At 44.8% G+C, this 72,089-nt stretch overlaps 1 protein-coding gene across 3 annotated transcripts; it reads left to right on the top strand.

Moving 5' to 3' along the window:
• The first annotated feature begins 18,363 nt into the window (after positions 1-18,363).
• Positions 18,364-56,674, top strand: LOC148517265 (uncharacterized). 3 transcript variants are annotated; one of them, XM_088479009.1, is made up of 3 exons: positions 18,364-18,437; positions 50,864-51,058; positions 51,738-56,674. In XM_088479009.1, the coding sequence occupies exons 2-3, from the start codon at positions 50,978-50,980 to the stop codon at positions 52,734-52,736; spliced, it is 1,080 nt and encodes a 359-aa protein (XP_088335135.1). In that variant the 5' UTR covers positions 18,364-18,437; positions 50,864-50,977; the 3' UTR covers positions 52,737-56,674. The 3 variants fall into 3 exon arrangements, with proteins under 3 accessions (XP_088335135.1, XP_088335137.1, XP_088335136.1); XM_088479010.1 differs by lacking the exon at positions 18,364-18,437 and adding an exon at positions 38,344-38,373; XM_088479011.1 differs by having other exon boundaries at positions 50,864-56,674.
• The last annotated feature ends 15,415 nt before the right edge of the window (positions 56,675-72,089 follow it).

The raw sequence follows: 72,089 nt of genomic DNA, 5'->3' as shown, positions 1-72,089 counted from the left end.
GTGCTGAGAACAATCTCTCAATTTCTTCCAAAAGTAATTTTGAAATTTCATGTGAATCAGGAACTTGTACTACCTGCTTTGTATCCTTAGCCACAAAATGGGCTAAAGGGGAGATTGCACACTCTGGATTGGGTAAAGGCCCCCTACACACTACACGATTTTGTTAATAATTTGGCTGATTCCGACTCATCGGATCGACAAATTGTTAAAATCGTGCAGTATGTATGCATTATATCGCGCAGTGCGTTGCGGTCATCAGTCGCATCATCTGATCTTCCCTTCATGCAACCTAATCAGACGATGCAGCTGACGACCCCATGCGGCGGGGGCCGACATATCGGGCGGTTGGGCACCGGATTATCCTGTGTGTACAGACCGTGCAGAATGTCGGCCCATATGCACTACATCGCGTAGTGCGCGCTTCCGTGTGGTCGTCAGCCTCATCGCCTGATATGTGCAGCATGTAAGTGTTATGCGGGCGATTGCCGGCATATCGGGCAGTCGGACACCAGTTCCCCCCAGTGTGTATGGACCGCCCAATATGTCGGCACTGGGATCGTTGGCAAAATCGCTGGGCACACACATTGATTAGTGTGTACCCAGCTTAAGAGGCAAATTCCAGTGATAAAGACACAAAAAAGGTTGCTACACCACTCAGCGCAGTTTACACGCACTAGGCATATCGTGGCCCATGGCGTATTGAGGCTAGGGGGTATATTTACTAATGTGCGGGTTTTTAGAAGTGCAGTTGTTGCACATAGCAACTAATCAGATTCTACTTATTTATATAGCACCTTCTAGAAAATAATAGCTAGAATCTGATGGATTGCTATGGGCAACATTTCCACTTCTAAAAACCAGGTGTATGGAGGGAGGCGGCAGTGAGAGCTATGGAGGGGGCAATAAAATAGATTTGGGCAGTGAGAAACATGAAAGGGCAGTGAGAGTAACCCTTACATACTATTTCTTTATGTTGACTGGCAGGCGCAGAATCAGGTGGAGGAACCTAAATTATTTGGCACTCTTTAATTGCAGTATTTATTACCTACCTCTTTTCCAGACAGGTCTGAAACTTGTCAAGATTTATACAAGCACCAAAGTAGCTTAGAACACCAGCTGGCAGCGGAAACAAGTTGCCAAGGCTGCAAGTGCAGGTAGGACATCATTTGTATTGGCCTTGTTTATTGTATGTACTTTTTGTTGTTGCTTGTTCTATTATTTTTTTATTTGAATGCAGGGGATGAGAGGTGGCCAGAGTGTTTATTCCTTTCACACAACAATGCAACAAGCAGGGGCATATCTATAATGGGTGCAGAGTGTGTGGGACCCTGGGTCCAGAGGGGCCCACACTGCACACCCTGCGCCCATATAGTCTTATACTTACCTGTCCGTAGTCTCCAGAGCAAAAATCACTGGGAAAATGGCGGCGGCCATTTTCCGGGGATTCGCGCACGCGCAGTACCGCTGTTCCCGAAAATGACGGGAGGACAGCAGTAATCTAAATAAAGTTAATCTGCTGCAGTTGTGATTTCAAAGCGATATTGCTGTGTACTGAACACTCATATAAAAATAAAATATATATTTCCTATGTATGAAGGGGATGGCTGCCCATAAGTTCTAGTGTGAACTTTAAAAAAGTTTGCTTTGCATTTTGCAGGCTCCAAGAGACTCGGGTACTTACAACTATTTGGAGATTACAATATGTCTAGCAGGTCATTAGTAATTTTCCTCCTATAGGCTAACGGAGACATGTGTAGTCACCATACAGTAATTCTGCTAAGCTTACTGAGCTCTTTGCAAAGTGTTCCCGCATTTCAATGTGCTGGCAATGCTGTGAGTCACTATTTTATGTCATACTTGCCGACATTCAGCTCCGTCCTTCCGGGAGGAAGCTGAATGCCTGTGTACAGTGGGGGACGTGGCCAGGCAGTGACTAAGTATTGGGGGCGGGGCCAGGGACATAACTGCGCAATCGCGTCACCATGGCCCCACCCCCTCTTCACAATGGCGAAATGAAAGGCAATGTGAAGCAGGGTCGGGGCCATGATGATGTGATTCAACGCGAATCGCGTCACCGCCCCCTCCTCCCTGATCTGGGAGTTTCTATCTTTAGTGCGGAGGGGGGGGGGGCTTGCCTACCTTTCCGGGGGGCCGGGAGCTGCACCCGATATTCAGGAGGCTCCCTGCCAAATTGGGAGGATATGGCATTGGAAGTCAGATGATACAGCCATAAAGTGAGACCTCTTATACTGTACAGTCTCTCACTTATTGTGACTCTTGCATGGTTTTTGACTGATTGCCAGAATCACTGACTTCTATTCATTTATAGCAGGGGCGTATCTATAATGGGTGCGGGGCACAGGGGGCCCTGCACCGCATACCCTGCACCCATAGTATTACTTACCTCTCCAGAGTCCCACGTCGGTGCAGGGTTTCGGCGCTGTAGAATAGCCGCCACGGATATTTTCCGGTCATTTGCGCATGCGCAGTGCAGGGAAAATAGCCGCCACGGCCATACTGGTGACCTGCTCATACTCTATAGACTCTGCGCGCACTCTAGTGCCCAGAGTCTATAACTCCGGTGCTGGCAGCATACAGCTCAGTGCGCTGCCGGCAACCGGACAGAGAGGAGGGGGGCTCGTGTCGGAGACTGCACACGGGCCCCCTCCTCTCTAGAAACGCCCCTGATCTATAGGATGAGTCTCAGTTTGTATTGTGTTTCTGTATAGAGCTCCTATCGGTTCTTTGTATTGTTATACACTTCATTTCCATGAATTAGTAGCTATAATATATAATTACAATGTATCCATGATATGAAGACTAGTGTCCTGTTCTTTTCCTGGAAGGTAGTTCTGACAGAGATTGGGGGTTTGTTGCTGTGTGATGAATTCTAGACCAACTAGACATAGACCAGGGGGTGTTGCATGGCCATGCATAATGCTGGGGTAGCCTCTTTGGTTCTGGATGGCAGTCACACTGAGCAAGTCACTGATGAGCTCAGAGCCCAAGACAATCCATCACACTTCCTCCTCTATTTTTGATAGTTTACAGGTCACGTATGCCTGGCATGTTTAAAGCACACTTGCCAACTCTCCCTCATTCTCAGGGAGACTCCCTAATATAGTAGCATTCTCCATGACTCCCTGAAGTAATTTCCCTGAATGCACCTTACCCCTATTATGAAGCTGTTATATTTAAAAAAAAAAACAAAGACCTATACATTCAATTGGGATCATTAATATTATTTTCCTGCATTAGATATAAGGCACAATGATCCCTATGGCTACATGTATTTTCTGAAAGGTATTAGTGTGTTTTCATCAACAAGTGGATCTTACTAACTGCTCTGGGGCTGGTTTACACTTGGATGTATTATGGCACGCCCCTCAGATGTAGCGGTACACGCATACTTGCCAACATTTGCAGTGGGATCTGGGAGGGGGCTGGCAGGTCCGTCCAGCAGGGAGGGTGGGGGCAGTTCAAGTAGGCGGAGCGGGGGCCGACACGATCGCGTCATAGTGGCCCCACCCCCCGCTTTATAATGCCAATATTACTGGCATTATAAGGCAGGGGGCGGGGCTACACTGACGTGATTCAGCGCGAATTGCGTCATGGCACCCCCGGACTGCCCACTTTTGCGGCTGACGCAGGGATTTGCGGGGTACCGGCAGCCAATCCGGGGTACTTGCCTAGTCTTGCGGGGTGTCGGGAGCTGCACCCGATTTTCGGGAGGCTCAAGACAGTCGCGGGAGAGTAGGCAAGTCTGAGTACACGTCCACTTTACCGTAAGCTCATAGGTGCTGCATTCACAATCTCCCTGAAATGCTTTTGCAAAAGTAGGTATGTATGGTTTAAGGCCAACATTTAAAAGATCAATGCATTTAATAGCAAAACACCCCATGTCATCAATCTTTAATTCATTATTGTTACTTTAAGCTTGGATGTGGTTTTACTGCCATCTAGTGACTAAAGAAATTAATTACTTTTTATAGTAGTACTGACTTGCATGACAGTGAAATGAGGTGAGGCTATGATATTATATAACTGAGGCTATGATATTATATAACACCAATCTCTGAGGATGCTCCTTACAATAGAGACAAGCTTTGATTCCGTGTGCATTTCTCTTTATTCTCTGCCAGGACTGGTTAATAAATGGTGACTTTCAGTCATATCACGCTGGTTATTTCCCAGGAATAATGCAGTGAGACAATAAGCCAGTGTGTCTGAGCAAGCAGCATGGTATTGGCAAATGTGGTAATGTTACTGCCAAGAGAACCATGGTATCTTAAGGGTTCTCAGAGAGGGGACATATCTATTACGTATCGGGTTTTAGACCTGATAATTATAGTTTCTTGTTGCTGAATATCGCAGCAATAGGAAATTAAGTATCACTCAAATTTATTAAAAGACAAATGTAGGGACGGGGCCTCTGGTAGGAGCTCATCCTTGCAATGTGTTAGACGTGACCACTAATGTAATCACTGCATTTCTCCTTCTGGGCCCAGAGGCGCTACAGTGCATGAGCCGTCTGCTGACCATGCATGTGCGAGCACCCATCGCCTGGAAAATATTGCACACTGTAACCCATAGGCTGGCACCATCCTGTTGCGGGTACCCTGTGGTGGAAGCGGGGCGGTATACAGCGTTTTTTTGCAATATATTTTTCAACACATCCCTGACAAAGCCAGCACCATTGGCCGGGCAAAACGTGTTACACACGCCCCCTCTACAGAACCTGGAAGCAGCACCAAACACCAGATCACCAGACCACAGAGGGATAAATACAGCTTACCATGCTGGCAAGAGCTCTGTCTGTGGTGCCTGCGTGACGCTCCCGCCTCCACACACAGACAGCCTGGGACAGAGGCACCTGCCACACCATCCAGTAGTAGAACCAGCAGTAGAACAAGCAGGGAGCGCCTGCAAGAACTTGCTGTGCACCTGCTACATCCTCTCTACACTACAAGACTGAGCACAACATTAACAATGTAAGAAGGAGGGTCCACAGCAGATATCTGCTGCTGTCCCTTCATTTCCAACAGCAGCTGTCAGATTCACAAAGCTCTAGAATGTGAAGCACTCCAGAGTTTGGCCCATCTGAAGATTGCATTGTGCTGCCATAGCCTCCAATACCCACAGTGGTAGCGGCACAGACGTGGTCAGCAGACCGCATATGCACAGGGGTTCCAATAGAGGAGTGACAAGAGCGCTGATGTGGTCACGTCACTCCTAGCACATTGCAGAGACGCACTTCTTTCAGAGCCCTTGTCCCTGCAGGTGAGCAGTGATACATCTCGGCAGTACTATCACATTATGCAATGAGATTTCTTCTTTGGGGTCCATGGGGTCCACAGCTGATACGTTGGGGTATAAATCCCGGTCACCAAACAGTTAAAACAAGCGAGCTCTCTGCTCCCAGGATGCACAGGGTCCCTCCTTCATATACCCCGCCTCCGGCCCCAGGTAGCCAGTTATTTCCTGTTGGTGGTTTCACCACAGAAACAGTGGGACTGCAGGAGCAGTCCTGGAGACGCCCTTCCAGTACAGCATATGTGTCATTTAGGGGCGAGTTTGGACTCCTCAGCCAGGGCTGCCATCAGAAATCGTGGGGCCCGGTACAAATGAAAAAGACAGGGCCCTCCCACCCCCTTTGTTCTTCCCCCCAAAGGTCTGGTGGACGCAAAGGGGTGGGGTTGAGCACTGGTATCTGGAGTTTATATAATATATATATATATTTTTTTTTTTTTCCTTTAAATATTAAAAAAAGAATAAACAGATTTTTTGTTTCTTAAATTGAGAAAAGCCTAATGATTTACAACAGAACTGTACTAACCTGCCATCCGGAGGTTCAATTACTGTATGTGGTATGGAACACTGGACCTCATTCAGACCCGCTCTCAAGATGCGCTCGCTCACTGCAAAAAAAAGGGCCGGATATTTAAATTATGTGATCGCACTGCGTCGCGTAAGGACGCCCTCTATGTCTTAGCGAGCTACGGCACTGAGCGCTCACAAGTGTGTTAAGACGCCCCCTTTCCCCTCGCAACACAAGTCATCTCCTGGGATTGTTGGAGGTAACATCGAGAGCCATCGGAGCTGATCGCAGCCCTTGAGGTAGCTTTACCCTGCCGCAAGCACTGCGATCAGTGCTGGCTGAAATACATGGAGGTGACGTGTACAATGACGCTACTTTGCTAATTATGCACGCCCTTTAAACGGCGTTTTGTTGTCCTGACACGCCTGCGTTCGCAACAACACTCCCCCGTTACAAGCACCTTCCCCTGTTACCCTCCCACAAACGACACTATCTGACACTCAAAGTAGCGGCCAGTCTGTGTGCTATGAGTGCACAATTTCCCATCGCAGAGACTGGCTTGCGCACGCGCACTGCGGATTAGATGCATGCACATTGAGCAACAATCGCCCGGCAGCAAGTGATCGCTCCTTAGCGACCGGGTCTGAATCAGGCCCAGCACGGACATGGCAAGGGGGCAGAGGTGCAAATAGAGAGAGGCACACTTAAGTAAAGGACACAGATGGGATAGGAGCAGAGTCAAAAATGGGAAGTGGGCAGAGGCAGAGATGGAGAGGGGGCAAAGGCACAGCTATGAGGGAACTGGGGCACAGATATGGACACATATGGGGAGAGTACAGAGATAGAAATTTGGGGAGGGGGAGACAGAAGCAGGATTCATGTATATCACAGGGGACAGTGGGGCAGATTGTATAGGAGGGGCAGGGGGACAGAGCAGGATTCAGAAATAGTACATGGGATAGATTGTATAGGAGGGGGAGGGGAGGGCAGATAGGCATAGTATAGGGGGCAGATTGTATAGGAGGGAGGGATGGGGCAGAGGTACCTCTGTGTGTGCACCGCAGTTGCTCTCTCACATTTCCTTCCTCAATGTAGTGCACACAATATCTGGCCAATGAGAGCAGGGGGAGGAGAGGAGGAGAGCTGAGGGTGGAGCAACTATGGAGGCAGAGGTGATTGAAGTAACTAATTTGATAGGGTCCTGAGAGGGGAACCTGTCTGTGAGGGGGCCCAGTGCTCCTACCTTTATTATATAAGCTGGTCCTCCTGCAGCTGCTCCTGATTCACACAGTAACAGAAGCAGGACACTGATCATGCAGCGCTGCCCGGAGAGTTCATTAATGAATGAGTCATCATACACTGCTGAGCTGAGCAGTGAGTGATGACTCATTCATAGAACTCTCCGGGCAGCACTTAGCAGCCTCAGCTGTCCTGTATGAGGGTAATAAATTAGCAATTAACTCTGGTTGCCGGCGTCCGGGCCCCTCAGCTGTCCGGGCCTGGTACAGGAGTACTGGCTGTCCCCCCCTGATGGCGGCCCTGTCCTCAGCGCAGAGAATAAATCTGCCAGAGGAGAAGATTCTTGCTCTGCAATTGCGGATACGAAAATTGCATCACAACAGACAAATATCTGTTCAGTCAACTATACAGGTGCTGGGGTCAATGGTGTCTACGCTCAATTTCACTCCAGACCACTGTAGCAGTTAATCCTGTTGCGCTGGAACAAAGATTACCGCACGATCAAGTCCCAGTTACTGCATCTCTCTCCAGAAGTACAATCATCCCTGTCGTAGTGGTTACAGACAAGGCATCTCAGACAGAGTCGTCCCTTTTGGGTTTTCGGATTGGACATTACTCAAGACCGAAGCCAGTCTTCGGTGCTGGGGGGCGATAACAGGATCACACGTCTTTCAGGGAAGGTGGACAGAGGCGGAAAGCCAGCTACCCATAAATATCCTGGAACTAAGAGCAATACTCAAAGCTTTAGTTCAGGCTCAGGAAATTTTGAAGGGCAGATCTGTACAAATACAGTCCGACAATCGCACCGCGGTAGCCTAACTAAATCATCAGGGAGGCACAAGGAGTTGGGCTGCCTTGACAGAAGTGTCAAGGATCCTGGTATGGGCAGAGCATTACCTCCCCACCATATCTGCCATGTTCATTCCGGGAGTCTTGAACTGGGAGGCGGACTTTCTCAGTCGGCAGGAGACAAGTGCAGGAGAATGGGCCCTGCATCCACAGGTTTTTCAAAAACTGGTGGACAAATGGGGTCTACCAGAAATAGACCTCATGGCATCAAGATGGAACAACAAGGTTCCCAGGTACGGATCCTGGACAAGGGATCCAAGGGCCGAGTTTGTAGATGCACTGACGGTAAGATGGCGGTACAGACTAGCATATCTGTTTCCACCGTTTGCTCTTCTCCCCAGAATCGTCAGAAAGATCAAGCAAGAGGACAGTACGGTGATATCAATAGCTCCGGCATGGCCGAGACGTCATTGGTTCACCGACTTAGTCTCTCTTTGTGGATACTCCATGGTCCCTTCCGTTGAGACCGGATTTGTTATAACAGGGTCCTTGCTGGTACCCGGATCTTCATCGGTTATCTTTGACGGCATGGCTCTTGATGCCTCGGTCTTGAGGAAGAAAAAGTTTTCTGAGGCTGTGATACAGACGATGCTGAAGGCACGTAAACTGTCCTCTTCTCATATTTACTATAGAATTTGGCATGCGTTCTTTCAGTGGTGTGAACTGAGCAAATATGACCCGGAAAGATTTCGGGTCTCTAGAGTGCTTGATTTTCTTCAAAGCAGACTGGAAAAGGGGCTCCGCCTGGCCTCGTTGAGGGTACAAGTTTCAGCCCTTTCAATCTGGTTCCAACAGAAGATCGCCCTAATGCCAGATATAAGGACGTTTTTCCAGGGGGTATTGAGGATTCAGCCTCCCTTCGTTCCCCCGGTAGTTCCATGGGATTTGACTGTAGTTATCATGGTCTTACACGCTCCCCCGTTTGAGCCCTTAAATTCAACAGATTTTAAGTGGTTAACAGCAAAGACAGTATTTCTTCTGGCTATTGCATCTGCACGCAGAGTATCGGAGCTGGCTGCGCTTTCCGTCCGCGCCCCCTTTTTGGTATGTCATCAAGATAGAGCAGTACTGCGTACTAGGCAGGATTACCTTCCAAAAGTGGTATCTAAATTCCATATAAATGAAAAGATAGTTGTCCCAGCTTTTCAGGATGCTAGTCTCTCGGTGGAAGAGGCTTTCCTAGATGTTGTTCGTGCATTGCGAATTTATGCAAAACGCACTAGCAAATGGAGGAAATCTGATTCCCTTTTTGTGCTTTATGGTTGTTATAAGCGTGGCTGGCCAGCCAATAAACAGACGCTGGCCAAGTGGATTCGCATGGCAATCTCTCAAGCTTATACACAGCCTAGCCTGCGGGTGCCGGGCTCCGTAACAGCACATTCTACTCGATCGGTAGGGCCTTCGTGGGCAGCCCGCTGGGGCGCCTCTGCTGAACAATTGTGCAGGGCAGCCACATGGTCTTCCATCCATACTTTTGTCAAATTTTATTCTTTTGATACTTTTGCCTCTCAGGATGCCTCCTTCGGGCGTAGGATTCTCCTGTCTTCCGAGACTCGGGAGAGTTCCTGCTCATAGGATTAGTGCTTTGGGATATCCCCAATGTATCAGCTGTGGACCCCATGGACCCCGGAGAAGAAAATAAGAGTTATGGTATAACATACCTTCATTAACTCTTTATCTTCGAGGTCCATGGGGTCCACAGGACACCCATCCTGATGCACCTGTAATTCCGGGGGTCTCCGTAAATTCCTTTCTCTTGAGTCTGGGCTAGTGAGTATGGGTCTCTTCTTTCTTATCCTTTTTTTTGTCTTTACCTGCTTGAGCTGGTAACAAACTGGCTACCTGGGGCCGGAGGCGGGGTACATGAAGGAGGGATCCGGTGCATCCTGGGAGCAGAGAGATCATTTGTTTTAACTGTTTGGTGACCGGGATTTATACCCCAACGTATCAGCTGTGGACCCCATGGACCTCGAAGAAAAAGAGTTAACGAAGGTATGTTATACCATAACTCTTATTTTTGGATGTTAATATTGCACCCGGATTGCACTGCAAATGTGATTATTGATAAATGGGTCCCTTAGTCTATTCACATTTATTATCTGTTTTAATTGGAATTTATGTACTGTATTTTTTTACTGACTTGTAAGTAAACTATTTTAAGCTCCATTTTTGAATAAACATTTATATACAGTTAAAAGCTTATAATAATTCATATACTACACAAGGTTATCTATTTACTCCTAGACAGATATAATATTCACATAATACTTCAATTACACGTAGTGGCCAGGAAAGGATTCAAAGGATTCCATGTCCATGCCCCCACTTGTAATTCCCACTTCCAGCACTGCAGGTACCCTAAGAATGGAGATATCCTGCAAATATTTGTTAATAAATATGGCCCAGAAAGAGCAATTCAGTCTCTGCAATTGTTATAGAAGAGAGGATCACTGAGCCTGTGTACACAGAAGCATATACTATCTGATTCTACACTGAAACGTGATCTGAGCATATTATCAGCAATTACAGAAAAAGGAGAATATGAATGAATGAGTTTGTAATAGTATGAATGAAAGCGGTGATATAATGACGAGAATTAGTCACACAGTGCCCCTTATTAAAAAGACGTCTCAACTTTTCCCTTGTTTTTCAAGGTCAACAAGCACAAGATAAGTAGTAATAGTTTTATTTATATAGAGCTCTTTGTAAATAGCACTCAGGGATAATATGTGACCAGCTCAGGAGCGCTCCAAGATGTCATAGGCAGCTCCTGGGTATCACAGCCGTCAGTCAGCGGTGGTAGCTGGTTGTTCCTCTACTGCTGATCACATAATGTTCTACAACGATATGGTATAGATGTTGTCTACCCAAATGTATGTTCCCGAATGATGATGGGGTAGTGATGCTTGTATGGGAGGTTCATGATGCAGGGTAAAGATGACATAACCCATGGGGTAACAGCCAGGTACAGTGGTGATATTAGTACTCTTGTCTGACCCGTAATTTGATGTTGCTGATTTTGTTGATGTTGCTGATTTTGTTGATGATGCTGATTTTGTTGATGTTGCTGATTTTGTTGATGTTGCTGTTGCTGATTTTGTTGATGTTGCTGATGTTATTTAGTGCTAGATTAAAGCTGTTTAAAACTGTTATCTGGGCACTAGACGCAGGCCAATTTCCTGTTGATGCTGGAAAGAGCGATGGCAAATGCCTGCAGGGGACTAAATGGAAAGGTGACTTCCATTGCGTAGACGTCCCCTGAAATGCGCGCAAACTCCATGAGGATCTCATCAGCTACATGAGGAAAGAGACACCACATTATCACATGACAATAGCGCCTTTACACTGTACAATGCTACTTATATCAGTTACCCATTTTACAGGGTCAATGAACCCAACATCCTCCATCCCTGAGGAGAAACTCACGCTCAGTGGTGTCTATCAGCTGGAAATTCTTTGCAGATGGACAAGTGGCGAAATTATGGAAGGGCAGGGCGTAGGCCTTCTGTTCAGCTTCCCAGATTGGTGCCTTGCTTTCCACCCTCATAAAGCACCCCGGGGTAATCCCAGGGATGGTGATTTCCATTTTCCTCACACTGCGCCCAAGAATGTTTCTTTCCTGTTGGAGGGTAAAACAGAACGATACAAATCACACACGTGGACTTCATTGAGATTGTATCTCAGTGTTCTTCATGTGTAATATGTTACCAGCCTCATGTGTTCTGTGTTCCTTATTTAAGTTGCCATAATACTCTGCAATCTTTACTGGGCGCAGAGTAACTGGCATTTTATATGGATGTAACAATGCTGACAACTGTGCTAGTAAGTCACATAATAAATGCTGTAGATCGAAATAAGGATATAGATACTAGAAGTTCCTCCTGTGTATAGGTAAAGGAGGTACAATATGTATTTTCATCACATGTGATGTCAGTGCTACCCGGGCAGGAAGACAGCAATGTTACAAAGCTTGCCCAGCATTTCTCTATTCTAAGTGGTGGCAGTTACTGGGCAACTCAGAGATGTCCCAGAACAGGGATTAATGTAAAACTAATTCTCTAGTTCTATATTTTCTGTAGTAATGTAGCGATGTCATTAGAAATGAAAGTAGTGGTTAGGTGTCAGGTCCTCTTTAAACATATGAAATGATTTATTATTAGTTATATTTAATGTTTTTGTGTAATATTGAATGACTAAATAACAGGGGCGGCCTCTAACTCAGTGTTGCATTGCCAGCACAGTGTACTACAATGTTCCAGAGGTGTAACACTTACATAACAGATGGTTCCTAACTCTTGGTCTCTCTTCTGGCCAAACATAGTCATTCGGGTTCCCAGGATGTTGGATCTGGAATCACATTAGGGAGTCAAATACCTTATAAATGAAATCATTATGGGGGAATGTATGAAATCAACACACTTTGCTGTTTTGGGGTAATTTACAAGTTGCCAGATTTAACAAAGCAAAACTCTAAAATTGCCTCAAGACCATAATTTTCACACCTGATCCGCTGCAAATCAGCATCTTGTTGTTTTTCATTATAGATGTCAAAGGGCATTAACCTGTGGTTGTATTATGCGCATTAACTTGTGGTTGTACAAAGCACAGAATAACCTGTGGTTGCATTAAGCGCATTAATCTGTGGTTGTACAAAGCACAGAATAACCTGTTGATAAAAATACCCAATAGAAAGGTGTTTGTGGCAGTGAGAAAGCTGAATGTGAATCTTCCTGAATGGGCCGCGCTTCTTAGCATTGGTCCCAGAACTCTACAAGAAGCCCGACCTTATGTCCCCACCTACAGATGCATGGGGCAATTCTGAGTAGCATGGGTCCTTTCCTGTACCCTTGGCTGGTTTTATTAATTTGGAAGAGACACCTATAGGGGGCCACATTTCTCCCCCACACTTGTACCCACCACCTGGGGATGCCAGGACGGGACCCATGCTACTTAACATTCTCCCAAGAATCCCTAGGTGTAGTGGTCTGAATATATATATTTTGTCCCCACCATGTAGAGCTACATCTGTATCCCATAAAACGCATAGGCTTTGCATTAACCAACATGGGGGTCATTGCTGCACATTGAATGCATGAAATTAGGTTATAATCCTACAAATCTGTGAATAATAATGCTGGCAGTATGGAAGGCAGAATCTCCAGCAATATGCAGCGATTTCAAACCCATCAGAAAAAAACAGTCTTTGATAAATCTCCTCCCATATCTGGATTGCTGGAGGAGCGTCTGGATGAACAATACATAGGACACCATTTTTCTCCATAAAAATCCCTGGTTACCCCAAAAACGAAAACACCCTATTATTTTAATGGGACCCATTTTACAATGTCTGCTCCCAATATCATGGTAAATTGCATTTCTAGATGCATTTTGAACAATGTAGTGTAAAATATTGAAACACAGAAACGTGGTACATGTAATGAAGACACAATCACTAACCTGAGTTCACCCACAATGTTGTTTCCACCATGTGACCGGTCGGTGGGATCCACTGAGATGACGTACTTGGATGTTACAGATTTCTTCCTCTTCCTCTTCCTCCCGGCCATAATGAAAACCTGTTAAGTGCAAATTGCAATGACATAGATGCAGATACAGTGCCCCCTCTCCTAAATAAACGTCTATGGTAATGAATAGATACAACAATTAGAGAAGATACAGCTCGATGTAAGAGTCATTGTAGGAAGAACACTATTATATTATTACTTACCTTTTCCCCTTCCGGTGTCTCTAGGTGTAGTAAATATCTGGGGAAGATCCCACCACTCCTGTCCCTGGTGATCTGGTATTTGTAACCCGCGTCGGGTAGAGTTGGGCTCAAGATAAACCTCAGCAGATCTTCCCGGGTAAAATCTGGTTTTAAAAAGTAAAAACCGTGTCAGATGCCAGCTCCATGACCATGTCTCTCCTAACAGCCAGACACAGAATGCAGCACCTGAACTGTGCAATATGCCATTGGGACTACAAATGGAATCATGTGATGTGGTCAGATGAGACACAAAGTGAACTTATTGGCCGTGCACAACATTGTCATGTTTGGAGAAATAAAGGCACATGATGCCCACTGTCACATATGGTGGTGGATCACTGACACTTTGGGACTGCTTTGCTGCTAGTGGTCCAGGGGCTCTTGTGAAAATCAATGGCATAATGAATTCTACTCTATACCAGGCCCAAATCTCTCTGCCTCTGTCACATGGCTGACACTTGACCATTGATGGACCTTTCAGCAAGATAATGATCTCAAACACACATAAAAATGCACACTGAGATGATTGCAGGAACACAGAATCAAAGTTTTGCAATGGCCACCTCAGTCTCCAGATTTGAATTCAATTGGAAACCTCTGGTGTGTACTGAGGAGAGCAGTCCACAAGCGATGACACACAACTGTCATGGAACTGGAAATTATCTGCATGGATCAGTGCTCCAAGATCACTCAGCAAGTGTTCTCCAGCCTCGTTTAGCATTGCAGAAAGTGGATCAGTGCTGTTATTTGTGCTGGGGTAGGCTTCACCAAATAATAATGGGAGAGACAATATTTATGGAAATTATGTTTTTTAATAAAAATGTTTTACAAAAAATACTTTTTGTTTATTCCAAAACACAGTAAAATCTTTGCATTTTACCACTTTGTTTACACCTGAAATCTCACTCATTGCATGTGCGGTTTATTTATTATATTGATTTTAGCTGTTTTTGGTTTAGCCTGTAAACCACAACCCTTTGCTTTAGGTTTGTTAACTTTAATTAGGATAGTTGTGTGACCAGGATTTGATTCAGACTACAGTGATTTATGTGCATTTATATTGATAATATAAAATAAATGTATCAATAGTTTGATCATTGATTGACTTGTGATTATTGTCAATTCAGTTGTTTTTTTATTTTTGTTGTGCACTTATAGAACCCCATCCTGTATTCATCTACATAATTCCCGCATGCTAGTCTGATATATAAATGTCTGGAAACTAAATCCCCCTGGTTTCAGATATCCCTTAAGCTGGGTACACACTGACAGATATATTGACCGATCCATTGATCGGCCAATATATCTGAAGCCCGTCGGCTTGTGTGTACGCGCTATATGTCAGTGAATTTCGTCATTCACTGACATATCGCATTGCCTGTGCTGCACAGCCGATGGACAGATATGTCTGCAGCTCGCCCGTACACACACAGCGGCAGCCGCAGGGAGGGGGTGGGACACACCCACGACATGCCCTGCGGCCATTAAATGAATGACCATCATCTGCAGATATATTTGCAGATCACTCGATCTTCAGATATATCTGTATAGTGTGTACCCACCATTAGGGAGGCAGGAAGGATGCAATGCTGGCTACACATGCTGTGCAATTAGCAAATATGCCCTGTGTTTCCCCCACTAGTCCAGCCAGCCTTCCCAGCCATGTTCCTCTCCTAGTCCAGCCAGCTTTCCCTGCCATGTTCCCCTTCTAGTCCAGCCAGCCTTCCCTGCCATGTTCCTCTCCTAGTTTAGTCAGCCTTCCCTGCCATGTTCCCCTCCTAGTCCAGCCAGCCTTCCCTGTCATGTTCCCCTCCTAGTCCAGCCAGCCTTCCCTGTCATGATCCCCTCCTAGTCCAGCCAGCCTTCCCTGCCATGTTCCCCTCCTAGTCCAGCCAGCCTTCCCTGCCATGTTCCTCTCCTAGTCCAGCCAGCCTTCCCTGCCATGTTCCCCTCCTAGTCCAGCCAGCCTTCCCTGCCATGTTTCCCTCCTAGTACAGCCAGCGTTCCCTGCCATGTTCCCCTCCTAGTCCAGCCAGCATTCCCTGCCATGTTCCCCTCCCCTCCTAGTCCACAGATGGCCTTCCCTGGCTTTGTTTGTGGGTCTAGCCTTTTCAATGTATGTTATGCAGGTCTGGCTTTTTCGATGTATGTTATGTGGTTTCAGAGCGGCTTGCTTTTATGTATATATTTATATTGTTATAAAAGAGCCCGGCTTTACCAATTGGTTGGGAATATTTGATATACTGTTGCATGGTGAAGGGTTAAAATGTCTGGCCTCTAAGAGTCGATTTAGGAATCCCATCAGATTAAGGGACAGAAAAAAGGCCCACATCGCTGAGTGTTTATTCAGACCTATTCTATTTGAAGTTTTATACCCCTGAAAAAGTCCCTTAAACGGATGAAATGCATAGGGTCATCGATTTGATAGCCCGCACCCATTACATGAGATCCACCTAAGAGCTCACACCCATAAGGGTGCAGGTGGTGAATAACATCATCTCTTCAGTATTTGGGCAGGTTATAAGGTCATTTTATGCTACACATATTTATCTATATTGTATTTTATGTAAACAATTTTACCTCTGTTGATTATTCCAAGAATAAAATATTCAGGTATAAGGCTATTTGTTGCCATAAGGCTTTTACTTTTGGGTGATGTTTTCAACAAAAAAAAGGGTGTATGAGTTAGTTATCAGCTTGTAATAAAAACTCCCCTACAGTGGAGATTCTTCCTACAGACAAATATTAGTGCACCTAAGGTACCCCAATCCTTGTATGGTATGTATGTATATATATATATATATATATATATATATATATATATATATATATATATATATATAAAATAATAGAATCGACGCTGATTTTCCTATATATTTAGTATAGATTCTGGTTTTGTGTGTGAATTTACAGCAGTTTTCTCTTATAGTTTCATATTTTATGATAGTGTGACATATATTTCAACTGGTTTACGCACAAAATAGTGTCCCGGGGGGCCCTGCCTGTTTTGTCAGTACTGGGCCCCACAATTTCTGGTGGCAGCCCTGGCCAAATGACGACTGAGTTTTATCCAAAATGGCCACCTTCTTACAAGCCTTACCTTCGTCCTCTGACTCCTCACCAGCGCTGACGTCCTCTGCTCCCGCCCCAGCGCTGATGTCCTCTGCCCCCTCACCAGCGCTCACGTCCTCTGCCCCCTCACCAGCGCTGACGTCCTCTGACCCACTGTCTGAAGGATCAGTAATAATGTGGCCGGTCCCAGCAGGAGCAAACTCCATGTTATTGGGATCAGTGACACCTGATATAATGGGGTGAAAAACCAACACTTTCTATTAGAAGGAAAATTTACCTTGTACATAATTATTCATTGTTAGATAAATAGCAGCCTTTTATCTTGTTGTATTACAGAGAGAAATGGAAGCTGCCACATTGCTGCCTCATCAGAGGTAGGTTAGAATAGGCCCGTATGTTTCTAAAGTGACAGCATCATGAGGCAACAACGTTTGTTTTCTCATAATGAACAAATGACAGGACTGTGTGTTTGATATATATTATATATAATTGTGCAATGGTGTTTGTAGTAATTAGGTATTCTAGTCTTTACTATCCGTGTCAGTGTTTATTACGCTATAGCGCTGCTGCATTATCTCGTTTTTACTAGTTCCCATAACAAATGAAATGTAATTATGTATATATACATGTTTTATGCTTCTTACAATGTTATTTAGCTTTATACAAATATGTAACCATGAGCACTATGAAGCCCATCTGTATGGTGATCTGTGTTCCTTACCCATGAATATGGAGCACCCAGTGCTGGGCTCTGCCGGTGGTGCCGGCTCCACGGCCTTCCCAGGTCTCTGGTTCACTTTCACATTCTGGGTAGATTGTATTAGCCCAGGCTCCCTCCTCTTCTGCAGCTTTTTGTTAATGAGCTGGTGCTATAGAGTAATACAGAATGATTAACAATAATAATATTCTGACTGTCCTTTATGTCACAGCTCCTCTGTCACTTGTTTTTTCCTTACTGTGATTGTCTCTCTGTTTGGTCTGAGTTACATCTTCATGGAAAGTAATGCTCCTCCATTGGCTCTAGAAAGTGTCTGTCTGCATCCTGCATTGTATGTTACAGCATTTGCTCTATGTATGCACTATATTAGATATTACACTGCGGTCCTGTGACTATAGATGTGTATGATATGGGATATAGTCAGCATCCCACATGCGGTCTAAAAACCATCACCGAAATCCTGACAGCTCCAGTATCCCAACCGCTGGCATCTCAAATGTAAGTATTGTGGGTTAGGGTTAGGCACCAGAGGGAAGGTTGGGGTTAGCCACTGGGGAGGGAGTGTTAGCCTTAGGGTGCGGGGAGGAGGAGGTTAGGTTTAGGCACCAGGGAGAGAGGGTTAGGGTAAGGGTTAGGGTTAGTGCTACTATACTTACATATGGGTATCGGGAATCTGAATTTATCACTAGTCTGACCAGCGGCATCCTGACCGCAGGCAATCCATACCCAACCCAGACAATACATGTCCTCCACTCTGTGTAATTACCAGATGCTCATTATGTGACCTTATAGCAGTAATGTCTCAGGTGAATGTGAATGTGATACTTTGGTATCAGTCCTATAAAACCGTAAATGTATATAACCATTTATTCTGTACCATTAATGCATCTATTTATTTCACAGTACCTGCGCCTCCAGCTTCAGATGATGCACATCATAATTCCCACTGTGGTAGGAAATAATACAGAGAACGGGTAAGGACTTATACTCATTTGGTTATATATAATAAGATAGGTACATATTTACAGTCCGTCATTTATTTATCTAGCTGATCCATTATCTGATTTATTACCCTCCATTACTGTAACCTGAGTACAGTTATGTCTGTAATTTCCCAGACACACAGGAATAAGATGGACCCCAAAGCAGCTTATCTAGTAAACCTTTGGGCAGATGTACTAAGCTGTGGAAAGTGATAAATTGGAGAGTAATAGGCTACCAACCAATCAGCTCCTAACTGTCAATTTCAAACACAGCCTGTAACATGACAGGAGCTGAGTGGTTGGTAGTTTATCACTCCCCAATTTATCACTTTCCAGAGCTTAGTACATCTCCCACTTTATATTATATTGCTGGTGCACAGAATATCCCTGTATCTCAGTATTATAAATATAATCAGTCCCAGCAATCCAATAAACAACAATATAGTTATATGGTGCATAGGAATGGGATGCACAGCAGTGCTCTATACATTACAGTACATATATGTGATTCTGGATGGCTAGAACAGAAGTATTTATGGATTGGGCAAAGTTCCTGTCACATGGTTCCTTGTAGGACAGTAGTGAGGATGGTTCCTTCACAGCCACTGCCCTGACCAGTAATGGTGCCCAACTGCCAATGCAGAATTGGAGGGTGGGGTGAAGGGACAGAATCAATAAATATATTTAAAGGGTGGAGGAGAGAAAATGCCACCAGCTCATTAAGAAATATATGAAGGAGGAATGTGGAGATAAAATGTAGGGAAAATAATATGTATATACAGTAGTAGGGGCACCAGTACTCTAGCCCAAGGAGCTAAACTGTCTAGTTACAGCTCTGTGTCCTAAATACATGTAATTGTGGTTACACTGATGTGGAAGATGAGATAATACTTACATTTGTGGGTTCCACCATGTACTAGGGACTTCATGATCTCCTGAGTCCATATACATCTACAAGAAAAACAGATTGATTCAGCAACATTGACAGTCTGACCCTGCTATATGATATGTTATAATCTAGTGATTATTCTGCATGTCTCATCTTATATCTCTATTTGCATTATATTCAGTGGCTGGGGTAAAGCTTACCTGGTGACATGACGTACTAATCATATAATTGTCCATAGTCGCTCAGAGAGAAATAGTAGAAGTGTCTGTAACAGTCTCTATCCTGTAACAGACTGAGAATAGTCAGAATGCTCAGGACAGACAGAGCTACTGTGTCACAGGCTCATTGTGATGTCATAATTCCGTCATTATGTCATGGGGAAAAGTCTTGGTCAGGTGATTAAAGGGATGTTATATATTATTTACTTATAGATCTTCCATATAAGGCCATTTGTTTGTTAAAATAATAGTGTTATTTCTATCCAAGAGTAAAATACATTAAACACATGGCATATATACAAATATAAGTCATAGGTAAGTGCACTGAATCCTGTGTGTGGATTTTATATATATCAAGCCAAATAAAACAAGGCTATGAATAGTCTGTATTAGAAAAAACATAATTAAATAAGAGGATGGTACCTGGGGGAGGGGGAGAATCAATATTAATGGGACAAGTATCAGATTATGGGGTAAAATGGGTCCATGGTGGTCAGTGGTGGAATATATTGTATCTATGAAGAGGGGAGGCTATCTTTATATTAAACTAGAGGTCTCTTTTAATGAAGAAGGTTGGATTTGATTATGAAAAGAAGGGGAGGGGGTTGTATGTTTAATGTTTTATATTAACATGTATCAACTTCATTTTATCAGACAAAATGAATGGTTTGGGGATCTTTACCCTCTTTTGGTATTATTTTGGCTTGTTTTGTTTTTGTATTTTTAGAAGATGCTATATGGAGAGAACATGGGAGAGGCCTAGACCCACCTCATTTAGCATGTAAAGTAATATTAAAGTTTCCCCCATAATAATGTGAAGAGGGAGACTGTCATTTAGAGGGAATCGCTATGATTTGAACCGGCGCCCGCATGGAAGCCCGGCAGTGAAGATCCCGACAGGTAAGTATATTTTTCTATTTACTAACCTGACCTCCCTCCCCTAACCCTCCCTTAGGGGTCCCTAACCCTATCCTCCCCCCCAACTGCCTAACCCTTACCTTCCTCTAAGTGCCTGAACCTAACCCCCCCTTCCCTGCAGCCTAACCCTAAGTCTAACGGGGGGTTGCCTAACCCTAACCTCCCCCCCGGTGTGTCTAACCCTAACCCACCTTCCCCTAGCCTAGCCCTAACCTCCCGGGGAGATGCCTAACCCTAAGTCTCCCCCCCCAGGAGCCCCTAACCTAGTCCTCACCCTCACACAGCTGTCTGCACCTGGCTTACCTTCGATCGGTAAGCTGGGTGTCGGGCTCCCGGCGTAGGTCTAATGACAGGCGTCTGGATTTCGACACCTGTCATTAGGCACTTCCTGCATGTGCCGCTACTAACAAACAAGCAGGTGCCGATCACAAGGTATGGGCACTGCTTATTATTTGTAGAGATGTGCACTGACCCCCTTGTTTTGGTTTTGTTTTTGGATCTGGATTTTGTCCTAAAAAATCATATAACATATAAAATCACATAAAATGGGACTTTTTGTTCCTACAGTATTATTAACCTCAATATTGTTTATTTCCACTTGTTTCCAGTCAATTTTGACCACCACACAGCTCACAATATTGATTTTTTTCATCTAGTTAAGGGCCAAAATGTTGGATCCAGCTAGCTGGCTGAAAACTGAGTGATAAATAGATTTGAGGACTGTGCAATGATGATGGTTGGGGTACCCCTTGAGCATTGAAGAATTGATGGTTGATAATTGATACAATCACTGGCTGAAGTAAGAATTGATAGTTGATAGTTGGCACAGCCACTGGCTGAAGTAAGAATAGTTGATACTTGATAATTGGTGCAGCCAGAGGAGTAACTTGTAGCCAGGGCGCCTGGAGCACGTGCATGCTATGGCGTCACCCTCAAGTGTTCCAGGGAGGAGGTGGGTCCATATGGGATTAAAGTAAAGAGAAATAAAAATAAAGATATGGGGCAGCCCCTTGTAGTGATGCCCATATGTAATGCCCCTTGTAGTGGTGCCCATATGCAATGCCCCCTGTTGTGGTGCCCATATGCAGTGCCCGCTGTAGTTCTGCTCCCCCATGCTGTGCCCCTGTAGTAGTGCCCATATGCAGTTCCCCCCTGTAGTAGTGCCCATATTCAATGCCCCCTGTTGTGGTGCCCATATGCATTGCCCCCTGTAGTGGTGCCCATATGCAGTGCCCCCTGCAGTAGTGCCCATATGCAGTGCCCCCAGTAGTTGTGCCTCTTAAAGTAGTGCTCCTGTAGTTCTGCCCCCCATACTGTGTCCCCTGTAGTAGTGCCCATATGCAGTTCCCCCCTGTAGTGGTGCCCATATGCAGTGCCCCCTGTAGTGGTGCCCTTTTGCAATGCCCCCTGTTGTGGTGCCCATATGCAGTTCCCCCCTGTAGTGGTGCCCATATGCAATGCCCCCTGTAGTGGAGCCCATATGCATTGCCCCCTGTAGTGGTGCACTTATGCAGTGCCTGTCCCTCCCCCCCTCACAGTACTTACCTGATCCATCGCGGCCGTTATCCGTGCTGTCATTGCCTCTGCCGCAGCGCACGGGGAGGTCATGACATCAACCGCGCACTGCATCACTGGGAACGCTGGCCTCTGAAGCGATCTGAAGCTTCCTTAGCCTCCGATCGCTTCAGAGGCCGGTGCTCACAGTTCAATGCTGGCACCTGGCAGGCTGTCAGCTAAGACTGCTGCCGGGAACACATCTGCGCGCGGCGCCTCCAGACACCTGCGGCACCTGGAGCTTGCGCTTCACTGAAGCCGCCCTCCCTACGTCCCTGGGTGCAGCCACTGGCTGAGGAATTTATGGTTGATAGTTGGCGCAGCCATTGGCTAAAGTAAGAAGAGTTGATACTTGGTGCAGCCCCTGGCTGAAGAATTGATAATTGGTGCAGCCCCTAGCTGAAGAATTGATAATTGGTGCAGCCCCTGGCTGAAGAATTGATAATTGGTGCAGCCACTGGCTGAAGAATTCATAATTGGTGCAGCCCCTGGCTGAAGAATTGATAGTTAATTGTTGATGGGATGACAACGATCATCCCATCAACTGCTGACCACACCTGGCGCTTAATTGAATAAGATGAAACAAAGCACAGTGTTTGCAGCTAGTAATTAAGGGTTTAGTTAGAACCCAGGAGACCACAGTCTCTATCTGATAAAGTATAACAAAAGGGTTTACTGTGCTAAACAATTTATATAATGAATAGTATACCAAATGAATAAGGTTTGCTGTCTGTTGGTAAACAGGAGGCTTCAATAGTTTACAAAAATTTTAATATATGAATCACAACATAAATCACTGAACATACAACACACAACAAACAATAGAATCTTAAAAATACCAATTTACTTGTTCTCAATTGAGATGTCTCTGTGTGAGACTGTAACACTGTGTTGATGTTACACAAGTTACTATACCAAACAAGGTCCCAATCTTTGAAAATGAATAGCTTGTCACTATTAAGCAGCAATTAAGCTCAATGAATGTCCCATTCCGCATGCAATCAATAAGCACACCAAAACTCTGTTAGTTGATATAATATCTTCACTACTGGCGTCCTAGTGTGAGAAATGTCCGCATTCAAAGTTAATTAAAAGCACAGTCATTACAGTATTGAAATAGAACCTTAGTGAGTGCGTCCGTGTTTGAGCCCGTCCCGGCTCCAATCTTCTCAGACGGTGTAGAGCTACAGCCGGAGTGCACAGGCTGCCGTGGAGCAGGGTGGCGGAGGGCTGTGAGTAGAATGCGGTCAGTCAATTGAGGACTCGCTCGGTGATAGTATCAAGCTGCAATGCTGGTGGTGGAGGGACCTTGTGTGCCTGGATGACGTCAATCCGTTTCGTCCCGTAAATCATCTGGACTTTCTCAAGACTGAGTACCATAGTCTTTGGTCCCTCCTTAAATCCTTCCAGGCATCAAATTGATTGTTTAGTGGATTAGTAACACCTGAATGGCTTCATACCACATTCACTAGTCTCATTCTATTTGTATTTCTTTATGGCTTTTATTTCTTTAATTATTCAATTCTATCCATTCAAATAATCATTACTCTTACCATATAAAAAAATACAAAAATGAATAACATATAGAATTGACAATGGTGATAGTATTAACAGCAATATTTAAAAATAAATAATAAAAATAATAATGAAAAGCCTCCTGTTTCAAGAACAATCATTCTAATAACAGTACTACTTCTCATATAGAGCTAAGCGTGGAGTCACTCTTTTTGTATGCAAAATCTATTTAATCAAGACTCAATCTAGAAAATAATATATTTAGAACTAATGAATGAATAATATATAGAAAAGAAAAAAAGAATGATCGTTTTTACTTCATACCTTTTTAATAAAGTATAGCTGTGGATAGAGAGTCTGAAAAAAGCCTAGTATCTTGACTCTTATAAAACTGGATTAAATACTCTATATTTCTTATCCAATATATTGTATGTACCATATATAGAAAAACACATGGATACGCACAAACACACACACACATATATACACTACCGTTCAAAAGTTTGGGGTCACTTCGAAATTTCCTTATTTTTGAAAGAAAAGCAAATTTTTTTTCAATGAAGATAACATTAAATTAGTCAGAAATACACTCTATACATTGTTAATGTGGTAAGTGATTATACTAGCTGCAAATGTCTGGTTTTTATAGAGGCCCATTTCCAGCAACCATCACTCCAGTGTTCTAATGATGCATTGTGTTTTCTAAGCGCGTTAGAAGCCTAATGGATGATTAGAAAACCCTTGTGCAATTATGTTAGCACAGCTGAAAACGGGTTTGCTCGTTAGAGAAGCTATAATACTGGCCTTCTTTTAAGCTAGTTGAGTATCTGGAGCATCACATTTGTGGATTCGATTGTACTCTCCAAATGGCCAGAAAAGGAGAACTTTCATGTGAAACTCGACAGTCTATTCTTGTTCTTAGAAATGAAGGCTATTCCATGTGAGAAATTGCCAAGAAACTGAACTTTTCCTACAACGGTGTGTACTACACCCTTCAGAGAACAGCACAAACAGGCTCTAACCAGAGCAGAAAGAGAAGTGGGAGGCTCCGGTGCACAACTGTGCAAGAAGACAAGTACATTAGAGGCTCTAGTTTGAGAAATAAACGCCTCACAAGTCCTCAACTGGCTGCTTCATTAAATGGTACCTGCAAGATGCCAATGTCGACGTCTACACTTAAGAGGCGACTCTGGGATGCTGGCCTTCTAGGCAGATTGGCAAAGAAAAAGCCCTATTTGAGACTGGCCAATAAAAGGAAAAGATTAATATGGGCAAAAGAACACAGACATTGGACAGAGGAAGTTTGGAAAAAAGTGTTATGGACAGACGAGGTGTTGAGGTGTTTGGATCACACAGAAGAACATTTGTGAGATGCAGAACAAGTGAAAAGATGCTGGAAGAGTGCCTGACACCATCTGTCAAGCATGGTGGAGGTAATGTGATGGTTTGGGGTTGCTTTGGTGCTGGTAAAGTGGGAGATTTCTACAAGGTAAAAGGGATTTTGAATAAGGAAGGCTATCACTCCATTTTGCAATGCCATGCCATACCCTGTGGACAGCGCTTGATTGGAGCCAGTTTCCTCCTCCACCAGGACAATGACCCAAAGCATACCTCCAAATTATGCAAGAACTATTTAGGGAAGAAGCAGGCAGCTGGTATTCTGTCTGTAATGGAGTGGCCAGCACAGTCACCAGAGCTCAACCCCATTGGGCTGTTGTGGTAGCAGCTTGACCGTATGGTACGCAAGAAGTGCCAATCAAGCCAATCCAACTTGTGGGAGGTGCTTCAGGAAGCGTGGGGTGAAATTTCTTCAGGTTACCTCAACAAATTAACAGCTAGAATGCCAAAGGTCTGCAATGCTGTAATTGCTGCAAAAGGAGCATTTTTTGACGAAAGCAAAGTTTAAAGGACAAAATTATGTTCTATTCATTTTGCAACTCATTTGATAAATAAGTCAGTCTTCATGTAAAACAGGAAATTGTCTGGGTGACCCCAAACTTTTGAACAGTAGTGTATATACAGTCAGGTGCATAAATATTGGGACATTGACAGAATTTTCATATTTTGGCCTCTATTCACTACCTCAATGGCTTTGAAATGAAACAAACAAGATGTGCCTTAACTGCAGACTTTCAGATTTAATTTGAGGGTAATTACATCCAAATCAGGTGAACGGTGTAGGAATTACAACGGTTTCTATATGTGCCTCCCACTTTTTAAGGGGCCAAAAGTAATGGGACAAACTAAACAATCCTAAATCTAACTTTCACTTTTTAATACTTTGTTGCAAATCCTTTGCAGGCAATTACAGCCTGAAGTCTGGAACGCATAGAAATCACCAGACGCTGGGTTTCATCCCTGGTGATGCTCTGCCAGGCCTCTACTGCAAATGTCTTCAGTTTCTGCTTGTTCTTGGGACATTTTCCCTTCAGTTTTGTCTTCATCAAGTGAAATGCATGCTCAATCGGATTCAGGTCAGGGGATTGACTTTGCCATTGCATAACATTCCACTTTTTAGCTTTAAAAAACTCTGGTTGCTTTTGCAGTATGCTTCGGGTCATTGTCCATCTATTACATCTATAGTTACCTGCTATTCCTGATTCAAGCCATGTTTTGGCCTTATGGTTATTTTTTAGTGGTCTAAGTTCACTTGGTGCTAATAGATTCTTTAGGTTCGTATTCTTTTTAAAATTAACGCTTGGTTTATTGGATAAACAATTTTTCAAGACACAGTCTTCTTTGAATATAGGAAAATTATTATAAACAACTTTTCTAATAGTGCCAGATTTACAATTAAATTTAGATATATATAGTGTTTTTTCTTCATGTAGTCCAGTGGTGCCAAACTCGGGCCCTTCAGCTGCAGTGGAACTACACATTCCAGCATGCACTGCCACAGTTTTGCTATTAGGGCATGCTAAAACTGTGGCAGGGCACACTGGGATATGTAGTCACATAGCAACTGTAGGGCCCGAGTTTGACACCACTCATCTAGTCTGTCCTTTTATTTTTATTTATATTTTTCTTCATGTTACTGTTTTTCTTAGTTGTATTGTATCCCTCTGCCAGTGTAGATTTATTTAGGAGATCAGATATATTTAGAGTCTTGGCATAATCTCTTGTCACATCTAACAGATATTTTGGGTATCCTCTCCGTTTAAAGTTGAGTAACATATCTTCCATTTGATGGAAGAAGTCCTCATCTAGTTTACAGTTCCGTCTAAGCCTCAAAATTTTGGTTCTTTGGAATGTTTTTTTATCCACCATTTATAATGTCCGCTTTCACAGTGTAAATAATTACCCATACCTACTGATTTCATATAATTAGAGGGAACAATAGGACCATCTTGTATGGAGAAGGCAATATCTAGAAAATTAATAGTGTCAAAACTAAAAGTGTGTGTGAAGTGTAAATTAAATGTTTGAATTTAAATAATTAACAAATTCCAGTGCTCTTTCTTTACCTCCATCCCAAATAATAAATAAATCATCTATATAACGGCCATAGAGGACCAGGTTTTCTCTGTATGGGCCGCTCCAGATATGTTCTTCCTCGAAGCGGCCCATATAGAGATTGGCGAAACTGGGCGCAAACCTGGTCCCCATGGCCGTTCCAAGTGCTTATAAATAATAAGTGTTGTCAAATAAAAAATAATTGTGAGTGAGTGTGAATAAATTAGAATTAAGAACATGGTCATGCCGCTCCTTTGATAGTTTTATATCTAGATAGTATTTAGTTGTTTCTATTCCTGCTTTATGTGGGATATTGGTATACAATGCTTGGACATCAAGGGTGATAAATCCCCACCCCTCTGTCCAAGAAAATTCAGCGGTTTTCTGTAATATAGTGAGTGTAGGTTAGCGACGTGACTTTGTAAGTGTGCATCTACAAACTGTGCTAAATTGGAAGTGAGGGAACCTATGCCTGCAATGATGGGTCTTCCAGGGGGTGAAACAAGTGATTTGTGAATCTTGGGTAGGTGATAAAAAACAGGAGTGATAGGATGTGCACAAACTAAAAATTTATAGATATCTTCTGATATTGCGTTCTCCTCTTTGGCTGCCTCTAGCATATTTTCGGATTTCTCTTTATAATCAGTAGTAGGATCTTTCAATAAAATAGTATAATATTTTTTTATCCTGTAATTGTCTCATGGCCTCATCCACATTATCCTTTCTATCTTGCAGAATAATCCCCCTCCCCCCCCTTGTCCGCAGATCTGATGATGAGCGAATCTTTATCCCTTAATTGTTTAAGGGCTAATCTTTCACTCTTTGATAGATTTTGTTCGAAAGCCAGAGGGAGAAAACTTTTGCTCTTGTTTGGTTTCTGACACATTCTCTTAAAGTCAGCTAAAGTTTTGCTATAAAAAATGTTTATAGTAGGACTTTTGTGATTCCTTTTGAACTTGGGCATATATAAAGGAATATCTTGTGTCTCAATATCAAACAATAGGACTTCTGCAGAGTTCTCACTTAACAATTGTTCTAAACATAAAAGGCCATCCTGATCCTCATCATTTAAAACTATAGGTGAAAGATCATCAGAGATTTCATTGATTTTTTTAGATGCAAAATAGCGTTTCCTACACAAATCCCTTTGTTTAATTCAAGAAACAGTTCAAATAGATTGGGATCTTTTGAAGGTGCGAAACTCAAATCTCTCTGCAATAATTTCTTCTCATTTACACTTAGTTCATGAGTGGAGAGGTTGTAGATTCCTTTAGTATTCTCTTTTTGCTGAATCTGGCTCTCCTTATCACTTTTTCCTCTTCCCCTTCGCCCTCTCTTTCTCTGCGCCTTTTTATATGTTGAAGGATATACTTTGTAAGTATTTGGATGGCAATAAGAATATATAAGAATCTATTAGCACCAAGTGAACTTAGCGCCTGATTCAGACCCGGTCGCAAGTGCTGAGCGCTCGCAACCAGCACGATGGTGGCCCACAGCGCATGCGCACGACGGAGCCGTCGCTCCGGGTCTTGCACCAAAGGGGGCAAGCTGTCGATGTTGAGTGACAGCTCGCCCCATTTGGTGGGCGGGACGGGGGGGTGGTTGCCCAAACGGTGGCTTTCCAATGAGAACGCCTGCCATTTGGGGCGGCCCCACTGACATCACAAGTGATGTCAGTGGAGAGCTTTCGGCTCTGTTAGAGCCGAAAGCTCTCTGGGGCTTGCGATGGGCGAGACCCTACCACAAGGGTCTCGTCGCAAGCCCAATGGTCGCGATGGTCTTGACCATCTCCAAAAAAAATAAAAAGCCCGGCCCTGATTCAGAGCGAGCGCTCAGTCAGAGCGACCGGGTCTGAATCAGGCCCTTAGACCACTAAAAAATAATCATAAGGCCAAAACATGGCTTGAATCAGGAATAGAAGGTAACTATAGATTTAATAAAAAGGTTTGTCTGACATGTAATTAAAGTATACACGAAACCGCGTGAATAATATTGCGTCAAGTGTTAATGGAGAGATTTTCCCAATTAAACAATTTATTAACTCTGAATCCACATATTGTGTATACGTATTACATTGTCCATGTTCCCTACAGTATGTAGGTAGAACGACGAGATCTATCAAAAGTAGATCAAGAGAACACAGACGCAATATTATTAAGAAACTATCTACACACAGTGTTTCATGACATTTCCTTCATTTCCACAAAAGTGATCCATCTGGGCTAACTGTTACAGGAGTTGAACAAATTAATGCTACAACGAGAGGAGGAAATAGATTCCAACGTTTATGCATGAGAGAATCAGCGTGGATTTTCAAATTAGATACTCTTTATCCCCAGGGATTATATGAGGCTCTAGATCACATCTCATTTGAATAATAGTTTCCTCTTCCCTAGGAGATTTATAGATCAAAGATTCAGACTTCCCTCATCCACCTCTAGCCCCTTGAGTGGTTTGACATCACCAGATGGTCACATACTGTACAGCGACAAATTAGCCCCCTTCATTTTTTGGGGTTATATAGATCAATGATCCAAGCTTCATCTACCCATCTTTAGTTTGTATAGTTCATATAGTCACAATGGACTTTGGATGTTCATTGGTACACTACTTCAACATAGAATGCGACAGTCCATTTCATGAGTTTTAGGTTCTCACCCTGTTACACGAAGATCATTACGCAATGTAGCTATAGTAATCAAGTGGTAAACACAATTAATATAGGGTTCATTAGGAGAAGCTTAGCTTTCAGATCTGACTCCCCAATATTGAAATGGAGAGAAAGTCTATGAAAGACATCTGCCACTGTCAACATTTTATCCCTTGATGAGGCATCTATAGAGCTCTGTCACTATATTTTAGTTCAGATCAATATATAGTCATTGTGAGCAGGTGGCCCAATTTCCACCATTTCTGGGTCAGTTGGACTGTCAGGACTGCGACTATTTCAGTACATAAAGATAGATTACTTTTTCCAAAGTTCCTTTGTGGTCATTGGAGGAGCTATCCTGCTTGCTGGCATTCATCACATACAGGGGATAGAGAGTTAAAGTGATCATCTGTTTCCAAGGTGTTGTCAGGTGTGAGATTCCTAGATTGCTCATTATTTCAAACCTGATCCCATTTGGGTCACATGTTCTGAACTTCCTATGGATCACAGACCTCTAGTATAAAGCCTGTTACTAACTGTGTCTCAGTGTCTGTGAAATGCTACTTTCAGGTCTTTCTTGGACTCCTGCCAGATCCCTGCTGTGCCGGTGGGTTGCTGTGGACTTTGCTATATCTCTGCTCATGTTCCAGCTAAACTTCTGATGCCAGTTACCAGCCTCACTACAGAGCTCAGCATAGCCATTGCCTAAGTATTGCTTTCTGCTCCACTGCTGTGGTTTCACCTTTTGCTGCACTATTTACTTTGCCTGTTGCCTCTCACTCCTGTGGACATCGAATCCACCTTCGTTACAGTTGTCAACTGCACCGTTACAGTTATCATCACTGTATCGCGGTGCTCAACCCCGCTCCGGATTCTAGTTACACTGCAGGGCTCAACCCTGCTTCAACCTTCATTGCATTGCGGGGCTCAACCCCACTCCGAATTTTAGTTACACCGCAGGGCTCAACCTTGAAAAGGTCATTCCTAAAGCCACCCCAGTTTATTGTGCCTAGTAGGCCTGCCTCCTCCCAGGAGTCTCAAGTGTTGGCAGCCGTGACATTGACGAGGGACGTTGGTCGCCACCATCCTAGTCCTGGAAAATAGTGGACTGACTACACATTTAATACTTGAGCCATACTCTGACTACCACTTTGGTGTTTATTAACACTATATACTGCTTGATGTCTATATTGAAGGATATGGACCATTAGGTGTTTTTCCAAAATAAATATATTTAGGTACCCTAGTATATGTAGTATAGATGACACTGTGGGTCCACTCCATATAATTTCCATTATCCCATCTATCACTAACCATTTTTATTTTCATTTTTATTTTCTCAACCTCTCATTTTTCCAATTTATGCCATTTCATTATATGAGACTTCTATGTTTGATGTGCGAATTATTGTGTACATATACAGTCAGATGCATAAATATTGGGACATTGACCGAATTTTCATATTTTGGCCTCTATTCACCACCACAATGGCTTTGAAATGAAACAAGCAAGATGTGCTTTAACTGCAGACTTTCAGATTTTATTTGAGGGTAATTACATCCAAATCAGGTGAACGGTGTAGGAATTACAACGGTTTCTATATATGCCTCCCACTTTTTAAGGGGCCAAAACATGACAATTCTGTCAATGTCCCAATATTTATGCACCTTATATATACACTACCGTTCAAAAGTTTGGGGTCACCCAGACAATTTCATGTTTTACATGAAGACTGACTTTTATTTATCAAATGAGTTGCAAGATGAATAGAACATAATGAATAGAACATATAGTCAAAACATTGGCAAGGTTAGAAATTATGATTTGTATTTGAAATAATAATTTTGTCCTTAAAACTTTGCTTTCGTCAAAGAATGCTCCTTTTGCAGCAATTACAGCATTGCAGACCTTTGGCATTCTAGCTGTTAATTTGTTGAGGTAATCTGAAGAAATTTCACCCCACGCTTCCTGAAGCACCTCCCACAAGTTGGATTGGCTTGATGGGCACTTCTTGCGTACCATACTGTCAAGCTGCTCCCACAACAGCCCAATGGGGTTGAGATCTGGTGACTGCACTGGCCACTTCATTAGAGTTAGAATACCAGCTGCCTGATTCTTCCCTAAATAGTTCTTCAATAATTTGTGTGCTTTGGGTCATTGTCCTCTTGGAGGAGGAAATTGGCTCCAATCAAGAGCTGTCCACAGGGCATGACATCGCGTTACAAAATGGAGGGATAGCCTTCCTTATTCAAAATCCCTTTTACCTTTTAGAAATCTCCCACTTTACCAGCACCAAAGCAGCCCCAAACCATCACATTACCTCCACCATGCTTGACAGATGGCTTCAGGCACTCTTCCAGCATCTTTTCACTTGTTCTGCATCTCACAAATGTTCTTCTGTGTGAACAAAACACCTCAAACTTCCTCTGTCCAATGTCTGTGTTCTTTTGCCCATATTAATCTTTTCCTTTTATTGGCCAGTCTCCGATATTGCTCTTTCTTTGCCAATCTGCATAAAAGGCCAGCATCCCAGAGTCACCTCTTCACTGTAGGCGTTGAAACTGGTGTTTTGCGGGTACCATTTAATGAAGCTGCCAGTTGAGGACTTGTGAGGCGTCTATTTCTCAAACTAGAGACTCTAATGTACTGGACTTGTCTTCTTGCAGTTGTGCACTGGGGCCTCCCACTTCTCTTTCCGCTCTGGTTAGAGACTGTTTGTGCTGTTCTCTGAAGGGAGTAGTATACACCATTGTAGGAAATATTCAGTTTCTTGGCAATTTCTCGCATGGAATAACCTTAATTTCTAAGAACAAGAATAGACTGTCGAGTTTCACATGAAAGTTCTCTTTTTATGGCCATTTGGAGAGTATAATCGAACCCACAAATGTGATGCTCCAGATACTCAACTAGCTTAAAGGAAGGCCAGTATTATAGCATCTCTAATGAGCAAACCAGTTTCAGCTGTGCTAACATAATTGCACAAGGGTTTATAATCATCCATTAGGCTTCTAACGCGCTTAGCAAACACAATGTATCATTAGAACACTGGAGTGATGGTTGCTGGAAATGGGCCTCTATACACCTATGTAGATATTCCTTTTCTTTCAAAAATAAGGAAATTTCTAAGTGACCCCAATCTTTTGAACGGTAGTGTATGTATATATATATATGTGTGTTTGTGTGTTTCCATGTGTTTTTCTATATATGGTACATACAATATATTGCATAAGAAATGTAGAGTATTTAATCCAGTTTTATAAGAATCAAGATACCTGTACTAGGCTTTTTTCAGACTCTCTATCCACAGCTTTACTTTATTAAAAAGGTATGAAGTAAAAACGATCATTCTTTTTTTCTTTTCTATTTATTATTCATTCATTAGTTCTAAATATATTATTTTCTAGATTGAGTCTTGATTAAATAGATTTTGCATAAAAAAAGAGTGACTCCACGCTTAGCTCTATATGAGAAGTAGTACTGCCATTAGAATGATTGTTCTTGACACAGGAGGCTTTTTATTATTATCAATATTATTTTTATTATTTATTTTTAAATATTGCTGTTTTTAAACTTTTAATATCACCATTGTCAATTCTGTATGTTATTCATTTATTCGTTTTTGTATTTTGTATTTTTTATATGGTAAGAGTAATGATTGCTTGAATGGATAGAATTGAATAATTAAAGAAATAAAAGCCATAAAGAAATACAAATAGAATGAGACTAGTGAATGTGGTATGAAGCCATTCAGGTGTTACTACTCCACTAAACAATCAATTTGATGCCTGGAAGGATTTAAGGAGGGCCCAAAGACCAAGGACCTCATTCAGAGTCGGTCGAAGCGGCCGCACGGTCGTACGCCACCGATGTTCACTATACTGCGCATGCGTAAAGTTCGCAATGCGCGTGCGCAAACTAGCCACTACGATCAGAAATTTCTCTCTCCTTGAACACAGCCAGGTCGGTAGTTTGAGTGACATATTGAGGCGTTTGTGGGTGGTAACAGGGGAAGGTGCTTGAAATCGGGGGAGTGGAGATCCGAACGCAGGCGTGCCTAATTATGCAAACGGCGTTTTATGGGAGTGCATATGGTTTATGGGAGTGCATAATTAACAAAGTAGCGTCATGGCACATGTGACATGGGAGGTTTTTACACTGACATAATCGTAGAGCTTAAGAGAGGGTATGGTCGACCTTAAGCTCTACGACCAGTTCCCGATGGTGTCGATTAATCCTTATATGCCCGGAGATGATGTGTAATGCGTACGAGAAGGGGGCGGATTTTTTTGTCTTCCGGCCGCTTCCTCCCCTTGGTCGGCCAGCTACAGATCCAAACTTAGGGATGCAACTTGCGAGGGAATCATTTGCATATCCGGCCCCTTTTCCCGTACAACCGAGCGGCCGCTTCGACCGACTCTGAATGAGGTACTAATTCTTGAGAAAGTCCCGGTGATTGACGGGGACGTTATCCAGGCACACAAGGTCCCTCCACCACCAGCATTGCAGCTTGATACTGTCACTGAGCGAGTCGTCAATTGACGGACCGCATTCTACTCACAGCCTTCCGCCACCCTGCTCCACGGCAGCCTGTGCACTTCGGCTGCAGCTCTACACCGTCTGAGAAGATTGGAGCCGGGACGGGCTCAAGCATGGACACACTGCACTAAGGTTCTATTTCAATACCGTATTGACTGTGCTTTTAATTAACTTTGAATGCGGACATTTCTCACACTGGGACACCAGTAGTGAAGATATTATATCAACTAACGGAGCTTTGGTGTGGTTATTGCTTGCATGCGGAATGGGACATTCATTGAGCTTAATTGCTGCTTAATAGTGACAAGCTATTCATTTTCAAAGATTGGGACCTTGTTTGGTATAGTAACTTGTGTAACATCAACACAGTGTTACATAGTATCACACAGCGACATCTCAATTGAGAACAAGTAAATTGGTATTTTTAAGATTCTATAGTTGTTTGTTGTTTGTTCAGTGATTAAATATTCGAATGCTTAATAAGCTTGAGAAGATATAAGCACACTGTTTTTTATTTGGTACAGTACTAGTTAGAGCTGGTTTTGTTGTTAGTTTATAATTGGTAGAGGTCAGTTGCCAATCATTATCGGTTAGCCTATTAGCTGCCCCGTCGAGGCGGGGTTTGGCAATGGTATATTAGGGCTGGAGGAGGAGTCAATTGCCTCTTTCCAGTTTGTGATCCTGGACTGTTAAGTACTCTGTATCTTTATTGTCTGTTATAGCTTGAATAAAACCTTTATTTTACATTACTTTCCCCCTTTTTTCCATAGCTCTTTCCTCATAGATAAATCTTTCCTCACAGATAGCTCTTTCCTCATAGATAAATCTTTCCTCACAGCTCTTTCCTTATAGATAAATCTTTCCTCACAGACAGCTTTTTCCTCACAGCAGTGGCATCACAAGGGGGGTGCGGTGGGTGCGGGCCGCACCGGGTGTCACCCTCCAAGGGGGTGACACCAAAATCCGACTCATCCCCACCCCCCGCTCAGCAGGTCCTGCACTGCAGGGAGACGCCAGGCTGGAGAGGCGCTCTCCCTGCAGCAGCTGCTGAGACAGTTTTTGCTTCTGCTGGCTGCCGCTGCGCCTGTCACACTGAGACAGCCAGCGGCAGCCTTCTATACAGTAAGTGCGGCTGAGCTCCTCATGCAGTCCCCTCCATGTGGGGCGGGCGTGCAAGCGCTAGAGGACAGGGGGCTGATTAGTGATCAGCCTGGCTGAAGCCGCTGGGGTGGATGGATGGCAGCTGAGCTTCTGCTCCTCGCTGCTGTCTGATAGATCGTCAGGCTGGGAACAAGCAGAGACAGTCTACAAAACATTTTTCCAGTGTTCAAGTGTATTCAGACACTGTTGATTACACTTGAATACTGACAAGTAGTTTGTACACGGTCCCTGCTTCTTCCCAGCGTGACCCTCTGACCTCTCAGTCAGCGAGGATGAGAAGGAGCTGGGAGACAGCAGCAGCCAGCACAGCGTATACAGTAGGTGTAATGGGATGTAAATAATTCAATAAGGGAGGAGGGGGGGCATTACCTGTCATTGTGTGTGTGTGTTTGTTATGTTAGACCTGTGCCTGTAGGGGCTGTGTTGTCCCTGTCCTTTATTTCCTACTCCATACCCCTAACCATAATCCCTAACCCTCCCTCCCCAATGCCTAAACCTAACCTCCCCCTCCCCGCACCCTAAACCTCCCCCCAGTGCCTATCCCAAACCCCCCCAGTGCCTAACCCTCCCCCTCTCCATACCCCTAACCATAACCCTCCCTCCCCAGTACCTAAACCTAACCTCCTCCTCCCTGCACCCTAACCCTCCCCTCCTAGTGCCTAACCCTCCCCTCCTTGTGCCTAACCCTAACCTCCCCCTCCCCGCACCCCATAACACTCTCTCCTAGCGCTTAACCCTAACCCTCTCACCTCTAGTGCATAACCCTAACCCTCCCCTCCTAGTGTCTAACCCTAACCTCCCCCTCCCCACACCTTAATTTTCTCCCCTAGTGCCTAACCCTAACCCTCTCGTCTAGTGCCTAACCCTTTCACCTCTAGTGCATAACCCTATCCCTCCCCACCTAGTGCCTAACCCTCCCCCCTGGTGCCTAAACCTAACCTCCCCTCCCTAAACCTAATGCCAGGTACACACTAGAAGATATGTACATATCGGGCATATCGGCCAGTGTGTACCCGCTATGTCACTGACGAGGGTTGCTCCCACGTTTCGTCAGCGACATTGCCCATCAGACCTAGGGGGATGATATACTTATTCAATGGGGGAGGGTGTATTTGTTTTTAACTTGGGGAGGTAATACTGTCTATGCTGGGGATGGTGATTAATGTATGTGTGTGGGTATAATTATTGTGTTTCTGTGTGTATAAGGGGTGTATTCATATTATGTGTTATATGTGGGTCAATGATGGTCTCTGCATTATCTGGCATTCACTGTGACTCTCTACATTATCTGGCGGTTACTACGACGCTCTCTGTATTATCTGGCGGTCACTGCAATATACGGGGCACCACTATTGGGGGCATTGTGTAAGTGTGATTGCTGGACTGGTATTTGGGGAGAGTTCGTGGAGCTGCATATCAAATTTTTTTTTTTTGGAGGGGGGGGGGTCACCATGAGTTATAGCACCGGGTGACACCAGCCCTAGTGACGCCTCTGCCTCACAGACAGCTCTTTCCTCACAGACAGCTCTTTCCTCACAGACAGCTCTTTCCTCACAGACAGCTCTTTCCTCACAGATAGCTATTTCCTCACACATAGCTATTTCCTCACACATAGCTATTTCCTCACAGATAGCTATTTTCTCACAGATAGCTATTTTCTCACAGACAGCTCTTTCCACACAGATAGCTATTTCCTCACAGACAGCTCTTTCCTCACAGACAGCTCTTTCCTCACAGACAGCTCTTTCCTCACAGACAGCTCTTTCCTCACAGACCGCTCTTTCCTCACAGACCGCTCTTTCCTCACAGACCGCTCTTTCCTCACAGACCGCTCTTTCCTCACAGACCGCTCTTTCCTCACAGACCGCTCTTTCCTCACAGATAGCACTTTCCTCACAGATAGCACTTTCCTCACAGATAGCACTTTCCTCACAGATAGCACTTTCCTCACAGGTAGCTATTTCCTCACAGACTTTTTCTCTTCCCTCCTATTCTTTTGTTCCCCACCTTTTTGTACCTTGTCCTTTTCTCTCCATTCCTGTCAGGCCCCCTCTTTTTGCTCCCCTCTTTGATAATGCCCCATCCACACCGCAATGCCCCCCCACCCCGCCGTTTGGTTGGTGCTCACCTTGTCGGCTGCTTCCCCATATGGCCTCCGGACATGGCTGGCGAGAGGTGCGGCGGCCGGGCTTGGCACCCTCTGCCCGCTCAGCTCTCCAGCCCTAAGCGGAGCAGCGCGCCGGGCTTCCCCGGCCGCTAGCCCCACCCCTCTCATAGCGGTGGCCATTTTAGATGCTGAGGAGGTTTTAACCTCCTCAGATTCCCCCCTCTCGGGCTAAAGGGGGATTTCTGCAGCGCCCACTGCGCAGACCTCCCCTGGGAGCCAGGCTGGCAGCATATTAAGCCCCATGCAGCCTCCACCCACCCTGTGTTTCACTTCCCTGGGCCATTTTTACTGCAGACTAGAGCATCCCCTTCTGGGAGCGCTTGGCCCAGATAAATTGCGCCAATATTGCCCCCCCACCTGCCGCAGCTAATACGCTGGCAGGGCCGCAGGTTTGTAATTACGGGCCTAGCCCCACCCCCAATCCTGCTTTTTGTTTTGCCCCTTATTTCTATCCGGAAGCTTACCAGCAGCCATTCCCAAACCCATTCATGGGCATGAGCTACCAATTTTACGCCCCTTCATATTCGCAGGTGCCTTGGCATTTTGCACAGCAGTACACATAAGGCCCGGGCATTTTGCCCATGTGCCCCAATAGGTTCAGTCTTCCTGGACAGCACTCAGGCTAACGGACGGTGCCCCTCCCGCACCCGTTACTACGCGTGCACCTTCTGCTCTTGCCCCTAATGCCAGTGTGTCAAGCCCACAGGTTCCTTTAAGTCAGCCGTTGGTGTCCGCATTGACTTCCGGGGATGTCGTGGCAGATGAGCGTTTGTCTTCGTGTCAAAGCGCGGTGGGCGCACAGCACAACGAGGGACAAGCCTCCACTTCCAAGGATGCTCCTTTGATCCCATCGGCATCTGGAGCAGGTGAGATGCGCGCAAGCTTATGAAATACTTTGTGCCCATTGCTCAAACACGGCAATGTTGAGGTGTTAGGTCCAAGATCAGGGAGCGAATACAAAAAGGTCTATATATCGACATGTTCACAATCACACATGACACTAAGAAGGCGTTAGACGCAGCGAAGAAGCTGGGGTGGCAGCTGAGGAGGCCAGGAGGAGCTATCAGAATTTGCTTACTGGTATGTATGTGTTTGCTGCATGCTACATTGAGACTCGCCCGGCTGAATGTATGAATGTGCTAAAGTACTTACATTTAGTACAGGGCATGCAGGTGTCAGCTAGGCTTGATGTTTGGAGGCAGTACGATGAGCTTTTTAGGAAAAAGTAGTATGGCCAGAAAGTTTTTAGTTTTGGATGTGGAGGTGTGGCTGGAAGTTATGCAGCAGGCCCGAACAACTCTTGAACCTACTGTTGGGCGTAAACACCCCTTTCCAACCCACCCAGGATTGAATACTGAAGGGAAAGGGAAGTGCTACGCGTTAATAACGCCCCGTGGGTAACAGAGGGACTAGCTGCCGCTACCAGCATGTCTGCATGCTTGGTGGGAGAGGTTACCCAGCGAAGGAATGCAGTCGTCCCGGGGGTCATTCAGCAGGAAAAAGGGATCAGCGTGCGGGGGCTAAGTAGAGCTGTAGCTCCAATTAAGGTGGAAGTGTTAGAGCGCGGGATTTAGGTTACCATTAATTCGTCCGGATCTAGTTGTAGCTAAAAGGAATTTGAAGTCAGCTAGGGAATTTTCGGAGGTCGTGTCACTTTTACCTCAACACTAGTGGAGGATCTTTGCATTTATCCGCTGGGTGTGGTACCAAAGAAGGAACAAGGAAAGTGCAGGTTGATACAACACCTGTCTTACCCGGAAGGAGGGTCAGTAAATGACACCTTAGATCCAGTCGATTGTAGTGTCACCTTCCAGTCGATTGAGGATGCACTTAGTTTTGTGCAGGATTTTGGGAATGGGGCTTTGTTTGCAAAAAATTGATATTGAATCGGCTTGCAGTTGCTCCCTTTACATCCCGAGTCATTTAGGTACATGGGTTTTCGGATAGGCGATTCATTTTACGTATATAAGTGTATACCTATTGGCTGTTCTATTTCTTGTTCCTTTTTTGAGTGTTTTAGCTCTTTTTTACAGTGGTGTCTCCAAGCGGGTAGAGGCCAGTCAGGCGTCACTCATTATCTTGACGGCTTTCCTTTGGTAGGACAGGCCGATAGCGCAGTCTGTAGCGAGCTGCTGTTTTCGGCTCATGCGCTTTTTAGGTTAATGTGGGTTCCCATTGCGCACAAAAAGGCGGAGGGGCCAGTTACTAAGTTGGCTTACCTAGGTATTGAAATTTACACTGATTTGGGTTTGTGTAGGCTCATCTGTGAAAAGTACGCAAGATTAGCGTTTTGTTAGCGATTTTGTGTCCGTTAAGAAAATATCTTTGAAGCAGCTGCAGTCCCTACTAGGTGACTCAATTCAGCTTGTCGCGTCATTCCCATGGGTAGGGGTTTTTGTCGCAGGCTGGAGCGAGCCTCCGCAGGCGTCAAAAAGGCTCACCATATGATCCGCCTTTTGCCAATATGAAGGAGGATTTTAAGGTATGGTTGAGTTTCCTACAGGAATTTCATGGGGTTCGCGTTTGGCTCACTTCGTCTGTGGCTAATTACGAACTTCAATTGTTCACAAACGCATCGGGGCTTTGGGTTTAGGAGCATTTTTTGAGGGTGAATGGTGCGCAGAGGCTTGGCCCGATTAGTGGCATTCGAAGGGTTTGACTTGTAACTTACTGCTGTTGGAACTATTTCCAATTGTGGTAGCAGTTGGGCTGCGAGGATTAGCAATCGGAAAATCATATTTTGGTGCGACAAATTGGGGGTGGTTCAAGCTATTAACAATCAGAGGTTGGTCAGCCCCCAAGTGCTACAGCTACTTAGACATTTAGTTTTTGTCTGTATGCTTAGGAATATTGATTTTACAGCCAAGCATGTCCAGGGTGTTGAGAATGAGGTTGCGGATGCGTTGTCTCCTTTCCAATGGGTTAGGATTAGGTTACTGGCCCCGTCAGCTGGGATTCACGGTTTGCTTTATCCTGATTCTGTCTGGCAGATCATGAATCCGGCATTGAAGGACTCACTCTGAGAGCACTTGCTCCAGGTACGTGGAGGTCCTTTGCCGCAGCGTGGGATGAATGGCGGGTTTTTTCTGGCAAAGACAGAAGCCAGTAAAGATCCGCATGTCAGTATGTCTGAGTTTGTATGGCGCGGGTGAATGGTTTGACTGATCCTACCAAGTAATTTATTATTTCTAAAGCGCTGAGGGGTTGGGCGAGGGAGCAAGCGGCTTCATGAGCAGACGTCTTTGGGCGATTCGTGTAGGCCAAAAGATGTGGGTATGTTGAGAGATTTAGTTTTGGAAATCAGGCATAAGTAAGGGTGATTTTGAAGTGGCCTTGATCAGTTTGTCCTTTGCGCTGGCGTTTTTCGGTGCTTTACAGGTTGGGGAGTTAGTAGCAGCAAATAAAAAACCAGCCAACACAGGGTTGCTAATGGGTAATTTGTAGTTAAGGCTAATTTAAATTTGATAAAAAACAGATCAGATGGGTAGGGGGCGTTGTATTCCTGTCCCCTCGCATCTGGAGCCAAGCATCTGCCCAGTAACGCTAGCTAACAGGTATAATCAGCAGCGTCTAAATGGGGGGGGCTCAATGGCTTATTCATGAAGATCTCCCAAGTTCCAGTATCTAAGTTCCAGTTTGCAAGTGTGTTCAATAGATGCCTGATAGTTTTGGACCGTGTTGATTGAAGAGTACGGCACCCATTCATTGGGGCAACAAATTGCGCAGCAGCGTCAGGTTCTTTCACGGAGGCAACCAAGCACTTAGGTAGATGGAAGTTTTCAGCTAACAAGAGTTATATATAAGGGGCAATAAATTGCAGAAGTAATGGCGCTCCTGGCGAGTTTGTTTTTTGGGAAACCCAGTGCCTTATGCTACCCGCCACTAGAGGGGGTTTGGAGTTCTTTTCACTTTTGCCCTCAAATCAGCATAAGAGGTTTTGTGTCGTTCACCTCCATCTGGGTCGCCCAAACAACTCAATTTCCCTCCTTCCTGTTTGAGTTTGTATTATTATATTATGTTAATGTTTAGGTATACAATTTTTTCCCATCACGTTATTTGAGGAGAGATTGCCGGGTGTGGACTGTTGGGCATTCTTTTGTGTACTGGGCTAAGGTCTAGCTGTGCTACCTTAGCCCCTTTTAAGTTCCCCCCCTTTTTAAGGTACGTTGGATTGGATTGAGAGGTTTCAAGTGGAGAGGCTTTTCGGACCTTCTTTGGCAGTCTGAAAGCAAAGTGGAGGACCCCTGACTGTTTAGTAGTGCACTAAGGTGGTAATGACCTTGGCACGTGTAAGGGAGTGGAACTGATACTCGCCATTAAGCGGGATTAGAAGTTGATACTGGAATGCTGGCCACAGGTTAAGATTTGTTGGTCTGAAATAATTCTGAGGAGGTTCTGGAGTGGCACTCAGGGTGGGGCAGTCCTAAACAGAGTTAGAAGGAAGCGAGCGCTGCGGTGTTTAAGTTTTTGATGGTTTGAGATGGGCGTTTTTATCAAGCGCCCTCGTCTTCCCTATGTGGAGGCGCATTTATATAGGCCAGATGGAGTGCACCTCACCGAAGGAGGTTTGGAGTTTTTTATCTCGGATATCTTTGCTTCTTTGGAATAGTTTGGAGGGGCTAGGTGTTCTTTGGTGGCGGAACGTGGCCATGTTGTCCACGTCGTTGGCGGAAAGCAGTGCTCCTCGGCGGCTCAATTTAGCGCGGCAGAGCTTGGCTAGCATTCCCCCTTTGAGAGAGGCGAGTCGGTTACTACTTTAGGGGGGACCAGGTCTTCATCCTAGGGAGGGACCAGCACTGTGCCAGTTAAGGGGAGGTGGTACTACCCAGGATAGCTTGCGCACGGGGTGGAAAACTCCACCCCATTTTTGGTAAAGCAAATAATTATTATGAGCTGTAGACCGAGGTAGCACTGCTTTTGCGCCACCAGGACTAATTAATTCAATTCTATTCTGATCTAAATAAATTTGGCTGTGACCTCTTTTTTCCAATTCTATACAGTTGTCTGTGTCTTATTTATTAGTTAAGTTAAGCTTAAGAGTGGTGTTTAAAATAATAAAACTATGGGTGACTTAAAATATTCGAATGCTTAATAAGCTTGAGAAGATATAAGCACACTGTTTTTTATTTGGTACAGTACTAGTTAGAGCTGGTTTTGTTGTTAGTTTATAATTGGTAGAGGTCAGTTGCCAATCATTATCGGTTAGCCTATTAGCTGCCCCGTCGAGGCGGGGTTTAGCAATGGTATATTAGGGCTGGAGGAGGAGTCAATTGCCTCTTTCCAGTTTGTGATCCCACCCACCCACCCGGCATATTGAAGAATTGGTTTGTACCAATATTTATTCATTGTGAGAAATTGTTTGTACCAATATTTATTCATTGTGAGAAATTGGTTTGTACCAATATTTATTCATTGTGAGAAATTGGTTTGTACCAATATTTATTCATTGTGAGAATTGGGTTTGTACCTATATTTATTGAAATTGGTTTGCACCAATATTTATGCAGTGTGAGCATTTGGTTTGTACCAATATGTATCATTGTGAGAATTGGTTTATACCAATATTTATTGAAATTGGTTTGTACCAAGACGTATTCGTTGGAGTATATTATGTTCTTTTCTCCAGCAGGTGAGGCGCAGCAGGCGGAAAGCAGTGCTCCTCGGCGGCTCAATTTAGCGCAGCAGAGCTTGGCTAGCATTCCCCCTTTGAGAGAGGCAAGTCGGTTACTACTTTAGGGGGGAACCAGTTCTTCATCCTAGGGAGGGACCAGCACTGTGCCAGTTAAGGGGAGGTGGTACTACCCAGGATAGCTTGCGCACGGGGTGGAAAACTCCACCCCATTTTTGGTAAAGCAAATAATTATTATGAGCTGTAGACCGAGGTAGCACTGCTTTTGCGCCACCAGGACTAATTAATTCAATTCTCTTCTGATCTAAATAAATTTGGCTGTGACCTCTTTTTTCCAATTCTATACAGTTGTCTGTGTCTTATTTATTAGTTAAGTTAAGCTTAAGAGTGGTGTTTAAAATAATAAAACTATGGGTGACTTATATGTTGTGATTCATATATTAAAATTTGTGTATACTATTGAAGCCTTCTGTTTACCAACAGACAGCAAACCTTATTCATTTGGTATCCTATTCATTATATACAGTGTTTAGCACAGTAAACCCTTTTGTTCTAGTTAATTGCAGACTCCGGGCTGAGTAGTAGTAGAATACAGAGCAGTAGCCCCTTGACAGACAGCAGCATAGCACCCCTGCTCACCTACGCTGATGACAGGTGTGGCTAACATGCACAAGAAAAAAAGGTTTTTTTTTTTTCACAGTGGTGGGGAAAACCCCTGAAAGAGGCTGCAGCCCCTTGACAGACAGCAGCACAGCACCCCTGCTCGCCTACGCTGATGACAGGTGTGACTAACATGCACACAGTAAAAAATTGTTTATTTTTATTTTTTCACATTGGGGATGGGTGAAGAGCACCCCTGAAGGACAGAGCACCCCCTGGATAACACAGCAGAACTGCCAGCCTCTACGGACAACAGCCAGCCCCTATGGACTACAGCCAGCCAGCCCCTATGGACAGGACAACATCCAGCCCCTCTATAGACAACAGCCAGCCAGCCCCTATGGACAGGACAACAGCCAGTCCCTATATGGACATTAAGTAGTCCAGCCCCTGAGTGACAACAGTAGCCAGCCCCTATGCACAGTGTCACTCTTCACTCTCCACAGCTGGATTGAAAAATGGCGGCGATCGCGGGACCTTTATAGAATCCAAAACCCGCGAGAATCCGACAGCGGGATGATTATGTTTTGCCTCGTTTTCAGATCTGTGTCAGGTGGGAGAATCTGAGCCGACTCGGATCTGACTCAGATCCCCTTAGTTCAGGTGGGTTCGGATCTCTGGGATCCGAATCCGCTCATCTCTAATTACTCGTGGCATTTTGTGGTGAGTGAACACTAACTCACTATTGGAGTTTGCAGCTGAATATACAGTATATCTAGGGCAGTCAGATAGGTAGAGGGTGACTACTATTTACTGGGGGATGGGAGGGGTGTGCACAGTGCTGAATCTTTGCTCTGGGTGACAGAAACCCTAGCTTCACCCTTGCGGTATGTCTAAGTGCTGCTGGAATTGGGGTGTTTGTAGTGAATGCGAGCGGAGGGTGGCACCAACAACTATCTAGCCTCCGAGCTCCTGGTATGAACTTACGTCACTGTCTGTTTACATTGCCCAGGTGTTGCAAAAGCCATTAAATACCTGTCTTCATATTTGCAGTAGTTAATGTAACAGTAAAAACCAAATAAACCAGAAGCATCTTCTGTATAACCCCTTTTTCTTGTCTTATCTAAAAGTCACTTTTTTCTATAGCTTTGTAACACAGGGATGCAGTAAGGAAGCCGACGGTCAAAATGCCAACTGCCGGCTTCCCGACTGTGCAGTCCTGACAGGGGACTAATGATATGCGTTGAAATCCCAATGCCTATCATTATCCCTACACTGGGAGCCCGACCCCCGGCATACCAAACAAAGGTAAGCCGCGCGGACAGCCGTGACGGGGAGGGTTAGGTTTAGGCATTTACCGGGAGGATTAGGGTGCAGGGAAGTAAGGGTTGGAATTAGGGAACTAAAATGGAAGGTTAGGGAGTAAATAGGACAGGGGAACAGTATTTAACGTTCCCCTGTCAGGATTCCAACCATCGGCAACGTCACTGTACTGATAGCCGGCATCTCCTCCGTCTGTATTTCATACCGATTTCATGTCATCATCATACAACAGAGGTTCATCCAGACTCGTTACCCCCTATGTCCCATCCAGCCTAATGCTTCCTGTGTTAATTCTAGTCTTGTGCTTCCTGTGTCACCTCCTGCATCATGTGTCATTTTAGCCACATGCCCCATGTCACCTCCTGCCCCCTGTGTATTTCCATCCACATCCTCCCCAAGTGTCTCTCCATCTGCCTCATCCCCTGTTTCTCTCCATCCAGGAGCCTTATCACTCTAAGGGGTCTATTCATGAAGCAGAGAAAAGCCCTGTTTAGCTGAAATCAGGGCTCTTCTCTGCTTCATGCAGTTCATGGAGCAAGTTACTGTGGAGAGGTTTATTACTTCTTCAGGGGTGTACCTGCTCCATGCCTGCATCGCATCAACATGGGCACCGAGAGGGGGGGGAGTGGGTACAATTTACTTGGACCCGGGCTTCCAGAGGGGCCCGGCACCCCCCCCCTCCTCTTTCCCTCACAGCAGTCCAGAATACAGCGTGTGCTGGGATGCAGTGGGAGATTGCTCGCGGCTGCTAATCAGCAGCCACAGCAATCTCATGCCTGAGGGGGGGAGTGATCACACGGATCGCGCCCCCCCCTGGCTTTGCGGCAGGCTGAGGGGCTCACAGCGCCACCTCCCCAGTGTTTTTTCTTCTCAAGGGGGTGTGGCCATGCCACTCTTTACTTGGGCCCGGCGGCGCTCTCTACGGCCCTGCGCATCACCATATTTAACGGAAAACTCAGCTGTCCGTTCCTATGCTGCGTACAGATTCACCATCTGAGGATGGCGTAATCTGTACCACAAGCCGAACAGGGCAGGGAAGTTCCATACTTCCCTGCTCTCTGTCCGGCACCCAGAGCTGGCTCCGCCCCTTTTGCTCAGCATCATTTGCAGCAGGTCTGACAATGCATGCGCAGTGAGAATACAGGCATATCGGGCTCCCGACATGTTGGTTTACTCACTTCCCCAGGGACTGTGGAGGGGCCGGATAGCGCATGAAGATGTCGGAGAGGTAAGTATACATGAATGGCTACTAAACTTCACTATATATCACATCAATGTGATGCAATATATAGTGATATTTATCATGAGCCACTTCATGTTCTTTATGAATAGACCCCCAACAGTGTAACAACAGCAACCTCATCCCCATTGTGACTCTCCAGCAGACTCATTCCACCCCTCACTCCCCCTGCATTTCTACAGCAGGCCTCATATCCCCCTCTACATGTCTCTCTGGCTCCAGCTCCCCCCTGTTTGACAACAGCCCCCCCATGTAAGGCCAGTTTCTCCCTGTCACTGCAGCTCTCCCATGCCACTCCAGCCATCCATTTGCCACTCCAAGTCACCCCTGTGTCACTTAAGTTTCACAATGAAACTACAGCCTTGTGGTGCAGAGACCAGGGCCGGATTAATACTGGGGCTGATGGAGCTACAGCTCCAGGCCCACCACCAGAATAGGCCCACAGCAGCATCTGCTGTGTGGGCTGTTACAGATAGGAAAAAAAAATGTCTGCTTCATTAGACTGCCAGTCCATGGCCACGCCCCCTCAACCCCGGCCACAACCACCCTCCTCCCCTTGCCTTTGCTGCTGCGCCGGAAGATCGCAAGCTGGCAGCATAGACGGCGGCGCAGTAGAAGGCTTAATAAGCCTTCCCTGCACCACTAATGCATAGTGACTCGGCGCCGCGTGACGTCACTGCGTGTGACGTCACTAAGATGCCTCTCACCACCACCGCGCCCAGAAGTATCCCACCGGGTTCAGCAGAACAGCCACAGGCTCAGCAGACACAGCGGCTTTTGAAGGCGGCCCGGCAGCGGCAGGGTGTCTGATCCTCCTAACAGAGGTGAGGTATCAGTCCTGCCGCCTAGCTGTTTTTTTCTGATAGCATAAATGTATGTTATGTATAATGCAGTGCAGGCTGTGGCAACAGAGTTTAACAAATATATATATATATATATATATTATACCTAACCACCAACATGACCCATTAGGTACTTATAGGTGTCCTCAAGGTGGCGTGGCCTTGCATATCTATATATATATATATATATATATGTGTGTGTATGTGTGCAGGGATTAAAGTTGGCTTGAACGGGGCGGAACTGCGTTCCGTCTGTTGTAATTGGAGGCAGAACCAGTTCCGCCTCCGTTCTCCCACCTTCCCTGGCCTAAGATACGCTGCGGGCCAGTACTTATATAGATTGCATCTTAAACTGGTATACAGTACCAGTGTGAAGCAGTAAGCGGGATATGCGTTGCAGGACAGCGCCGGACAGGACATTCTGCTGCGCTGGCCTCATGCTACGACCTGCCATTAGGTTACATGCACTCAGCTCTGGCTATCCCCGGGTCCCTTAATTTATCTTTCTCCGTGTTCTCGGCTCAGCTCCTCCTCCCGCTGTCACTGCCTGTGTGAGCTGAGCCCCATCAAGGCACACATTTTTTTGTTTGTCTTATTATATATTAACTTTCTTAAAATGTGTGGTCCCCTGGCCAGCGCTGGGTGATGTCAGGGTACAAAAACGAAAGGGGATCATCATCTATCCACTTCCGCTAGCACTGATCAGGAGCCGGCCTGCCCTGGCCTCATCACTGTTCAATAGAGATGGAGCAGATGGGAGGCCCCGCCTCCTCATTGCCCTAATCTCCGTCTCTCACTGACGGCTGCAGCTGCTGCCTGGGCTGGGTGGGCACACTAGTCTCTTCTCCCAATTAATAGGAGCCGCACTGCCAGGGAAAGTCAGCCACCTCTAATGGACACTCCTCCCAGATCCCAGTAGCAGCCGGAGTTAGAAGGGCTTCTCAGGAGGCTGCTGTGTGAGCGTGCAGTGCTGCAGCGAGTATTCGGGCCCGGCAGAAATGGTACAGCAGCAGGTGTTCCAATCCCAGTGTTTGCACCTTCTCCAGCCTGGTTCCCCACCATTACTGACCCACTCATCCCAGTAACTCCCATCCTGCCAGCCTAGTGTCCTCCCCAACCAGCTCACTGCATATCTTTCACTGCCCACCCACATAGAACCCCCCCCAGCCAGTACAGTCGCAGTGCTCAAAGTAATTCAGCCTAGAGTCCCCGTCCCCCCCGCACACTCTATCTCACTGGCCCCTTCCCATCCTGCCCACTACCCCATCCCCGTCCACTCCAGTGACCCCCCTCATTCATCCCAGTGTACCCCCTTCAGCTTAGTGTTCCTCCCTCCCACCCCTATCTCACTGCCCCACTTCCAGATACAGCCTTGAACCTCCCCATTCACAATGCCCCCACATCTAGCACAGTGTCCTCATCATCTTATTGGCCCCCTATCCCACTGTCTCCCACATTGCCAGCCCAGTGTCTCCTCCCTTAACTCCCCAACCAGCCCGCTGAACCCACAGCAAGAACCCCCAGTCAATCCAATCAGTGCCCCCACTATTCAACAATTTTTTTTATAAACCTTGTCCTTGTTCTGCAATGTTTTGTACTGTAATTCACTTTTTTGGGGGGGCTCATACCCTGTTTATGTACGCCGGAAGGTGCTGCAGAGACTGTGGCACCATAAAAATAAAGCATAATAATAAAATTGGTCATTGCTTTGGAGTGCTAGCCTCACTCTCGTTCTTTAAATCAGTCTCCTCCTGCACTGCTATATGGATGTATGTGTGACTATATACAGTATAGGTGTATGGTTCACAATCACACTTGAAGGGGAGGGGCTAGGGGTGTGGCATCTGCCAGGTAGTCAGGAAAGGGAGGGGCACGGGGTGTGTCACCCATTGGATATATATAGGACCACTTTAAGCACAGTACAGTATGTGTATATATTATAAATAAATATATATACTGTGTATGTGTATATATTATATATAGAGAGCATGTATGATTTTTGGATGTTGGAATAAATGTCAAAAAAGAGCGCAATATTTGTATGATATAGGAAGGGGCAGGTGCATGATTAAAAAAATTTTCAGGGTGCATTCAAATTTAGGGACTCTGGGCTTGATTCAGCCCTGCTCGCAAGCGGGTCTATGGCTGGCCAGTGCGCACACACCGCATGCACACTGCGCGTGCGCGAGCACCGGAGCGAGCGGGAAATCACTTGCTCCGGGGCTCGCAACAAAATGGGGCGGCTGTTGATGTTGATCGACAGCTCGCCCCATTTTGTAAGTGGGGAGGGGGGGTGGCTGGCCAAACGGAGGTGTTCCTGAAGGAACGCCTGCCATTTGTGGGCGGCCCTACTGACATCACTAGTGATGTCAGTAGTTAAGCTTCCTGCTCTAGTAAAGCGGGAAGCTCACTGGGGCTTGCGGGAACGAGACCCTACCACAAGGGTCTCGTCGCAAGCCTGATGGTCGCGACCAGCAATGCGAGCGGCCAGGAGGCCGGCTCCAAAAAAAAAAACGCAGAGATTCAGAGCGAGCGCTCTGAAAAAGCGTCCGACTCTGAATCAGGGCCTCATTTATCAACAAGTTTTATCATCTTGTTACATATGATAAATGGTGCTCCAGCCATTCAGCTCCAACTATCATATTTCAAATAGATGACAGTTGGGAGCTGATTGGATGGAGCACCATTATCATATGCAACAAGTTTTACCACTCTTTATGAATGATAAAACTCATTGATAAATGAGGCCCTTAATCCTTACCAAGCTCAATGCCTACACTGCACTTTACGCTAAAGGGAGTTTCCATTCGGCTAATGCAAAAATCCATGCGCCTGCAAGCAGGAAGCCGCTCAACCCACTGTTTTTCTGTTCGGAGCCACAAGTGTCATCATTAGTACCGGCACCAGGGAGATTGAGATAGCTGAAGGTAGACGGGTAGCTATGCCCTCGATGGTGCTAGCCACACCCCTTGGCACAGACCACACACCCCACATCACTGGTCACACCCCCACATCAGAGGCCACACCCCTACCATGCTGATCACACCCCCTGCAGCATCACACAATAGGCCCTTCATAAATTTCAGCTCCAGGCCCATGTGGACCTTAATCTGGCACTGGCAGAGACAGCCTGCGTTCCTGGAAACGGGGGCATGTTGCCTCTGTTTTCTGCATTCCCATAAACGGGGGCATGTAGCCCCCGTTTTCTAGGAGTGGCAAGGCTAGGATCTGCATCCATGGACGCAGACTTCCTGGCCTTGCATGATGACAGAACACGGCCAGCTTCAGCTACCGCAGCCTGGCCAAAGGTGCAACCATCGCGATCGATGGTTGCAATGGTGATCCCAGACTGCAACCTTGGTCGCAGCCTGGGATCACAGATGCAGCAAGAAGATTTCAGGCACCTTCTGCTGCATTTGCATTTTAGGAAGGACAGAATTACAAAACTGCTTGTGTGTGGCTTTGCAATTCCATCCTATGCCGAATCAGGCCCCGAGTGCCCTGCGCTTTACTTCGCACAGTGGAGTCTATTCGTAGAGCAGGGAAATACCGTGTTTTGCAAATATTTATGTGTATTTTAATAAAATGAACAATAGCTTTCGGGTTTTCATTAAATTACCCCATCCCCCATACCACCATATTACATTGGGCTTATGTTGTGGGCTTTATCAGATTGTTTTGGGCTTGTTTTTCACTCAAGAGTTGCTTGTTTCTCATTTCAGAGTTGGCAACAGTGTCACAGACAGGATCAGATTACACTGCAGAAAGCCAGGCAGCTGCTCACCTGTCATCCTCCCCCGCGGCTCCTGTTTTACAGCACTGAGCCGCCACTGAAAATGGGGCTGACCCGGAAAAACTGGCACCCTGCCTGCATTTTGTCTGATTGCCAGAATCACTGGCTACTATTCATCTGTGGGGTGAATCTCAGTTTGTATTGTGTTTCTGTATAGAGCTCCTATCGGTTCTTTGTATTATTATATGCTTCATTTCCATGAATTAGTAGCTATAAGATATAATTACAATGTATCCATGATATGAAGACTAGTGTCATGTACTTTTCCTGGAAGGTAGTTCTGACAGAGATTGGAGGTTTGCTGCTGTAGGATGAATACTAGATCAACTAGACATAGACCAGGGGGTATTGTATGTCCATGCAAAATGCTGGGGTAGCCCCTTTGGTTCAGTCACTCTGAGCAAGTCACTGACTCGGGATCCAGCAACAGAGCCCAAGACCATAATGCTTCCTCCTCTGTTTGATAGTTTACAAGCCACCTATTCCCAGCGTATTTAAGACCGAAGTTTAAAAAGGCAATATTTGTAATAGCAATACACCCCATAACATCATAGATAATTCTTAAAATGAATTATTGTTATTGTAAGCTTGGATATGGTTTTACTGCCATCTAGTGACTAGAGGATTACTTACTTTTTATAGTAATACTGAATTGTATGATGGTGAAATGAGGTGAGGCTATGATATTATATAACACCAATCTCTGAGGATGCTCCTTAGAATAGAGACAAGATGTGATCCCGTGTGCATTTCTCTTTATTCTCTGCCAGGACTGATTAATAAATGGTGACTTCCCCTTTCAGTCTCTTTGTCATATCCTGCAAAAAGAAGTCAACCTTTTTTCTCCGGAGAATACAAGTGCACCAGTACAGATTTTTAAAGAACTGGTATCTCGGGATATGGATCAACTCTTTGTAGAAAATTCACTCAATAAGAATATATATCAAAATATTACTGAATCAGAAAAACAAGCTCTGCATGAGATGCGACAATGGAACCATTTAATCATTAAACCCTCAGACAAAGGAGGCAATATTGTCCTTTGGCCCAAGGACAAATATGTAAAAGAGATTAAGCGTCAACTACAGGATGTCTCTTGCTATACACAACTGATGTTTGACCCTACAGACAAATTTCACGTTCAGTATGACAGAATGATTCAGAGAGCCCTCTATGATAATGTGATCACTAAGAGTGAATCAGATTTTTTGCAGGTAAAAAACCCTAAGATTCCCACCTTTTATGCACTCCCCAAAGTGCATAAAAATAATAACAATCCCCCAGGTAGACCAATTGTCTCTGGGATAGGGAGTCTGACAGAACAGGGAAGCAGGCTCCTAGACTTACATCTGAGGGATCATGTACTATCTCTTCCATCGTATTTAAAAGACACCAGGGATGTATTACAGCAAATACATGGCATCAAATTAGGAGAGAAACATCTTTTGATATCCATAGATGTTCAATCTTTATACACCTCCATAATACATCAAAATGGTCTATCAGCAATACGATACTTCCTGGAAATGACCAGCCATGGGAAATTTAATGAATTCTTGATCGAACTACTTTCTTTCATTTTACACAAAAATTACTTTACCTTTGAAGACAAATTCTTCCTCCAGACCAGGGGCACAGCCATGGGTTCCACCTGCGCACCCACCTATGCCAATTTATTTCTCGGCTGGTGGGAGCGCGAGGTGGTCTTCGCAGAAATTAACGACAAATACACACAACATGTATTGCATTGGCTGAGATATATCGATGATATATTGGTCATTTGGGGAGGCGAAGAATATTAATTTTTGGAGTTTATGGATATTTTAAATACTAATCAACTCAATTTGAAATTCACTTGGGAAATAAGTAATAAGAGTATCCCCTTTCTTGATCTGAGAATCAACAAAGAGAGTGACGGAGAACTCACCACTAATCTTTATAGGAAAGCAACAGCAACCAACAGTCTCCTATTTGAAGAAAGCTGCCATTTCCCGCCTACAATTTCCAACTTACCCAAGGGCGAATTTCTACGCCTCAGGCGGAATTGCTCAAAAGAGGAGGACTTCAAGAGCCAGTGCGAAGATCTCTCTTCTAGATTACAAAACAGAGGCTATAGTAAACGCTCGATCAAGAAAGCTAGGTACTTGGTGTCAAAGATTGACAGGGATACCCTCGTTTTCCCCAAACCCAAGATCAAAGCGAAACAAGAAATAAGATTCGTTGGGGAGTTTAGCAGGGATTGGGACAAACTTGAAAAGATTATTCAGAAGCACTGGCCGATCCTCTTGTTAGACACGGATCTACAAACCCACTTAAAAACAGAAGTATCCATGAGCTGGAGAAGAGCCAAAAATCTGGGGGATTTACTCACCCACAGTCATTATCAACATATGCCGAGAAAAAAACCCAAGGTGGTGGGCACCTTTTCATGTGGAGGCTGCAAAGCCTGTAAATACATGGGCTTGACTCATCCCTTACAGGACAAGTATGGCAAAAACATTCGGATACGTGAGTTCTTCAATTGCAATACAACAGGGGTTATTTACTGCCTAATCTGTACCTGTGGATACAAATATGTGGGCATGACCACCAGAGCTCTAAAGGTGAGGGTACTAGAACATGTCAACAATATCAAAAATGTCAGGTCAGATACTGCTAAGATGAAGAAACTAACCTCAGTATCCAGACATTTTTTACTTAGACATAACTGTGTCCCGGACGAACTACGGGTAACCTGCCTAGAAAGAGTTAGAATGGGCATTAGAGGAGGAGATTTGAGCTTAGCCCTCCTACAAAAGGAAATAGAATGGATCTTTAACCTGGATACGATAACACCAAGGGGCATGAATGAATACAATAGCTACAGTCCCTTTTTGTAAGTTCTCAGTGAGTTGAGAACACATGTTTGCTCATCATACCGTCTGAATATTTTTTTCAATATATTTTTTTCAATATTGATTTAGGTACTTTCCTACTTATTCGTCCCACTTTCACTTCTTTTCTATTTCTAAAATCATAGGGGTCACTGGCTGTTGGCATGTTTGTCAACACACTTTGACACACTTAATACACATCTATAGGTGGTACATCTTGCTCCTTTGCACGTTATACCACCCACTCAAGCTAGTACGTAAATAGGTGTACTAAGCACTACACCCTTGTACTGTATCACTTTATAATAGGTAATATATAACTTTTTCTTGCACTCATTCTGTACTAATGTACTTATTAACTCACCTTGTATTTATTTTTATTTCTTATTCACTTTTGTCACCACCACTTTTATGTGTATTCACTAACTTCTTTTCACTATACCTAAAATACCAGGTCGACTTATCTAACTTTCATAGAATATATACACCAGCAGTTATTCCTCATCTATTACACACAGCAATTGACCTATTATGATTATCCAATTTTTCAATTTTTTCTAAATGTTCTCTATATTTCTTTTATATATTTTTCTTAAACAAATAATGTTATTACACGATTGGGACATAGCATCTTTCAACTTCTCTTATTATATATTTATTTATTCATATAGAAACATTTTTTTAATATTATCTATATTCTACAGTGAACTCATATCCTCTTCCATAGTACATCTTTTGTATCCCAGTAATATAATAAAAAATAAAAAATTTTGATTCAGCAGTAGGATCCTCTTTAACAGTGGGAATTTAAATTATTTCCTTATGCTCTTTAAAGACGTGCGCTATATCTAAAAACGATTATTAAAAGCGCTATTAGGAAGTCAAAATAGATTGTATAGAGCCAAGATTTAAGAAGGGAATATCTTTTACCTGTTTATAATATTATATTATAGGAACAACTTATCGTGAGTTTTTATGCATGGGAGGTTGCTATGTTAAACATAGAAAAATACCATTTAGTTATTTTTACCTCTGAATACAATGACAATAAAGGTTCTCTTGTCTATTGGCTAAGTACTCTGACAATCAGACCCAACGAGGCTGCTATTGGCTACTTGCCGATTGGTTATAGGCCCTGTGTATCACAAGACTCTGAGATACGATTGGACCATGCAGAGTTTAACTACACTGACTCACCTGGGACTGCTGATGCAGTAACCACTTCCTCCGTGAACAAGCCTTATCGGCGAAACGCGCATCGGCGGGAGGGTGCCTGCGCTGGTGCCACGCAGGACACCCCATCTACAGTCAGTATACACTGCTTTAATATTGTCTGCTGTTGCTCCCTTTGGGAGACCTCTGCCCTCTATGCCAGGACCTGGCTTTTGGCTGTGCGGCGACTGCCCCGTTCAGGTATGGGGGATGGTAGTGGTACATCACAGGTATGACATTTATATCTAAACACTAGGACTAATGTCTACCCACAGACCACATGTCCTTACACTATCAGAGTGGTATTTTGTAACAGCGGATTAGGATCCAGTATGCTATTCACTATCCAATTGCTGTAAAACACCTACACGCTGACTATGCTTATCAGGTGATTATTAAGTACCAGGACCCCCCTTTTTTTCATTGTGCAATTACCAGGTTTGGGCACTTTTTGGAAAATATTGGTTACCTTTTATAGGTTGGGCGTAACTTGCAATTAACTCAGTTACTAAATAATAAAGGGAATATATATGACTATTGTGAACGATTGTGTGCTGAAGTACAACATTTGATTAACATTAGAAACTTTTTTATCTAAGACGTTATCCATTCCATTGTATCACGTTCACTACTATTAACTTCATTTAGCTTATATAGGTGAGATGCTCCTTCTGGTCAATTAAGCATTTGGTTAAAAGGCAGCTTATGCCATTTCTTTGAATAAATTGTATGCACTAAGAATAATATTTTTTTTCCTATGAACATCAGCACACGATATTCAATGAAACTTTTATATCATCGTTTATTAGTTCAGGGTGATTAATAAACTATCTTGCATATTTTATGTTAAAAAAATTTTCATAGCAGCTACTCTTTGTTCATTATTATCCATTTGGGTGACATTACAAACAAAGTTTCTCAAATTGAGTTTATGTATACTTCTATTTTGATGTGAGTGAGAGAAACCTCACTATTATAGGATTTATCTACCTATATATTACCCCTAAAACCCACCTGAGACCGTTCAGTATATATGAGTACATTATGATACCCTCATCCTGTGTTTTTGTTAATTTACCAAGATTAGTTTAAGAGTATTCATTCATGATGGGTTACTAACTAATCCTTACTATCTACTCTATTAACTGATGACAATCTCATTCAAAGTAACTCTCTCATTAGGGGTCCAATGCACAGAGTAAGACCCCTAAAAGCAGAAGCGAAATAGTGAGCAACGTTGCGGTTACACTGTTGTTTCTAGGGGTAACATTGCTACCAAATGATCTCTCACCCCTCATAGATGGCTTTGCTAAGTGAGGGGAAGTAGAATTATAGGTGGATCGATCCTCACCCCGACCGTCCTGTTACTTCTTTCTTTTAAGCAACATGTTATACTGACTGTTGAGATTCCATTAGTACTATTTAAGTATTTTATGTTTATTATACTGCTTTAGATGTTCGCTGTTTATTTGATGAATCATTTAGAATATGTGACTATGTTCTCTATTTGTTACCTATTGAACTTTATGTTGATTTAAGGGGTCGTCTATAAAATAGGATGCTTTACTGAATTAGCATACACCTATAGATCTCTTGATTTACCACATTTGGTTACGTTTATGTTATATGTTTAATGTCTAGTCTTTTGTTCTTTGTCATAGGAATATTAAGTTTACCATAATAAAGGTTATGTTTTAATTATTTCATTGATCATTTTCTATTAAGAGTGCTCACATAATAGAGTTTCTTTTCTTCTTTTTCTTATAAATCTTTGTCATATCATGCTGGTTATTTCCCAGGAATAATGCAGTGAGACAATAAGCCAGTGTGTCTGAGCAAGCAGCATGGTATTGGCAAATGTGGTAATGTTACTGCCAAGAGAACCATGGTATCTTAAGGGTTGTCATAGAGGGGACATATCACATTTTAGACCTGATAATTATAATTTATTTATTTATTAACAGTTTCTTATATAGCGCAGCAAATTCCGTTGCGCTTTACAATTTGAATCAACATTAACATTATACTGGGTTGTAAAAGACATACATACATGACATACATAAGGGTAAGAGGGCCCTGCTCGCAAGCTTACACTCTATAGGGAAATAGGCGTTGATGCACAAGGAGAGGTGCTACATATTGCAAATTGGTCCAGCCCAATTGCAGATATTCTTGGTGGGCTGTATAATCCAATCACACTGGAAAGTTGGCCTAGGGTTAGGAGGATGTTAAATTGAAGAAAGAGAAGATGTGATAGGTGTTTACTATAAGAAGAGAGTTAGATAAGGAGCTATAAAAGGTTAGGTGAGCGGTCCTGGAATCTGATAAGCTTGTCTAAAGAGGTGAGTTTTCAGAGAACGCTTGAATGTTTGGAAACTAGTGGAAAGTCTTATTGTGCGTGGGAGGGCATTCCACAGGGTGGGTGCAGAGCAAAAAAAGTCCTGTAATCGTGCATGGGAACAAGTAATGCGCGGGGATGAGAGACTCAGATCTTGTGCAGAACGGAGATGTCGGGTTGGAAGATATTTTGAGATAAGTGAAGAGATGTATGTTGGTGTGGTTTGGTTAATAGCTTTATGTGTGAGTGTAAGTATTTTAAATTGAATATGGAAGAAGACCGGCAGCCAATGGAGGGACTGACAGAGTGGATCAGCAGACACTGAACGTTTGGTGAGAAAGATCAACCTCGCAGCTGCATTCAAAATGGATTGTAGTGGGGAGAGCCTATTTTTGGGAAGACCAATAAGGAGACTATTGCAATAGTCAATGTGGGAAATTATGAGTGCGTGTATTAGAGTTTTTGCAGTGTCTTGCGTAAGATATGGTCGAATTTTGGCTAGGTTTCTTAGATCTATGTAACAGGATTTAGAGACAGATTAAATGTGGGGAACAAAAGACAGTTCAGAGTCAAGGATCACACCTAGGCAGCGAGCTTGTGGGGTGGGGTTGATTGTCGAGTTGTCAACAGTAATAGAGATATCAGGTTGGCAACTGCTATTGGCCGGTGGAAATATAATTAATTCTGTTTTGGATATATTAAGTTTGAGGTGGCAAGATGATATCCAAGATGAAATGGCAGAGAGACATTCAGTGACACGGACCAGCACATATGGTGACAAATCTGGGGAGGATAGGTAAATTTGAGTATCGTCCGCGTACAGATGATACTGAAAACCAAAAGAGCTGATTAGTTTGCCAAGAGAGGTGGTATATATTGAGAAAAGCAGAGGACCTAATACTGAACCTTGTGGTACTCCAACTGATAGAGGTAGCGAAGTGGAGGTAGAATCAGAAAAGCGAACAGTGAAAGAGCGATTAGATAGGTAGGATGAGAACCAAGAAAGAGCTGTGTCTTGAAGACCTATGGATTGTAGTGTTTGTATGAGAAGAGAGTGGTCAACAGTGTCAAAGGCAGCTGAGAGATCTAGAAAAATTAGAAGTGAATAATGGCCTTTAGCCTTGGCAGTGACCAGATCATTTACTACCTTAGTCAGTGCTGTCTCAGTGGAGTGTTGGGAACGAAAGTCTGACTGAAGTGGATCCAATAAGTTGTGGGTGTTAAGAAAGTGTGTGAGGCGAGTGTAGGCAAGTCTCTCCAGTAGCTTGGAGGGGCAAGGTAGCTGGGAGATAGGATGGTAATTTGAGAGAGAGTTAGGGTCAGAATTTTGTTTTTTCAAAATGGGAGTGATCACTGCATGCTTGAACAGTGATGGAACGATACCAGTAGAGAAAGAGTGATTACAGATTTTAGTTAAGTGTGGAATGAGCACAGGAGACAGAGCTTTACTGATTTGTGAGGGTATAGGATCAAGAGGAGAGGTAGTAGAGTAGAAGGATGAGAAGAGTGTAGCTACTTCATCTTCATTAATGGGGTCAAATGATGAGAACGTGCCACTGGGTTCAGGTAGGGAATTGAACAAGACCTTGGCTGAGGATGTGCATACCATTTCATTTTGGATATAATCAATCTTGTTTTTGAAATAGGAAGCAAGATCTTGTGCACTGATAGTAGCAGGTGGGTTGAGTGATGGAGGGGTAAGAAGCGATTTAAATGTATTAAAAAGTCGCTTGGGGTTAGAGGCTTGGGCAGAGATAACAGATTGGAAATATGTCTGTTTGGCATTATCCAGTGCGTTACGATAAGAGTGGTAGATCGTCTTATATGTGAGGAAGTAGATCGTCTTATATGTGAGGGAGTATGAGACTTTCGCCACTGATGTTCTACTTTACGTGAGAGTTTTCGTGGTGTCTTGTGAATTTGGAATGCCACGGTTGACGTCTAAGTCTACGCGGAATGTGATGGGTAGCTGGAGCTACTTCATCAAGGGCTAGTTCTAGGGTCTGGTTCAGGAGAAGTGAAATTAGAAATAGGTAAGAGTGATTGTTGCAGAGAGGTGGATAGTTGTTCAAAATTAATAGCATTAATATATCTGCGGGTTTGAGGAGGTTTGGTTGATTTTCTTGGCATTGAGGTTGATGTAATGGAGGAGAGTGTGCAGGTGATAAGGTTATGATCTGAGAGAGGGAAAGGAGAATTAGTGAAATCAGAGACTGAGCATAGTCTGGTAAATGTGTACAGACGGGTGAGCTGCATGGAGAGTAAAGCAATAGCCTTAGAGAACATGCCATGGAGTGAAATAAGAATGAATAATATTTGGTACATGATGGTTTAGAATAAAAAGAGAAAATCCGTAGAATACAAATACTTATAGTTTGCATTTAGAAATTACCTGCTTTTTGATGTTGTTGCTGAATATCGCAGAAATAGGAAATTAAGTATCACTCATATTTATTAAAAGACAAATGTAGGGGCAGGGCCTCTGGTAGGAGCTCATCCTTGCAATGTGTTAGACGTGACCACTAATGTAATCACTGTATTTCTCCTTTGGGGCCCAGAGGTGGTACAGTGCATGAGCAGTCTGCTGACCATGCATGTGCAAGCACCCATCGCCTGGAAAATATTGCACACTGTAGCCCATTGGCTGGCACCATCCTGTTGCAGGTACCCTGTGGTGGAAGCGGGGCGGTATACAGCATTTTTTTGCAATATATTTTTCAACACATACCTGACAAAGCCAGCACCATTGGCCGGGCAAAACGTGTTGCACACGCCCCCTCTACAGAACCTGGAAGCAGCACCAAACACCAGATCCCACAGACCACAGAGGGTTACTGCGCGGCGGGGGCTGGGAGTAATATTTCTTGATTCCATTCCGACTGCTCTATGTATATGGGCAGCGGGGCAGGAGGGGATATGTATTTAAATGATACCACTCCATTTCCACTGGTCTGCGCCACATATTTGCGGTGGGTGGGGGTGAAGGCGGCACTGCATAAAGGGACCACTACTGTACATAGAGGAGCACAGTATATGGGGCACTAATGGGGCCACTGCATAATTTGCACTACTGGGGGCACTGTATAAGAGGCACTACTGGGGGCACTACATAGAGGGACCACTACTGGGGACACTGCATAAGAGGCACTGTATAAGGGGCACTGCATAGGGGGACCACTACTTAGGGGGTACAGTTTATGGAGCTCTACTGGGGGCACTGGCACTCCTGGGGGCACTGCATAAGGGGCACTAATGGGGGGAGGGGGTCTTTAATAAATCATGCTGGCTGTATTTATTTGCCTGCTGCATTCTTGTTATTTAGTGATAGAGGTGTGTGTCTGTGTGTGTCTGTGTCAGTCAGTGTGTGTGTACCCCGTCATGGGCTGAGTGGTATATTTTACTATAGTGGTCCTTAATACTGTGTAAGCTCTCCCTCTCTCTCTCTCTCTCTCTCTCTCTCTCTCTCTCTCTATTTATTTATTTGGGGCCAGATGGTTTTTTATTGGTTCGGTAACCAAGGATTTGGAAACCTGCCTTTGAAAATCCTGCGTTTCCCACTGTAATGTAGTACACCCCCCAACTTTTATTGTCCATGGAAAGGAACATTTTGCGTGCCGAAGGTACGCACCGAGAAAGGGGGCGGGGATCTTGAAAATGGGCAGAGCCTTGCGGCAACTACCGTTTGTCACCATAGAGGGCGTGCTCAGAGATGCTAGGCAGTCCCCAGGCTCTCCCTACACTGGTGAACAGATGGCGTGCGCATGTCCTCGGCATCTGTTCTCCTTCTGCACACTCGCTGCTCTGCGGTATGTGCTCTCCCCAACTTCCCCCGCACCGTGGGACACTGTGGCATATGGGTGGGACAGCGGGACAGTCCCAGAAAAACAAAGCAAAGCAGAGGTTACATAACTGCTCCATTTACACTGTCATTGCATCTGCCTACAGCCCAAGTGGTCCAATGTGTCCATATTATATACTTCCTCTGCAGTCTCTGCACGGTTTCTGCACTGCCAAGTATGGAAGTCTCTTCACGAGTCCCCGGCCCGCCCCTCCTGCTGTTCCTGGCATGTCCTTCAGCCCAGAACAAACAGTTTAAAGTTCCGTCTCTCTGCGGCCCTGCCCCTTCCAGTCCCCGCCCCGAGTCCCCGCCCCCTCCTGCACTGCCTGGCATATTTCCCCCAGCAAACACTGTGAGATTCTATCCCTGTCTCCTTCCAGTCTCCGCCCCCCCTCCTGCTCTGCAAGGACTGTCCTTCTCCATTGCAGACAGCTTCCTGTGTGTAAAGGTCCATGGAGACAGAGCCTCCTAAAATGCTGCCAGCACAGGTAAGTACCAAAGGAGGTTATATTATCGGGGGGGGGGGGTGAGGTGGGTTAGGAGGTTATATTATCAGGGGGGGTGAGGTGGGTTAGAAGTAGGCGGTTATATTATCGGGGGGTGAGGTGGGTTAGGAGGTTATATTATCAGGGGGGTGAGGTGGGTTAGGAGGTTATATTATCAGGGGGGTGAGGTGGGTTAGGGGGTTATATTATCAGGGGGGGTGAGGTGGGTTAGGAGGTTATATTATCAGGGGGGGTGAAGTGGGTTAGGAGGTTATATTATCAGGGGGGGTGAAGTGGGTTAGGAGGTTATATTATCGGGGTGAGGTGGGTTAGGAGGTTATATTATCAGGGGGGTGAGGTGGGTTAGGAGGTTATATTATCAGGGGGGTGAGGTGGGTTAGGAGGTTATATTATCAGGGGAGATGAGGTGGGTTAGGAGGTTATATTATGGGGAGTGAGGTGGGATAGGAGGTTATATTATCAGGGGGGTGAGGTGGGTTAGGCGGTTATATTATCAGGGTGGGGTGGGGTGGGTTAGGAGGTTATATTATCAGGGGGGTGAGGTGGGTTAGGAGGTTATATAATCAGGGGGGATGAGGTGGGTTAGGTGGTTATATTATCAGGGGGAGTGAGGTGGGTTAGGAGGTTATATTATCAGGGGGGTGAGGTGGGTTATGAGGTTATATTATCTGGGGGGGAGGTGAGGTGGGTTAGGAGGTTATATTATCAGGGGGGGAGGTGAGGTGGGTTAGGAGGTTATATGATCAGGGAGGAGGTGAGGTGGGTTAAGAGGTAATATTAATAGGGGTTGAGGTGGATTAGGAGGTGTAAATTATCAGTAGGGGGGTGAGGTGGATTAGGACAGTGGCGTAACTTCATCCCAGGTGCCTGGAGGCAAGATAAATGTTGGTGCCCCCCCAAACTAAAATGTACCACCCCCCAGCACCTATGCCAGCCCCAACTGCCGCCATCTCCCTTATGCAGTTCCTTTTATATAATGCCCCCAGTAGTGGTAAGCCTATGTAGTGCTCCCCAGTAATGGTCCCCCTATGCAGTACATCCAGTAGTGAGCCCCCGGTAGTTGCCCCCAGTAGTGAGGCCCCTTGTAGTTGCCCCCAGTAGTGAGCCCCCGGTAGTTGCCCCCAGTAGTGAGGCCCCTTGTAGTTGCCCCCAGTAGTGAGCCCCCTGTAGTTGCCCCCAGTAGTGAGGCCCCTGTAGTTGCCCCCAGTAGTGAGTCCCCTGTAGTTGCCCCCAGTAGTGAGTCCCCTGTAGTTGCCCCCAGTAGTGAGTCCCCTGTAGTTACCCCCAGTAGTGAGGCCCCTGTAGTTACCCCCAGTAGTGAGGCCCCTGTAGTTACCCCCAGTAGTGAGCCCCTGTAGTTGCCCCCAGTAGTGAGCCCCTGTAGTTGCCCCCAGTAGTAGGCCCTTGTAGTTGCCCCCAGTAGTGAGCCCCTGTAGTTGCCCCCAGTAGTAGGCCCCTGTAGTTGCCCCCAGTAGCAGGCCCCTGTAGTTGCCCCCAGTAGTGAGCCCCTGTAGTTGCCCCCAGTAGTAGGCCCCTGTAGTTGCCCCCAGTAGTAGGCCCCTGTAGTTGCCCCCAGTAGTGAGCCCCTGTAGTTGCCCCCAGTAGTAGGCCCCTGTAGTTACCCCCAGTAGTGAGGCCCCTGTAGTGAGCCCCTGTAGTTGCCACCAGTAGTGATGGCCCCCACCGCGCGCACACACAAAAAAACAAACAAGCACTTATCTTTATCCCCGCTCCAGTGCTGCTGCCGTCCATCCCTGGTGTCTGCTCCTCGGCACTATGGGAGTGACGTCATTACGTCACTCCCATAGTGCACTGCGGGACCCGGAAGACGGAGCTCACTCCTGAGCTCCGTCCCCGGCGTCCGCTCCTCGGCACTATGGGAGTGACGTTATGACGTCACTCCCATAGTACACTGCGGGACCCGGAAGACGGAGGTAGCTCCGTCCTCCGGCTACCGCCAGGAGGATAGGAGTCGGGCGCCCGCTGGTAACACACTCAGTGGGCGCCCGGCAAATGGAGGGTGCAGGTGTGCGACCGCACCCCTTGCACCCTCCACAGTTACGCCAATGGAGGTGGAGCGCCGATCAGCGGCGCTCCTTCTCCATGCAGCTCCCGTGGACAATGGAGCCAGGTGCCCCCTTCAGGGCTGACGCCCGGCGGCAAATGACTCCATTGTCTCCGGGAGTTCCGCCACTGGATTAGGAGGTGTAAATTATCAGGTAAGGGGGAGAGGTGGGTTAGGAGGTATAAATTATAAGGGGAGCGTAATCATATTATTTGTTAGGGGAGGTAGGTTTGGAATATAGTAATGTATAAAAACATACATTTATTTGGCAAATATATATATATATATATATATATATATATATATATATACACACAGTAGGGGTGTGCACCGGCCACTTTTCGTGTTTTGGATCTGGATCTTTCTTCGTGTTTTGGATCTGGATTGGTTTTGCCAAAACCACCCTTCCGTGTTTTGGGTTCTGGGTTTTGTGTTTTGGATCTGTATTTTTTTTTAAACAAGCATAAAAAGAGCTAAAATCACAGAATTTGTGTGTTTTTCTGCTCCTATGCTATTATTAACCTCAATAACCTTAATTTCCACTCATTTCCAGTCTATTCTGAACACCTCATACCTCACAATAGTGTTTTTATATCCAAAAGGTTGCACCGAGGTAGCTGGATGACTATGCTAAGAGATACGAGTGGGCGGCACAAACACGTGGTCCATCTAGGAGTGACACTGCAGTGGCAGACAGGATGGCAGTTTGAAAAACTAGGCCCCAAACAGTACATAATTCAAAGAAAAAAAAGAGGTGCAAGATGGAATTGTCCTTGGCCCTCCCACCCACCCTTATGTTGTATAAACAGGACATGCACACTTTAACAAACCAAACATTTCAGCGCCAGGGTCTGCCACACGACTATGGCTGAAATGATTGGTTCGTTTGGGCCCCCACAAAACAAGCTGGCAATTAATCTGTCCCTGCACAAACTGGCTCTACGGAGGCAAGATGTCGTCCTCATCCTACTCATCCACCGATTCCTCACCCTCTTCAGTGTTGTGTACATCCTCATCCTCACAGAGTATTAATTCGTCCCCGCTGGAATCCACAACCACAGGTCCCTCTGTACGTTCTGGAGGCTGGTCTCCCTGGAAGAGTTGATAATTCATTTTATGAACATCATCTTCTCCACATTTTGTGGAAGCAACCTCCTACGCCTTTCGCTGACACGGTTCCCGGCTGCACTAAACACTCTTTCGGAGTACACACTGGAGGGGGGGCAACTCAGGTAAAATAGAGCCAGTTTGTACAGGGACCTCCAAATTGCTTCTTTTTCCTGCCAGTACAGGTACTTACTGTCTGACCAGCCCTTGACTTATGACACAGGCGCACGCTTGGCGCTGCTACTATGTTGATGCACGTGCGGCTACATCGCACACAAGTCACAAACACATTTAAAAAATAGTTTTTTATTTTTTGGAGCACTTTGAGAGTTACACCACCCTTTAACAGACAGACGCACGCTTGTCGCTGCTGCTTTGAGGATGCAAGTGCGGCTACAGCCCACACAATTCACAAAGACAGAAAAAAAAGAACAATATTTTTATTGTTTGTGTAGCACACTTTGAGGGTGTCACCACCCTTTAACAGACAGACGCACGCTTGTCGCTGCTGCTTTAAGGATGCAGGTGCGGCTACAGCCCACACATTTCACAAAGACAGAAAAAAAAAAGAAGAATTTTTTTATTGTTTGTGGAGTGCACTTTGAGGGTTACACCACCCTATAACAGACAGACGCATGCTTGTCGCTGCTGCTTTGAGGATGCAAGTGCGGCTACAGCCCACACATTTCACAAAGACAGAAAAAAAAAAGAAGAATATTTTTATTGTTTGTGGAGCGCACTTTGAGGGTTACACCACCCTTTAACAGACAGACGCACGCTTGTCGCTGCTGCTTTGAGGATGCAGGTGGAATATAGACGGGATTTGGAACCAGGGACACACTACCTCCATCAATTGTCTAAATCCCACTGCACTAATGGCGGATACCAAACGCACGTCTAACACCATCATAGCAGTCAAGGCCTCAGTTATACGTTTTGCTTCAGGATGACTGCTGTCGTACTTCATCCTCATCGCTAGGGACTGTTGGAGGGTCAATTGTTTAGTAAAAGTAATGGTGTTCCTACTTCCTCTCTGGGATGATGAACAACTCCCAGCAGCAGCAACAGCACTAGGAGGAAGTGGTTCTTGATCTTTCCCTATTTTATTTTTATCGGAGAAATTTTGGTCCTCCATTTATGTTATATTGATATATACGTGCGGCTAAGGCGTACACAAACACAGAAAATATTTTTTAATTTTTTGCTGGAGAGTAGTGCACTTTGTGGGTTACACCACCCTTTAAGAAATGAGCCAGCCGGCTCTTTACTTATGGGACACAGGCGCACGCTTGGCGCTGCTCCTTTGTTGATGCACGTGCAGCCACTGTGCGCACAATTCACAAACACAGAGAATATTTTTTTATTTGGTTTGGAGTGTACTTTGGGGGTTACAGCACCCTTTAACGGTCAAGCCAGCCGGCCCTTTACTTATGACACAGGCGCACGCTTGGCACTACTTTGTTGATGCACGTGCGGCTACTGCGCACACAATTCACAAACACAGAAAATATTTTTTTATTTGGTTTGGAGTGTACTTTGGGGGTTACAGCACCCTTTAACGGTCAAGCCAGCCGGCCCTTTACTTATGACACAGGCGCACGCTTGACACTACTTTGTTGATGCACGTGCGGCTACTGCGCACACAATTCACAAACACAGAAAATATTTTTTTATTTGGTTTGGAGTGTACTTTGGGGGTTACAGCACCTTTTATCGGTCAAGCCAGCCGGCCCTTTACTTATGACACAGGCGCACGCTTGGCACTACTTTGTTGATGCACGTGCGGCTACTGCGCACACAATTCACAAACACAGAAAAAATATATATTTTTTTTAGCACTTGGGGGGAGCACCCCTGACGGACAGAGCACCCCCTGGACAACACTACAGCACCCCTTTAGGACTGGGACACTGCACAGGACTTTGGAGTGGACACAGCCCCTATGGACAACAACAGCACAGCACAACACAGCCAGCCCCTATGGACTTTGAAGTAGTGGACACAGCCCCTATGGACAACAGCAGCACAGCGCAGCACAGCACAACACTACTCTGCACTACACTACACTACACAGCCCAGCCAGCCCTAACTCCCACCCTCCCTCTTCACTGTCCACAGCCGAGTGAGAAAATGGTGCTGACACGGGTACCTTATATAGGATCCAAGACCCGCGAGACCCGGAAGGCGGGATGATGACGTTTTGCCTCGATTTCAGATCCGAGTCAGGCGGGAGAAGTCGAGCCTGACTCGGATCGGCCTCGGATCGGGGGGGTTCGGATTTCAGAAATCCGAACCCGCTCACCCCTAATACATAGTATATACAAACACACACACAGTATATGTGAGTGTGTGTGTATAGAAATATATATATATATATATATATATATATATATAGGGAGGTAGTGCTGTCACTTGGGAGCTAATGAAGGGTTATACTGTTTTATACACCGCTAGATATCAAACCTTTGTGGATCTGCAAGAACCAGTTGTCCAGAAGAAGAGCAGATCAGTGGTTTGAAAGGCAAGCGGTAAGTGGTTGTAATATTTCCCCACACACACACTACACACAGAAGAAGGGAGTCCAGTCCAGTAGCTTGGACCCTTAGGTCCCTATTGGGTTTTAATTCATGTCTGCAATTACTGCATGTAAGCACACATTTCCTTGAATAAATCACAAGAATCAGGGCCGTAACTAGGAGTGTACGAGCGGTGCCACTGCACAGAGAGCAGGGCTCTGTGGGCGGCACAATTGCTGTTTCACGGTCCTTGTTTATGGCTAGGAGAGCACCTGGACTGGCACCCTGAAGCCAGTATTGCTGCAGCAGTGCCATCAGGAGCCTCCTTTGATGGGTCCAGCTCGTGGGTAGAGTAGGTGGGGGGGCCCTGCCTTTGTAGGTGGGGGGGCCCTGGAAGTTTGTACTGGACCCACAATTTTTGTTGGCAGCTCTGCTGTGGAAGGCCTTGTCCGGGCCATCCGCTGGGGATGGTCCTCTCGGGCATGCTACCTCTTGCTCCACATCCTATTCTCTGTGCTGATGTGCTGAGTTATTCCTGGCTCTAGTCCTATGCTTAGTCCTGCCTCTTTTGCCCTGGCTCCTATTTTTCCCTGCTGACTTCTTCCCTGGCCCCAGCTCCAGAGTCGAATTAAGGGGTGGTGAGTGCACGTCACCCAAGGTTTCCTTCTCTCAGGGGCCCCCCGGCCATTGATTATTGCAGCTGCAGTCACAGTGCATCAGGAGTCAGACTGCAGTGCATGTCAAGGGAGGCTAATAGGGAGGTGAAGCCAGGGCAGGGGGCGGGGCTACATGGCACTCATTTAGGGCTATTTCACACACGCTGGTTTTGACCTGTTGAATTCGTCAATAAACCTTTTAATATATGCCTTCCTATAAACCTCTAAGATTCACCTGCCTAGAACCTCTAAGACAAACCTTTTTTTTTTCTCTCTTGTCCCTGGATTCTGATCAACGCTTCCTCTACACAATAACCGGCCATACGCTCTCAGCAACACTGTGGTAATGAAAGACTAATGCGTCTCACAAAAGGCGCCTCCACCCTTTTGCTGAGAGAGGACTGACCGAGTGTTATCGTGTATCAGATAAACCGATGAGCCCCCACTGTTGAATTCGTCCATAAACCTCTTAATATATGCCTTCCTATAAACCTCTAAGATTCACCTGCCTAGAACCTCTAAGACAAAACCCTGCCTAAAACCTCTAAACAGAACGCTAATTGCATACGCAGTTTAACCGCAAATAAGGACAGGAGTGGAATCTGTGTTTCCAACGCACAAGTATTATTCAGGTAAAAGTACAGTCAGTTACACGCAATCTATACATACACAAGTTAGGCGTAAAAGGAAATAATACAGACCCAAGTACGGTTATACATACGCTGCGCCTCTGGACCCAGAGATAGACTTCTGACTAGATATCCTCAGTTCACCCAAAATTCAGCATGAACTGGCAAACCAGTGTTCGGACACATGTATTTATTCCCCCCCAGACTGAAACAGGACAAAGGGGGAACTTCCTGCTGATCTCATTGGTTCCCAGAGGAGAAGCATATGTAACGACACATTTAACAGGTTGTTTCAAATAGACTTTCCCTGCCTCTAACAGCCGGAGTCTTTCTGGTAACGCCTCCTGTAACATTCCATCAACTAAACATTTTGTTGCTTGTAAGTTCTGCGATCCATAACTTGAGTTTGCATGATGCGATCTCTCCACCGATAACACCAGGATTCTGTAAAAAAGCGTACGCATCAGAACGAAACCAAACACACCTTGCTTATCATATATAATACCTTAGATATCAAAAACCTCTATTTCTTAGCATTTAAACTAACAACCAACTTGAATCATACAATTTGATGGTAATGGAACCTTGTGTGCGAATATGTAGTGTGTGAGTATTCGGGGTTTGATATAAGGACGCTAGTTATTAATGGGTGAGATTTAAGTGCATAATTTCTCATACACGAAGTGAACATCCAGCAGTGTGGATGGCTGAGGGTTGTAGTTCTACATGCCCTCTGTCAGCAGGCCCCCACCTGTTGTGTGTTCAAAGGAAAACAAAACCTCTTTTGTTCTCACAGACTCTTGTGTGAAATGCAAATGTATTACCACCTTAAGCTGTGGAATTTTGGGGCCATCCTGTCTAGGATTCAGACAAATCCAATTGTGTAGATATTATATTACAATTGCCACAACTATACTTTATCTGCATCCAGGGATTCCCAATTTGTATGTAAAAATACCCATTGTCTCTTCTTATTTACTTTTACTCAGAAAGCTTGTTTTTCCAGTTGCCCTTGGTAGGTTAACAAAAACATTGCCATCTGTTCTTAGCTCCTGAGTTATAACTTGAATTGACGCTGACCACAAAAATGGTGTCTTGCGATCTCATTTCCAAAATGGAGTCTTGCGGCCATTTGCAAGATGGCATCGCCGCGATTAAATTTTAAACTGAACTTGTCTCAGCCAATTATTCAGCTTCGACAGTCCACCCTTTGATAGCAAACAACATGCTATCACAATCTGCTATTAGAATTTAATTTAGGCTTACATTTACATATTATTTGGTGTTATTATGGGATGGCACAAGGTGGTTCTTAATCCATCAATAATGTGTCTCTAGGCGGGGGCATAAAACTACTATTATACGCACACCGCGGATCTTGGGAGATCATGTGACAGATGTGGAAATGCACCAGTCTTATAACAGCAGTTTTGAAGGGGAATTTGAGACTTTACATTGTCTGGGTGTTCTATAAATAACATTTTAATAATATCTTCTATGCATGTCTAAATATTATACATTTAAATGATGGTACTTCCTAGCTCAGGGTTGTAGTGCAGCTCTGTATCTACCTCGGTATACATATTATCATTTCTGACCACCATCATAGTTTCATTCCTTCGTTTCACTCTGTTTTCACATTTTCCACACTTCAACACAATAGGAACACCCCGGACGCATATGCCAATTACTATGATGACAATCAGTATAAGGATCAAGAATTTGCCTACGCTGGCGACCACTTCCTGGACCCACTCTCCTAGACCCGAGAACCATTTCACTGGGTTCAGCCATGACACCCATCCTATCTTTTCCCCTGCTTCAGCCACTGATGCGTTATGGTTCTTACGAAATTCCCACTTTAGCTGCAGAATCTCATCCATCTTCTGGTCTATCACCTCCTTAGGGTCGCTGGTATCATTGGTGAATAAGTGCAACACTTTACTCCAAATTGGGTGGCTAATGTTACGTAATACTCTCCAGTAACAGCAGTTAAATAATTCAACACTAGCCTGTGTTGCACTAGTTCTTTCTTGTACGCTTGGAATTCTCTCCCTGTGTACCTGAATGTGTCATCGTACATCTCGGTGATATTATCTATTAATTTAGCAAGTTCCTGGATATATCTAAAATTTAATGTACCCCTAGCAATTCTGGTGGGATCCAGGGTGACTAAAACTTGGAAGCCAGTTGTCTCACTGATTAACTGAGCGGCTTTATGCATATCACCAGGTATCATATTTCTCTTGCCTCTGTGTTCATATTGTGTGTGAAGATATGGTGACGGTGTGTTTTTATGTATTCCCAACATTTCAACATGTGTGACGGTCATAACTTCTGGAACAACTCTTCCCAGATAACACAAACCTTCGGAACTCGGGGAGAGCCATTTATACGCTTTTCTTCCACATATAAAATATACATTATCAGGGAGAATATAAGGAATGGTATGCATCATTATCATTAAACACATTTCTCTTGCAAACAATCCTATCTCAGGCTCTTCCATCTGGTATATGCAAGTTTCTGGTTGTATTATTTAGCACAATAATATTGGTACTTTACCAATCATTTCTTTGGTGGAACTCAATGTATACCGGTACCTAAAATATTTCCCACTTGATTTAATTGAGCGTAGCAGATCATAGTTTATGGACTCATTATCAGCTCTTTGTGAGAAGGTCATCGTCTGATTATTCCCCGTCACTTCCCAACCTCCGGGTTTATTGGGGTTGGTTATGTTTAAACACAAAAGTGATTTATCTACTTGAAATTGATAGAGTTTGAAATGAGGCGGTTTGGATGAGAGGAATTTTCCATCCAATGTTTTCCCCTTTTGTAATTCTAAAATTTCCGTGATATTCAGCGGAAATGGCACCAACCCTACATTATGCTGTCCCTGTGGCACATGTGAACACACCCAGCAATCGGTTTGATTTAACACTTTGTCTACCATGCTGTGATAATCCTCTAAAGGATACCCTCCCCAGTACGGGTTATATTTAGGTTGGCACAGTTGAATACAGTTCTCATCAACTAGGGATCCACAAAACTCACAAATACAGGAATCTTCAGACGATAACCCTTCACACCTTCCCCGAGTATCCGGAATGACAGCTCTCTTAACAATAACAGTACTAAGATTGGTCAGACACTCCCCTGATTGGCATTGCACTCCTCCTGACTCCACTCCATCAGCTCCGCCATCAGCTCACATCTCCTTTATCAGTCCTCCATCACAGACACTGAGTATCCCCAAACAGATCATCATGACAAAAACTCTGGAAAGAAAAAGAACTAGGATGACCACAGCAGACCACTCCATTGCTGGAAGCATTGATCTACACATTTCTTTAGCTCAGATATCTCACCGTCACCTTTTTAATCCTTCCGGCACAAGCTCGCAATCGACAGG

The sequence above is a fragment of the Taudactylus pleione genome, unplaced genomic scaffold, assembly GCF_031769625.1.
Source record: "Taudactylus pleione unplaced genomic scaffold, aTauple2 ptg000225l, whole genome shotgun sequence".
Classification (NCBI taxonomy): domain Eukaryota; kingdom Metazoa; phylum Chordata; class Amphibia; order Anura; family Myobatrachidae; genus Taudactylus; species Taudactylus pleione.
The sequence above is the reverse complement of the archived record's forward strand: the minus strand, read 5'-3'. Positions and strand labels throughout refer to the sequence as shown.

Coding starts and splice junctions, on each gene's coding strand:
- LOC148517265 (XM_088479009.1), top strand. CDS start 50,978: ATGGGGCTGACCCGGAAAAACTGGCACCCTGCCTGCATTTTGTCTGAT. Junction 51,059..51,737: donor GGCTACTATTCATCTGTGGG/GTGAATCTCAGT, acceptor TTCCCCTTTCAG/TCTCTTTGTCATATCCTGCA.